The 72,089-nt window shown below is 33.7% G+C and overlaps 6 protein-coding genes across 7 annotated transcripts in view; 3 read left to right on the forward strand and 3 right to left on the reverse strand.

Moving 5' to 3' along the window:
* LOC133284996 (E3 ubiquitin protein ligase DRIP2-like) overlaps positions 1-5,356 on the forward strand; it is a 5,638-nt gene extending 282 nt beyond the window's left edge. The window contains exons 2-7 of the mRNA XM_061482149.1: positions 398-497; positions 2,221-2,551; positions 2,705-3,147; positions 3,276-3,326; positions 4,309-4,381; positions 5,002-5,356. Of these exons, the coding sequence (XP_061338133.1) occupies positions 398-497; positions 2,221-2,551; positions 2,705-3,147; positions 3,276-3,326; positions 4,309-4,381; positions 5,002-5,175 (1,172 nt within the window). The 3' untranslated portion in view covers positions 5,176-5,356. The remainder of the gene's footprint in view (positions 1-397; positions 498-2,220; positions 2,552-2,704; positions 3,148-3,275; positions 3,327-4,308; positions 4,382-5,001) is intronic.
* An 815-nt stretch (positions 5,357-6,171) lies between these two features.
* Positions 6,172-9,745, reverse strand: LOC133284988 (PRA1 family protein F2-like). Its single transcript, XM_061482136.1, has 2 exons — positions 8,987-9,745; positions 6,172-6,358 (listed from the first exon to the last, which is right to left on the reverse strand). Exon 1 carries the CDS (start codon positions 9,610-9,612, stop codon positions 8,992-8,994), a length of 621 nt encoding a protein of 206 aa, XP_061338120.1. The 5' UTR covers positions 9,613-9,745; the 3' UTR covers positions 6,172-6,358; positions 8,987-8,991.
* A 7,350-nt stretch (positions 9,746-17,095) lies between these two features.
* On the reverse strand, positions 17,096-20,866 carry LOC133284990 (GABA transporter 1-like). The gene is made up of 7 exons (XM_061482138.1): positions 20,558-20,866; positions 19,363-19,485; positions 18,864-18,958; positions 18,471-18,657; positions 18,218-18,348; positions 17,865-18,080; positions 17,096-17,612 (listed from the first exon to the last, which is right to left on the reverse strand). Exons 1-7 carry the CDS (start codon positions 20,742-20,744, stop codon positions 17,217-17,219), a joined length of 1,335 nt encoding a protein of 444 aa, XP_061338122.1. The 5' UTR covers positions 20,745-20,866; the 3' UTR covers positions 17,096-17,216.
* A 1,995-nt stretch (positions 20,867-22,861) lies between these two features.
* Positions 22,862-26,418, forward strand: LOC133285000 (signal recognition particle 9 kDa protein). Its single transcript, XM_061482154.1, has 4 exons — positions 22,862-23,079; positions 23,269-23,337; positions 25,621-25,714; positions 26,133-26,418. The coding sequence occupies exons 1-4, from the start codon at positions 23,008-23,010 to the stop codon at positions 26,207-26,209; spliced, it is 312 nt and encodes a 103-aa protein (XP_061338138.1). The 5' UTR covers positions 22,862-23,007; the 3' UTR covers positions 26,210-26,418.
* A 10,937-nt stretch (positions 26,419-37,355) lies between these two features.
* LOC133284964 (probable WRKY transcription factor 21) lies at positions 37,356-40,117 on the forward strand. The gene is given in 3 exon segments (XM_061482111.1): positions 37,356-38,783; positions 38,885-39,010; positions 39,662-40,117. Coding segments are annotated over 3 exon segments (1,194 nt in total). The 5' UTR covers positions 37,356-37,860; the 3' UTR covers positions 39,807-40,117.
* A 5,428-nt stretch (positions 40,118-45,545) lies between these two features.
* LOC133284970 (small ribosomal subunit protein uS19x-like) lies at positions 45,546-47,472 on the reverse strand. 2 transcript variants are annotated; one of them, XM_061482119.1, is made up of 4 exons: positions 47,389-47,472; positions 47,163-47,305; positions 47,016-47,070; positions 45,546-45,997 (listed from the first exon to the last, which is right to left on the reverse strand). In XM_061482119.1, the coding sequence occupies exons 1-4, from the start codon at positions 47,389-47,391 to the stop codon at positions 45,749-45,751; spliced, it is 450 nt and encodes a 149-aa protein (XP_061338103.1). In that variant the 5' UTR covers positions 47,392-47,472; the 3' UTR covers positions 45,546-45,748. The 2 variants fall into 2 exon arrangements, with proteins under 2 accessions (XP_061338103.1, XP_061338102.1); XM_061482118.1 differs by having other exon boundaries at positions 45,556-45,997; positions 47,013-47,070.
* Positions 47,473-72,089: the final 24,617 nt, after the last annotated feature.

Below are 72,089 nucleotides of genomic sequence, written 5' to 3' on the forward strand. Positions count from 1 at the left end.
TTGTCCCAGATTTTGCATTCTCCATATGGGTTTGGCTCTTCTTTGATTCTTCCTCAGATGGGGCATATCTGGTATTTGCTTAATTACAGATATGGGGGTGTTTGGTATTTAAGTGCTTTTTGGAATATATTTTTCACTAGGAAATTTTATGGTTTGGATTGGGCAACTATTTAGTAGTTTTTCTGTTCCATTAATGTTCTAGTTTTTCTGCTTGATTTACTTAGCTTTGTTTCCTATGTCATTAGGAATTTGATGTACTACTTTCTCATGGACATTGGCAAATTATTTGTTTAGAGTTTGATGATATGAAATTTGTATTTCTTGTGATTGATTCATACATGACTAGACAAATTGATCCGAAAATGTCTAATAGAATTTTTCTATGAACTTTATTCAGTTTGCAGGAAGTGCATTTATGATAAAATTACAGATGAAGAATTGGAATGCTGTCCAATATGCAACGTTGATTTGGGCATTGTTCCGCTTGAGAAAATGAGGTCAGCTCATTCTGACAAATTACGAAGTCACCCGTCTCTTGTACATTTTCTTCAAAAAGAAGAAAAACAATAAAAATAAAATTTTGAAAAGGTTGTAAGTTGTGAAATATGCATGAAAGGTGTTCCTTTAACTTGGTATTCTGTGCCAACAGGAAACTATATATGTTTTTCCTAGCCAATTATTGTTTCAAGGCTTCCAAAATAGAGATATAAGATAGACCATTTCTTTTGAGAAACAAATATATTGATGATGAGTCCAGAAATGCACTATAAAGCTGTCTTATACCGCTTGTATGTCATCATTTATTGAAATCCCCTTGGGGGAAGAAAAAGCAAACAAACAAGTTTCATACATCATACCATTATCAGATCTTCTAGGTTGGTATCGTGCTGCAACAACATGCAAGAATGAGAACTATGGATGCTATGATGGTGCCATCAAGATAAAGTCAACTGATAAGAACCTTGGGATGCACCACCTCCAAAAGCTAGCTCAAAGGGTGGGAGTGTTCAAGGCCTTATAAACCCCACATTAGTTGCCCATACAACGAACGTGGGACTCCAAGTCCCATACCTTGCAAATGGGTCCTAACATTCCACACGTTTCGCAGCCCAAGCCCGAGGTTCCAAGTCCAAGGATCCAACCCCCGGGTTCTAGTTCCAAGTTCCAATCTGCAGAAACACAGTGGGTGCTTTGATACCATTTGATAAGAATCTTGGGATGCACTACTCCAAAAGTTAGCTCAAAGGGTGGGAGTGCCCAAGATCTTATAAACCTTACATTAGTTGCCCATACAACCAATGTGGGACTCCAAGTCTCATACCTTGCAAATGGGTCCTAACATCAACATTTTTCTTAAATTTGTGAAAACTTGCTGCAGAAAAATCCAATTGTGGCATCTCAATATCTCGTCATAAAATACACGCATGTGAACCATACCTACAAGGATATAAAATACATTCAGTTTGACATGCATAAATAATTTAGCTGACTATTTTTACAGTATGTTTGCAGCTTATTTTCAAAAAAAAAAAATTTCATAGATCTCTCATGTCAAATATTTGGCATAGAAATTATTGAAGTATTTAAGATGTGTGAAACCAAACAATTGTATTTTACTGCTGCCACATTGCTTTTGAAAATTTTTAATCTGAAGTTCTGAACTATTATTTGGAAACAGAATGAGGAAGAATAGCATAAAAGTAGTTGTAATCCAATTAATAGATGAAATGACTGACATAGTTGACCCCAATTACGTGGAGTTTAGGATATTCTTTAGTCGAGAATGTTTAAATTTGATTTATTAGTTTTTCTTTATCTTCAGAAGAATTCATTTGATTCTTGTAAAAGGGAGGATACTGTTGTTTGCAGTCCTAAGCCAAAATTGATGTCTTTGTCCTGCTACCAAAGGACCCTGATTATAAAAAACTAGAGTGTGAACATATAATGCTGAACTTGGATCAAATAATAGGGGTATTAGGATTGATGAATTTGTTAGATGCACAGAATAGATGATAGTATTGAGCACTGTCCCAAGTAGATATGGCAAACTGATAAAACTCAAAATAGGGTAAAGTTTTCTTTAAATTAATTTCCTTCACCACCAGTCATATGTATGCCTTTGGCATTGAAGCTCAGGGCCTTTTTTTTTTCTTTTCGAAATAGGTGTTCTCTTTTAAATTGTTGTATGTTAAATTACACATCTTATTTTCTAATTACCAGGCCAGATAATAGTTTACAAGACTTAAGGAACAAAATTTTCCCTTTTAAAAGAAGAAAGGTGAAGGCACCTGCAGTTGTCCCCTCAGTACTATTACCAGCTAGAAGAAAGGAGAGATCACTTTCATCTTTGGTTGTCAGCACTCCGAGGGTATCTACTAAGGTAACCTTGACAGGAAGAAGAACAAAACCTTCAAGAAAGGCTAGTGGTCTGCTTGCCTCTAGTTTCTCCATTGAAAAAACCATTAAAAAAGAAGAGGAATTACTGGAAGATCGCCAAGATAGTTCAAGCTCACCTGACACTTCAAACAAGTCTGCAGAGAATGGTGGACAGGTAGGCAAGACAATCAGGGTGTTCTCATTGAGCTCATCATATATGGTTCTGTTTACTTTGTTTTATTTTTTGGTTATCTTGGTTCATTTGTTTTCCCTGATTGTATTGGCGTTAGTTATGTTATGTTCTGTTTGTGTTTTTTTATTGGTGCAGAGGTTCTCATCTTGTGAAAATAGCCAATCCATACACAATAAAGGAACAGAGAATGGTGCTGAACCACATGAAGCAAAACTGGATCTTTGGAAACCTTTGAATTATTTAGTGGAGGCTGCAAGTAGGAGTAAATCTTTTAAGTCTAATGTGCAAGGGTCTGATGCCAAACTAGAACTCATTAAAGTAAATAACAATGATTCTCAAGTGCTGAAAGCAAAAAATAAGGAAAATAAACGCAAGGTAAAAGTTGAAGATGAAAAGACTAGCACTGATCATATCTCTTCAGATAAAGCAAAAACCAATAAATCACGCAGAGTTCGCATAAAAAAGGAACCTGATTTTGGAGAATCACGCATATCACCTCAGGCTGTTCTGGATGCTACTGACACTGAACTCTTAAGGAATGATTCAATTTGGTTCTCCTTAGCAGCTTCTGAAAACCAGTGAGAAAACATAGCTTTGCAGCTTGATTTAACAACTTATATCTTGAGATCCTGTGAATATTATATATATGTTCCATAAATCATTTTCATATATTTCTTTATCTACTAATTTCAGACTATTGTTTCAGGGAAGGATATGCACCCTTGCCCCAAATTAATTCAAGTTATGTAAGAATAAGGTAAGTTGCTTCACATTCACTGCACCTGTTTAGACATTGAGTTGTTGAGTTATTGTATGCTTTAACTACTTTTCTGTTTTCCTTGTTTCTTCACTCTAGTGCAATGCAGAGTATCCCTTACCATTTTATTGTTAGAACAGGTCATTGTGGTGGGTAAAATGATCTGTCTATTTGTTCTTACCAATTTTATATTTTTCAGAACATGTGCAGATCAATATAAAATGTTAGCTATTTTAGATTGGAAAAGGGAAATAGAAAAAAATCAATAAAGTCCTGTCCCAAGAAAGGAAAGAGGTCATGACTGTGGATAAAAGGATTGGCTATGTGGATTTTAAAGTTTGCTTTAAAAAAAAATTTCCCATCTGTAAATTTAGTACATGATCTCTCTCTATATATGTTTACTAGTTTCATTTTTGTAATGTGTTGCTTTTGATAAACTTGAATTTCCTAGCCAAGGGGTTGCAAGAATGTGTATGTGTTAGTGTATTATCCAAAGATTTCGTACAAGCTATGCTAATTGCATGCCTTGTATAATACAAGATTAAAAAGACACCATAAATAAAGCTATAGCTTCTCTTTCCCACTTTTACAATAGAGTTGTCTGTAAGCCAATTACATTTATCCAATACTACCAAATGAAGATTTTTGCATTATACATCAACTGTATTGATCGTAAATTTGAGAACATTTAGAAAATAAATTTTTGAAGCTCATGCTTTTGGTAAGGATCTGCTAGTGGATATTTGATTTATATGCCAATAGGCGATGTGCATTGAGTTTATGTTTGTGCAGAGTGCAGACATATACATGCTCAGTCATTTCTAAAATTAGCAATAAACTATATAGTTTCAGGCTTTCAGCAAACTACTAGATTGTGGAAATATGCTTGAGAAATTGATTTCGCTCAATGTTTGCTGCTCCTAATACTTAAAATATAGATCTAACTGAACTAGAATATGTCTGTCTCTTCATTTTGTCACAGGAATGGAAACGTACCTGTCTCATTTATCCAAAAATACCTAAAGAAGAAACTAGACCTGAAAAGTGAAGATGAGGTAACTTTGTTGTGCATCTAAAATATATTGCTGTAATTAGGGAATCTGGGCGTCAAAGACTCTAGTATCTTGTTTGGTTTTTCACTTGCCTAATATTCATTGAACCTCTGGTGTGGTGTGTATGAGCCCAAGTCAACAGTTTGTTATAGCATTCGCAATTAATTGTCATTTAAAGGTTTCTGCTTGCCTTTTAAGCGCTTGACATGCACTCGTAACTGATAGTCTAAAACCCTTTCCCCATTCACAACCGTATGACATGTATCTTCTTATTCTTCTATAATTTGATGGGGCAATAACTTAGCAGTATCATATTCTTTTTAAGGTTTCATTTCAATTTGAATTATTATCCAGTCATGTTCGGATATTTATGTTGCTATACTCTCCCAACTGCTACTAGAATGTAAATATATAATGAAATAAACATACACGATAAGAACAATGACCACGGGGTAGTGATTTTGTATATGTTAAAAGGTATGATTTGACATCTTATAAGAAATTCTAATTCTAAGTGCACAGATCTTCCTTATAGCACATAATATATGGCAGCAACTTAGAATCACATCACTATTTTCATGACTTTTGGTGCTGCTAAGCGTAAAAAAATTTGCTTCTTGCAGGTTGAGATTATATGTATGGGACAACCAGTGCTCCCTACACTGCAGGTACAAAATTTGTTCGAGTTGTGGCTGGATATGGCATCCACAGGACAGAGAATTCCAGCAAACATAGGGTCCTCAGCAAAGGATTTTGTCATGGTCCTAAACTATGGTCGGAAGGTCCCACATCCTTGATCTTGGTCCCCCATTCTGCTCCCATTTACAATTTTAATGCACCTTGATGAAAAATCTTCACAGGATAATCGTTCCCCCATCTGGATTGTACATCGAGCATGTGTTCTTCTGTAACCGTGTTGCCAATAGGTGCTATGTTATTGAGGATAAAATAGTTCAAATAAATTATGAGGAAATCTCTCCTATCCTAAATATATTATATAGAGTAGCATGCTGTTCTGCGTGGTCATTGTTGTGATCATTAGTTCCTGATTTTTCGAGAGCATGCTTTTGTTGTTTTAATAAGTTTTAAGCTATGAAGCACCGACACTTCAAAATCCTTGACGTGTCGTGTCCGACACTTTCCGACACTCTTTGACACTCCGACACTCCCCGACACTCTAACACGTGTTGTAGAAATTCAAAAAAAGGTTCAAAGATTGCGTTGCGTTGAGTTTTTAGTTTTAACTATTAAATTCGTTGAATTTCGATTACCATTTTATTAAGTTTAATATAAATATTTGGGATATCTTATGTTTCTTTGCAAAATTGATGAATATTATAAGTTTAATTTCATTTTTTTGTTAAATTATTGAATATTAAATATAATATACACTACATAAATTAAAAATATTATTTCATATCAAAACGTGTCATACCGTGTCGAAATCTAACATTTTTTAGAATTAACGTGTCGGAGTGTCGTGTCGTATCATGTCACGTGTCCCGTGTCAGTATCGGTGCTACATAGGTTTTAAGTGCCCATGTGACTTGGACATAAGTCGCTTCATACTTGGTTGCATAAGATATCTTGGATATTTTAACATTTGAATTCAGATTGTCCTTTCTTAATATTTTCGTTCGGTTCACAATATGAATTGTTGCAAGCAGAAAATTGCAAATGAGGAGCAGAAAATCACATCATCGTCATGCCGTTGAAAAAAAAAAGATAAAATTTCTTATCATTATTATTATTTTTTGCTAAAACGCACTATGATGGGTTTAAAATTTCAACGTTTAGTGATTATATTCAAAAGTCAAAATTATTTACATCCATATTCAAAACTGTTATCTATTTAACAAGATAGAATTTACATCCTAATATCATCATCCCATTCCATTGTTTTTTGTTTTCCCAGCCTATATCCATATACTCTTCCAGCTTCGGTCTTTGAGCAGCTTGACCGCATGGGAATTAGGACACCTGAATACAAGGCAATACCAAAATCATCATAACCCCCGGGACCTAAATTTCCATTAACATTCATATGTAGCACGTTCGTGGTTCTTAGTCAAAACATATATCAAATAACCAGATTAATTAATTAAAAAAAAGGATTGATGTTTCTTATATTTAGGAGATAAATTTTATCTCCCACACACACATGAAAATGTGTAAAAATAAAAATCATTTTCTATAACATAAGAAACATCAATCCCTTAAAAAAAAATCAATTGAACCAACTTTTTCCCCCCTTCACTTGCCATAATCCTTCATTTCTTGTATGTTTGGTATGGAGGGGTTTTAAAGGGATATGGAAGGGACGATAAATTTTTAATTTCAATTAAATGTTCTATAATATAAGAAAGTTTTAGAATTCATGGAATAAAATGATAAATTATCACGAAACCTTTCAATCATTCCTTATTCATTTTTATAAATACTATGTAACTCTATTAATTTAAAAATGAAAATTTTACCCTCCCTTTCCCTCCAAAACCCTCCATCCAAACAAAAAGAAATAACAGATTTTGGGTTCAGGCAAGAACTTCTGTTAAAAGCTTGGCCCTGCTCCTTTTTATGTTTTGGCCAAACATTTCTGGAAATGAATCAATATGGCCACATCAACCGTCACCAAAGTACATGCTCCAGATTCATGGACAGGCAGAAAATGGAGTAGTTTGACAAAGGCATGTCGTTCCATAAATGATGAATCATTTTTTCCCAGTAACTCGTAGACTAAAACAACTTCTACATTGATATTCTAAGGTTTAATCTTATAGTTGCCATCTGGTTCCGCATGAATTTGCATCCTAAAAATTTTGAGGAAAATCTGCTGTTTTCAGCCATCATACACAAATTGGGTTATATTCATTAAATACAGACCTGGATGTCCTCCTGGTACACTGTTTTATGAGATGTGATAATAACTAACATGCATATGTCGGTCTCATCAGATAACTAGATGAAAAAGAACATCAAATTTTTTTTGGTACTTTACCCTAATGATACAGAAAACTTATGACACTTTTTTATAATTTCATAACCATGCATTTATAAGATGGTGATGAAGATGCGTTAGAGATATTAATCTATTCATGCGCCTTTACCTAATAGCCTAAGCTATTGGAAGAGTTGATTCTTAACATCACAAAAAAGCTTCCATGATCAAGTGGTCAAGAATTTGATAATTGCTTCCCTAATTTTCATAATTAAGTTGAACTATTGCACAAGGTATAGCAAGCATGTGCACTTCCACGCTTAAAACCCAAAAAGCTCTTGTGTGAAGAGACATATTAAAGATATAAAATCATTCATATACCTTCACTTGATGACATGAACAAATCAGAGCCTCTATCATCAAGTGATTAAGAGTTAGATCCTAATTACTATCATTCTTCTAATAAAAAAATAAAATTCAGCACAGGTGGACTTGTGAATCATCCACACTTCAAACTTCAAGAGCTCCTGAATGCAAGAACCAATTATCCTAAGAGCTTAAGCCTTTTAGGTAAAGGCTCATGTTTATCACATCTTTAAAACACTACTTCCTGCAAAATGTTGACCACATGGTCATAGATGCTGTAATACCATATCAATAACCAACTCCTCCAGTATCTTAAGCTATTAGGTTAAAACATATGAATGATTTTATATCTCTTAATGTCTAACTTAATGGTTCATTTTTCAGAAACCCAATAAAGCATGGTTCTCAGGGGAAAGAATCAAGTTTTCCAAACAGAAAAACAGCTAAACTGGAGGTAAGTGTGGGAAAAAAACTTTATAAGATATAGTACCATAAGATTTTATATTAAACATGGAAGTACTAGATATTTTATATCTAAATATCTAGAATATATTTCCGAATATAGGTTTCTCAGGATCCAAAGCCTCCCAGGATTTAACTATAGATTAATGAATTGGCTTTCTGTGGTTCTCTTTTCAGTTCTCTCAATTGTTTGACACTTGAAAGTTTCAAATCTTTACTCACACCGAAGACTAAAAGGCTCGGCAATGCATCTTAAGAGCATAATACATGCAAGTCTATTTCAACGGAATAATCTCAAAACAACAGCACATCAAACATTATGGGGCATGCCATTATGGAACACATGTTCTTAATTTGGTCATGATTTACAAAGAAAAAGAAAAAGAATGAAGAAAAGAGTAGGATTGCAAACTGAAATGCACATGGCCATTACAATGAGAACTAATTACCGAACTAAACACAAGAATGACTAATCAAAAATGGTTCACTCCTCAAAGCAACCAAAATCAATCTACATTCACTCTTAATAAAAAAACAAACAAATCTTATCCATGATTACCGAACCTATTACAATACAAAAGCATGCATATCAAACCCGATGATACATAGAATTGGAACTCAAATTACAGAAATTGAATGATAAAATCTATCAAAGAATTTACACGAGGTTATAAAAACATTAAAAACAAAAAAACAAAAAAGAAGGCCTCATTCCAAGCTATCAACATGGTATAACTATTATATGTAAAACCAGCTTGAGAATATAATGCATGGACGTTTCACATTTTCGTATCACCAAATGATGAAAAATGCAATTAAAAGAGAAATGAAAATGAAATCACCTATGTTATATTCTAGTGTACCCTGTTTTCTTTGGGGGGCTACCACCACCACTAACAAAAGAAAGCAACCCTCCATCGAAATTCTCTTGCTCATCCACGTACAAATCCTCGGTGCTCCGAAAAGCAGCGTGCAACCAAACCACCGCAACCCCAACGAGAACAGAGACCAACACGTTCAACCAGACGCCGGTGAGCACGAGAGCCACCACGGTCACCACCGCGAGCGCAGCCAGCACGAGGCGGTCGTCGATGGTGCGGGAGAACACGACGACGGGGCTGTCGCGGAAGAAGTAGAGGAAGAACCAGGCGGCGGAGACGGCGATGAAGACGATGAGGGAGATTGGGTGCCAGAGGAGGCTGAGGAAGAGGATGAAGAGAACGATGATGGCGTAGTTGACGCGGAAGTGGTTGAGGTTTCGCTTGATGCGGAGGGCGGCTTCGCCGAAGGAGTAGGGGCGCGTGAAGGAGTGGAGGGCGAAGAGTTCCTCCCAAGGGCGGCGCGTGGCGAAATTGGAGGGAGCTGTGGCGCGTGGGGGCAAGTACGGGTATGGAGAAGGAGAAGGAGAAGTTGAGGTTGAAGGGAGAGAGTTGTAACGTGTAAGAGGCGTTGCGGTAATTGAAGACATGGCATCAGAAGAGAAAAAAAAAAGAAAGAAAAAAAGAAAACCCTATTCTATTTGAAGACAAGAGATTGATTATTAAGAACCCTAAACCCAAGTTGAAGTTGATGTTACTGAGTATATGCGAGCGTGAGTCAATAACATGTTTGAATTTGAAGGGAAGTTGTTTGGTTGTTGAGTATTGACTATTGAGTAGACCCCAACGATTCATCTACGAGGCATGTTTTTGTACTAACACATGGAGTGTTCTGCGGATTTCCCAAGAAACCCTGTATCAAATTCCATTCAATAATCACATTCAGTACAATTATTATTCATAACATAATATTGGGAGTGGATTCTTAAAAATTCACAGATGATTTGAAATTTTTTATCTATCTCTATTTCTTTTATTAACGTTGGCAAATTATAATTTGAATCTCATTTATTAAAAATTTATGAAATTTTAATATTAAAGTTCATGAAAATAAGGGTGAGCAACTGAAATCATCATTATCTCATATCCATTCTACGAGTTTCGTTTCGTATCACCATTAATTTGTCAACTTATTGAAATTTTTTATGGGATATATTTTTCTTATGTTGTAGGAAAAGAATTACCTCATGTTGTAGAAATAAAAGTATAAGTGGGACCCACATGTAAGAGGAGAGAGAAAAAAAAAGTGGTGGGACCCAACCTTTTTTGTGTGTGTAGGAGAGATGTTTATCTCATGTAAAATGAGATAAACATAACCCATTTTTTATATGACATTGGTTACCACCATAAACCTGAATACACAGGACAAGACAAATACTATGTTATGAATAATAATTATAATGGAGCTATTGAATGGAATGGGAAGGGACTTTCACTTTGAGAAGTTGATAAAAGGCTTCTTGGGAAATCGAAATGAGTAATCCATTTCTTCATCCCAGACAACTTACTTTTTTAACCTTTTAGCCTTTCATCATAGCTAAATCGCCATATATATTTTTTTCTTTTGTCAACAAGCCGTGGCACAGGTGGCTAAGAGTCGGTCTATATCCTAAAAGGGCGTGAGTTCGATTCTCTCTGGCCGCTTTGAAGGCCCTTGTTGATGGGTAAACTATAAAGCGGGTTTAGTTTGCCGTTGTCCCTGGCATCCTGGCGGGTTACATACTAGTGTTTCCTCTGCCAGAACTTTTTTTAGTACTAAAAAAAAAAAATCGCCATATTTTTAATAAGTTAATTTTAAAATTAGGGCAGCATCAAGTAAAAATAATAAGTCTTTATTACAAAAATAATAATAAGTCTACAACAAATCTTAATCTGTTGTAAAATTACTAAAAAATTAGAAGAACAAGAATTAGAATATAGAGATAAAAGAATGTATTCTTGTTATCAAAAAAAAAAAAAAAAATTGTATTTTGGTTGTTTTGTCATATTACAATAATACTTTATTTATAGGCTCGAGAAACATGAACGTTACAATAACTGAAATTATTCTCCAACTGTCATAATATCTCCAACATCCATAACGTCTCCAACAGCCATAACGTCTCTAACGGTTATATATCGGATTGGACAACCAATAAATTGGTTATAACACTCCACCTTGGAAGTCCAATAATCCTCAACTGAGCCATATAATTAATCTTCTTTATCACGTTATTTATGCCCATTGGAATTTCAAGATTAGAAATTTATTTTTCAAGGGGGTGAAATAGATATTTTTATTTATGTCGAGATCTCATTGAGGTACTCAATGGATTTGCTTTATCCATGAACGATCTCTTTGCTTTATCCATGTACAATCTCTTTAAATTATAAATCAACTGATAAATATTTTATCAATGCGATTATACCACATACGCCTTTATTTCTTTAATCCATTTACCAATATTTGAAGCTTTATTCAACAAATTTTCCGGAAATTCTTATATGCTTCAAGAGTTTTAAATCCTTCTAGGATTTTCATATAAATTTCATTATCGATCGAATAAGCCACATAAATATGCTATAACAACATCCATTAGACGCGCACAAATTTTTCATATACTGCCTGATTAATAAGATATCTGAAGGTGATTGCATCCACCACACGAAATTATATTTCATAATAAATGCCAGCCAATTGTGAAAATCATTGTGCTACAAGTAGTGTTTTATATCTTACCACTTTATTTTCTCATTATAATTTTTACACATTTATACCCCACTAGCTTTACACCTTCATATGTTTGGATTATAGATCCAAAAACCTTTGAAATTGAATTGCGTCTTTATGATTTGGCCAATCATCATCAACAAATTTATCTTTAAGATCCTCGTCTTATTTCCTCATTTCATTTTATGCAAAAATATTGTCGACAACTATATCTTTATGGTTCCAACTTTTTTCTATAATGACATAACTAAGAGATCTCTTCATTTTCATTATTTTCAGGTACCTGAACCTCCCTTGAGGTTTGATCAAAGTTATATATTTATGTCTCCATATTATGACCATCTTAAGCATGTACAGTTGGAATATTAGACTTATTGGTTAGTTAAATCATCCGGCAGTCGATGTATAATATCCTTTTGCTCATATTTGCTTTGTGCGAGGATCTATGAGATAACGATAATGATAATGCTTTTCTATTTTCTTTCATTCTTGATCTTACTATATCCGGCTAGTTCTTTAAGTAGTTAGGGTTATATGGAATTTAATCAATTTATTATACTTTGAACAATTTGTTATGTTAATTTTCCTTTTTATCATGAATGAAATTATCTGCTTTTAATGCTTTATATGAGCTTGAATCTTGTTTATTGATCTTAGGTAAATGCATGACAATAGGAATGTTGATGTGTGATCCATATCTGATAATTTCATCATAAACGTTATGATTCTAGGGATAGACATAGGGTTTGCGTAAACTTTATGGTTCTTGAACTAAATGCTTACCTTCTTGGGGAATAACCGGGAACTAAGGTTCTTGCAAGATTGTAAAGGTTTAGGGTAACAAGGGATTGAGCCCTAATTACATAAGAAAGAATTGATTAGATTGATATTAAGGACGATTAACGTAAATAAGGAATTCAAACGTAATAGAGAGATTGAAGGAAATCGAAACTCTAGCTACGTTCTTTTATATTAGTTAAATCAAATCTTTAAATTCTTGCTTTTAATTCTTGCAATTAATTAGTTTTAATATTTAGATTTCAATTCAAATCCTGTTTCAAATACAATTTCGCTTGTTCAACTTAAGTTGCAATAATGAGTTAGTGCTTGAATATAATCCTCGTGGGAACGATCTCTTATTCAATCATTATATTACTTGTACAATCGGTGCACTTGCCGTGAGTAACCCAACAAGTTTTTGGCGCCGTTGTCGGAGAAATATATAATGAAATTGATATCCAACATATATTCTCTCCCCCTCATGTTGGAAAGACTGATAACAATAATCTACTAAATTTCCCGTCATTATTTAAAGATATTATATAAGGGAATTGATATCCAATATATATTCTCAACTATATTTGTTATAACTTATTGGCATGATGCGTACAAGTAAATATAGCATATTTCCATGCAAAAATAGGAAACTTTATTCTTATAGACAATGTTCTAGTAATCAATTAGAGACATTTAATAAATAATTTCGCTAATATATAAATTCACCAGCATTATGAAGACGAATTGTCTTTATTGTACTCTTAATATTATCATTTGAGCAAACAATCTCACAAACGTAATATAGACAAACATGTGACCATTTTGTAGATGCATCTATTAAATTCATATTATTTGAAAGGTTTACATGATAGGTGAATGGACCCATATATTTCACCATATATGCATTCTAAAAATGCAAGAGATTGAATCTCAACTCTAGCTAGTGATAATTTCTCTTAAGAACTAGCAATACAAGAAAATTCAATAAATTTTCAATAAATCGAAGAATCTTATGGTTCTTCAATGCATGATCATATGAATTTTCAATAATATTTCGCATCATGTTTGATCCGGGATGGTCCGTCCGGTCATGCCAAATAATATAGCTATTATAATCAATATCAATCACAATTTTAAAATTGTGCACCGAGAGCAACTTAAGTAATAATACCACGTGTATTAACATTGAATGCATTGGGTAATATTATATTATTAGAAATATTGGATAGGAATAGATTAAAACTCTATCATTTTCCTATTGTTACAATGTATTCAAATTCTAAGCCAATTTTGACATTACTTAAGTAATAGACCAACATGTGAAAAACTGCAAATAGGAAATAATACATTCTATAGATTCTGTGCACTAAACAAGGCCACAAAGGAAATGAACTTAGCCACCAAAAGTAAGCTTTGAGTAAGGGCATGGTTTGATTCTAAATATAAAGTCTGATGATACAGTATACCCATAACTTACACTCATAACATTTACAATGTCAACTTTTGGGACTAATGACATAAATTAAAATCCATCATCATAATTATTATTATTTTATTGAAATAATAAGAATCTTTTCTCATAAAAAAAATACCGTAACAATACTGAAGGCCAGCACAAAAATATCTTTTCAAAATCGTAACAATATTGGAGGCTTATGTAATATAAAGAATCTGCCTTTATTATATACAACTTGTCTTATCTAGCCTTATCTATATAGAAGAGGGATATTCTCACTACCAAAAATTTCTACTACCAACTTACTACCTATCTAATCTCCATTAGATTAACATTTTCTCTCTCTTCAAAAACTTTTTAAGATTCTCTCTTTTTGATCCAATGGTGATATGATATGTAGTAAGTTAGTAGTAAGAATTTTTGGTAGTTAGAATATCTTTACTCATCTATATAAGGTCAGAATTTATGAAAAGAGCAAAATTTCAAAAAAAATATGCCAAAAAAAATGCGTCAAAAAAAGGAACAAACAACCAAAATATATGCTTCTAGATTTCAAGGACTTAACCGACCCAAACAAACAGTGAATAAAAATAATAATAAACAAACGGTGACAGCAAAACTTCCGTGGACTTATTCAAATTTTCCAAATAAAAAAAATGAAACATACTAATGGGCACGTTTCACGAACGGTAACAAACATACTTATTCAAAACTTCTGTTTAACATTGCAATATAATAGGCACGTCTCACGAAACATACCAAAACATAATATATCGTTTGAAATAACATGCTAATAGTCATGGACGTGTCACAAAAAAATAACTTTCAGAAAGATAATGGTAAAACAGTAACACAACTTCCGAAATTCAGCTACTACCAAGCAAACCTTGTATATCTTGTCTTAAAAAAAATACTAATGACAATAAGACATATAAAGCAAAAGAAATCCAGATAAAAACTTGTTGGATCAGAGTGCAGGTGATCAAGAAGCATATAAGACAGGACATGGAAATGGAAAACAAAATAACCATTTAATCCTAAAATTCTCAATCCAACCGAAGAAACAAAATAACCATCTATTGATAAAACAAACAAACATGTAATCGTGGGACCTAGAAAATCAGAATTGATAAAAGAAAAGCGGAACAGTAAGGCAAATGGTTGAAGTAACAGACATTCAAGTAATGGCTAATGGTCTTCACGATTCATGAAACAATTCTTAAAGAAAATGCAGACGCTAGTTTGAATAGATTCTTTGTTGAATATAATGGGTAGAAATTGTCCTCAACACGTGGTTTGAAATCCAGGAAATTGTTAGCATAAAATCCAAGTACGCTACGTTATATGATTATAGCTTCAATATAATGGATTTCAGGTGCTACATTCAAGTACGCTAGCTTGAAATCCAAAAAAAAAAATGCAAGATAGAAATGCACGGGAAACGATGATAAAGAAAGCATATAACACTATACATGAAAATTGAATAGCGAAAAGACCTTTTAATTAAGGTAACATAAAAGTACTAACATGCTCAATTCAATCAACAAAACAGTGGATTCTATAATTATATAGACGTGGCTCTGATATTAAATGAAAGAAGTATTTTAATTCTGAATTATATATATAATTATAAAATATCAAACAATATAAAATTAAAGTTGGGATTGTGTGTACGTCATAAAATTGAAAGAAAGAAGGGAGTATATGCCGGATCTTCTTCTCTATCACCTTGATCTCGAATGTGATCTTGACTGGCTGCGACTATAACTTTGGCCTCGTGCTGATAACATGTTGTAAGATTACTAAGAAATTAGAAGAATAAGAATTAGAATATCTCCCTCGAATGTGATCTTGACTGTCACTGGCTACAACTGCTACTATAACTTTGGCCTCGTGCTGATAACATGTTGTAAAATTACTAAGAAATTAGAAGAATAAGAATTAGAATATAGAGATAAAAGAATGTATTCTGGGTTTTGTCATAGTCTTATTTATAGGCTCAAGAAACATGAAAGTTACAATAACTGAAATTATTTTCCAAGGTTATAATATCTCCAACCGCCATAACGTCTCCAACCGCCATAACGTCTCTAACGGTTATATAACGGATTGGACAGCCAATAAATTGTTTATAACATAATCATTAATTTTTGAGCATTTAATTATTGTAATTATTGAAAATTAATAATTAATTAATAAGTATGACTCAATAAATTATAATAGTTAAATATACGAAAATCAACGATTAAAATTTGGTATAAGACTTATTATACTTATACTGATGTAAGTTGATCATGCCCCTTAAAATTATATTATTTCTTAAAGACCATAAGTTAACAACTTAGCATGACTAAATCATTCTTTTATTACTCAATAACTATAGCTCAATTGGCGACACATGCTGAGTAATAGAGAGAAAACCTAGAAATGATCTCGACCAATATATTTTTGAAGAGGGACAAAGAGCTTTGCCTTTAAATATGACTAAGCCCTGACTCAGGATTAGTACCATAACCTACTAAAAGAGTTTAAGCTTGTATAAAAAAAAAAGAGAGTTTAAGCTTATGGGGATGGATACCCGTGAGCTAGGGGCTGACTCACCTCAAAAATATAATTAGAGTCTTTATATCATAATAAGATAAAATCATTCTTTTATTAAAATGGAGCCAACAATTTTTAATTCATCACATTTTCAATAAATAAATTTCAAAATTTTATCTCAAAAGGCAACCCACATATGCTGGAATACCCACCAGATGCAAGAGAGCCCAATTTCCTTTGGGCTTGTTATCTTAGACAAGCACTCATTCCTTAAAATATTGATACTTTAGCCTTTGGGCTTAACTAAAGATTAGTTGAAGTCATAACAACTTCTCAATTAAAAATAAAATAAAATAAACAAAATGAAACACGGTATAATTTTATCTCATTCTATATGTAAACAAAAGAAAAGAAAGCACCAGAAAATGCGGTGTATCATGGTATAATTTTGTCAATGAAAATTATCACAAGTGTGGCACATGACCTATTCATGACCAGTTTTTAATGAAATTATTAACAGCCGTGATGTTTCTGAATCTTTTAAGCGGGCTCAAGAGGATGAAGTGTATACATTAAAAAAATGAGAGTGTAAAATGTATAATTTTATAGTTGCTGTTTTAAAGTTGATTTGTGCAAAAATTTTGCAGGATAAAATATAACTTACACAAAGAGAAAAGGTGAAAAAAATTTTGGGGGAGTTCAAAATTCATTCACATATCATGGAAGAATTTGTAGTTCTTGATATCTTCCACAATGAATTTGACAGCACCAATGCAACCCAAGATGGCAACTATTGAGAACCATGTTGCTATTAAAATATTTAATGGCCGCATCAAAAGCCCAAGTTTGGAGTTCTTGGCTATACTTCCAGCCTTAAGGTATGCTAAAGCAGGGAACACAAAGTCCAGAGGAGTAAACCCAATTGCCCCACAGATTGACACAAAATCCCCAAAAAAGGGCATAGCTGCAGCAATAAGAGTCACAAGAACCATATATATGGAAGTATAAGTAAGTCGTGCCAGGTTATTTCTAAAGGGAAAATGGCTAATAGATTTGTTGGACCCCATTATTTCCTCAAAGTAAGCATATGTTGGCCTGCAGTATATCTGACAAATGATGCAATGAACTACATTAGTAAAGGGATTTATACCATAATCATTTGATATAAACTGGGATTTGGAAATGATGAATAGCAATTAAACTAAAAAACTTTGCATAACTGCCTAGTGATTATAACTGATAACTGAATAATAAAGACTAGTGCTCCCTCCCCTTTCCTTCTTTCCCTACCCACATAAAAAAAAGGAAGAAAAAATGATGACCATCATACTCTTGTATTGAAGTGCCAGAGACAGTACCTGAAAGCATCCACATATTTGAATAGCTGCAAATATATTTGCCATAACAACAGTCCATTCTGGAATAGACAAAGAAGCTAAAATGTAAGGTTGGACTTCTGATCCAAAAGCCCAGTATCCAGAGAAGGCCAACTGCCAGTAAGTTAATACAATGACACTATATGCTGCTGATATGCTTCTGTACATATTCCTCTTTGCAGGTTCTCTCACTGTATTCTGGAAAAGAAATAGACTATTATAAAAAATTGCTATTTTACAATTTAGGGGCAAAGTGCTTTTTTTCCCTCCCTTTAAACTACAACTATGCACATAAAAAGTGAATGATATGTAAGAGATTTAGAAGCATTAGATACCTGTATTTCTGGAAGCATTGCATCACCAAATGAAAAGGCAATGGTCCCAAGGGCATTGAAAGCTTTGAAGGACTTAGAAGCAGAACTACCCTGCACACTGTAACTTACTGATGTTCTGTCAATCTTCTTACCTGAGAGATGTTGGAAACCAAAAAGCTGAATATGTTGTCACCACAAAATCAAGAGGGGGAACCAATCAAGTATTAAGGCATTGACATATAAAAAATGAAGAAGAAATCCATTATCAGCCTACCGTTGTAAATGGTAACACCAATGGTTGTACCAGCAAAGCCAATTGTGCTGAAAGTGCACAATGCATTTACCCATCTCAGTGAGTGAATATCAGGGAGCTGAGAGAGAATTAGTTCAAAGATTCCAAAGAAAACAATAAAATGCTGCAGGGTCAATTTTCCATCCTGGTGATAGTGCTTGTAAACTGCCTGCACAACATGGAAATAGAACATTTCCAGAACCCCCAACCCAAAAAACAAAAACCACAAGTGGGCAGAAATGGTTGTTTTTTTTGGGGTCAATAAAAAGATATAAATGAAAAGGCAGAAGATCATAAAAAAAAGGTGTCAAGACAAGGATGGAACATTTATAGTATTTGTCCTATTACTCTACAAAATTTGGTTAGATGCATAACCTTTAAGCTGCTACCAGCTGCAATCTGGATAGCAATGTTATTTCCAAGAGAAGCCACCTGCTGAAAAAATGCAACAGACCAATACCCCCAGAATCCTTCAAGAATCATTAACAACATATCAAGAATATTACTGTCATGGATAATATGAGCACAAAGCTGCAAAGGCAACATTTGACTATTGAATATGAGTATATGACAGATTATGTTATGACTATAAACTCCGAATGTACAAAATAAGTGGTTCAGCATAAATCTATGTATGCATAGGTAATAGGTTAAGTCTGTTTTGACGATCAAAAAGGCATAAAAGCAGATATCTTCACTTCTTGAGACTGCCTTCATTTTTCACTCCCCTATGGATTTTAACTGAGTATGGTTCTTATTATATACATTAGTAATAAAAATTTTGTGAATGACGCAGCAAGGAGGCAGCTATGAGCTATTTGCAGTTTTCCTTTTTTGTATAACTGTAAAGCCAACATCAACATATAATACCAACCGAAAATACTACGTGCAAGATGTCTATAGGTAAGGTGCTTCTCCCCATTCCATTTCCACAAAGAAGCGATCAGAATGCTAGAGTACCAGGTGGCTAGTGTTGCACTCACAAGACTACTCACACCTGAAATCAGTAAGAAACACTTCACAGAGACCGCTAGTTGAGATGAATAAATCCAATTTTTCTAAACATTATGCACAAACACGCACAAATAAAATAATCAGTTAAGTACTTACCAAAAACGATGAACACTTGAGATAAAAGAGTGGCTTTAAAATAAATAAATGAATACACAAAAAGGAAAATGACCCTCGTGCTGGAAAAACAACATTGTAGACCATTAAGGATGCTAACATTGTAGACCATTAAGGGTGCTAACATAAGGTTTTTCATTATGAAAAATGACAGTACTCAATATGTAACCAGATTGTTCTATATTTGCAACTGCAAGTTCTATAAAAATATTAATATAACGTCAAAAATACAGTTATGGTTTATTAATGTAACTCTTCCCAAAGAGGTAGAGGTAGAAAATTTATAAAATCATTTCATCTACAAGAGCTTTGATAATCAACCCTCCATTACCCCAAGCATGTGAATCAGGTAAGGGATTGTTCCAGCTTAACGTGCCCATATGATCCTACACGGCTCGAATCGATGAACCTAAGTGTAAAGAACTTATTCAACCCAAAAGCTTAAGCTAGTGGGTGAGGGCTATATTAATAGTTTTATATATATCAACACGTCCCCTCACACGAGAGGCCACTGGGCTTGAAGGGTGGACAATGTATAGGCCCACCTACCTGTGCGAAGAAAAAAATTCCACTAGAAAGAAAGTGGAGGCGGTGAGGATCGAACCCGGTACACCGAAGCTCTGGATACCATATAAAGAACCAATTCAACCCAAAATCTTAAACTAGTGGGTGAGGGCTACATTAATGGTTTTATATATCTCAACACTAAGGATTATATCCAAAAGATAATAATCAACCCCCCTCCAAAAAAAAAAGTTTTTTTTTCTTTCATGATTGTCATAATTCCTAAATATATATGAAAAACAACCTTATTAATTTGGTCAAAACTCAAAAGTAGTACTGGTTTTGCTTATTTGTACTATTTATAATTCTGATGATCATCCAAACATGGTAAGAGAAAAGAGTGTTGAGAGATAAGAGAGTAAGGGGAAAGAACTAACCAAGAGGCCAACCAAGAGAAGCAAGAGCAAAGGGCAAGGGAGCATAAGCAGCAGGGGTGGCAATAGTGGTGGCAACATGGAAAGCCGCGTGCTTCCACGTTCCTTTACGCACCAATTCAGCAGCACTTACTCCTTCTTCTGCATCATTTTCCTCTGCTTCTCTTCCCACTTCACTTGGTGAACCCATTAAGTTTCAGCTCCTATCACTTAGCTTCTGTTTTTCCCTCTATGATATATATGTATTCAACATAGTATAATAATGATCCTAACCCCTATTCTAGTTGGAATTTACAATACATACATATTTCTTCTCCATGTTTGTTGACTTTTCCTCACCGATAGACGAAATCTTGGAAGAAGAAAAATTAAAAAAGCGATAACATGCGACTTTAGTGGCCATTATGAACAAAAGAAAGTCATATATCATACCATATAATCGCTAGTGGTGTTACTATATACATACATTAAATAAAAAAAAAGTTCTTACTTGAATCTTTGCTAACATGTTTATTTTTTAACAAAATAAAAAATTATTGAGTTGGAATCTGTTTTCGAAAGTCTAAAAAAGATTCGATTTCATTTTTTTTTTTTTAAACTTGGAAGAGTTGAAAGTTAAAAATAACAAAAGAAATTATCCAACACGTTAACGCACCGGTCGAGAAAATTAAATATTTATATGACGATTTTTTAATCATATATATATATATAATTTAGATTATAAAATTATTATATTTATTTTAAAATATAATTAAATTATGGGAAAAGTGTGTATCATTTTAAAGGATACAAAGTTGTGTCGTTTTAAGTGAGAGAAAGAGATAAATCATGGAGAGAGAGTGGGAGGGAATTTTTTCAAAGATGTGAGTCTCACCTCTTTGTGAGAGTAAAAGGATATAAGGTGCGCCATTTAAAATAACACCTTTTTTTCCTTAAATTATTTATATTACAAAAATATTTATAATTATTTTTTATTTAGTTTTAATTTAATCTTAATTATATTTAATAATTATTTTAAAAAAATCATGACAATTGTAGTTAACAAACATAAATGTAAAAAGTATAAAAAATCTACATAATCATAATTAAAAATATTTAAAATTTAAAATAATAAAATCTGTATGACAATTGTAATATATACTATATAATACTCGTCCAAACTTTGGGGTAGGATATTGTAATAATTAATTAGGGTTATTATCAATTTCACCGTTAACTCGATTATGTTGATCCAACGGTTATATTTATTTATATCTTTGTATCGTTATAATTTCACATATTTAATATGAAAGCATTAAATATGAGAAATCATAATCATACAAATGTAAAAATAAATATTAAATATTAAATATAGAGAATCATAACCATACAAAGATGAAAATAAATACAATCGTTGGATCAACATAATCGATCGATTTAACCGAAAATTGTGAAATTGATTAATAGTAACATTGATAATAACCAAAATTGGTTATTACAATATCGCGAACTTTTGCAATGAGATGCATCCTCGTAAATAAAGATCGGAGGGAGACATTAATTAGATACTTAGGGGACGTTTGGGAGAGGATAAATTTTTTTTATCTGGAAATCATGATTTTCGAAAATATAGTTGAAAAATAACTTTTCCAGAAATATTAGAAAAAAATGTGTTTGGTAGACAGAAATATTGGTGGAAATATTTGTAAAATTTTAATATTGCTACATTTGGTTGATAGTAAAATTGTAATGGAATTTTGGGTGAAATTTACAAATATATCCTCATCTTTATATATTAATCCGTTTTTTTACGACGCAAGTAGAAGTCATAGGGTTATATTTGTCTATGGCTTCACTGTTAATTTTTGGTTTCCCTGGAAAAGTACACAAATCCATCTAATTGGTGAAATTTTTTGTTGGCATCTTAAAAAAATTACATTGATTTTGAAATCCTAACATGTCAACCTCCCCAGGATTATCTCACATTTTTTATTTAGGAAACATTGCATTTCAGTTTACCGAGCCTAAGAATCCAAGGAAATCAAAAAAAATCCAGCTAACAAACGGGCCCTTAAAGCCTATTATTGATCAAATCTATAAAGAAAAAAGAAAAAGAAAAGGATATTTTATGTTACAAATTAATATAATAGATTTTTTTTTGGTGAGGAAATATAATAGATTTTAATTTTAACTTATAGCTGATATAAAATCATTATTTAACTGTGTTAAGAAATTAATTAGAGAATTTGACTTTCTATTTTAATTATTTAATAATAAGAAAAACAAAACCAAAGCTTTGTGGCTGGTTATACTTGAAAGCTGAAACGACATAAGGGTTTGCGTCGTGTTAGGAAGCAGAAAAAACGTCCGCTAGGGTGTGTTACAGTCCAATAGATCCTGAGTCTCGACGAAACCTTTATTTTGGTGACATTTTGTTGAATTAACAGGTGTGTTCTCTGTGAGTGTGAGCTGCAATGGTTTACATAACTTCGTGGGACGAGTTTCTTGATCGATCTATTCAGTTGTTCCGTGCCGATCCTGATTCTGTAAGTTTTTTTCTTCTGCTTTTCAGTTTTTTTCTTTTTTTTAATGGTGTTCTGTGCTTTAACTTGTGTTTGGTTGCCGAGAAAATAGAACAAAAACAAAATGAACACAACCAAAGACTATAAGTTATGTTATATTTTATTTTATTTTATTTTTACTGAAATAATTTTGGGGTTGAATTCGTGATATAGACGCGGTATGTCATGAAGTACAGGCATTGTGATGGCAAATTGGTACTCAAGGTCACCGACAATCGAGAGGTACTAATTCTTATCTATTATTATTACTTTATTTTTTATGTACCTTTTGTCATGTTTGTGTTTAAGGGTTGAATGCAAGTCATTGTTTTTTAGACTCACTTGATAATTAGGAAAATGTTAGTATGTGCTCAATTGTTGGAAGTATTTTGTTAGGAGAGAAGATACAGATAACAATATTCGGAAGGAAATTTCTTAAATAGTAATATTCTTACAGAAAATAGATGAAATACAAGGATAATAAGTGACAACATCCAGAGCATTAGAGAGGCTAGTGATGTCTCCCACTTGCACAATTACAATCTGTCTAAAATCGGCCTAAACTTTCTGGTTATTCCTACAATTTTATACTCCTATATGACTGCAATTATCAATTTTGTAGCCCTAATTACCTTGCCACGTTGTTTTTGTTAATCAAATTAAGGATGCCCCATCAATATGTTTATTGGCCAATACTACCTCCCCCCCCCCCCCCCCCCCCACACACACACACACACACTTAAAATAAATAAATAAATATATGAATATATGAATTTCAAACTATTCATGGTTGCTTTTGGTTTTGGTTTTGTCGCTGAACTATGAATAATTTGAAATATATGAATTTCAAACTATTCATGGATTATTTGGACTGCAAAAATCCTTTTCATTTTTTTTATTAGTGAATGCTCCTTTATGGTTATGACACGACTTTCTGTTCCTTAATTTCAATTTACATGTACTGCAGCTGAGGAATTGTGCCTTCTATATTTAGCATCTATATCTAAACAAGCTAAACAACTGCTAGAAAGTCATTGTTGATTGGTGTTTTTCCTACATCCTTGGGCAAGTTGCCAAGTGTTAAAATACATAGGATAACGTCCAGTTGCTGAAGGCCAGAAACAACATCACTATGGGATACTTTGACTTTTTTTTTGGTGAAGTAATCCTTAATAGGGATGTATGTAAATTGAAGCTTTTTGTAGGATGCTAGTTTGGCCATGAGCATTGCTGATTTATCTTTTCTTTTTTCAAACTTTAAACTTATTATGATATCACACCAAATATGGAAAGTAAAACTTGGAAGCATTGTTGATCTTTTAGATGACATTCTAGTTAAGACTCCATGTTTGTTCGAGGTTGTTATATAGGGTCATGAGGTCGTTGAACAGCCGTTAAACGGTTTGATTATTTACCATCAGTTTTGCTTCTTCCAATCATATATCCATTTAACATTTTACAAATAATAATTTCAAAAATCTGGTCAGAGACATGGCATTGGGATGATATAAATCTGCTAAGTAGTTTCTGTGGGTAGTAATCTGTATATTTATTACTTCTAATTTTTATCTTAAAATATATATTTATGAGTTATTGCATGTAAGGGTTCTGGTTGCAAGGCTCCCCCACCCCAAAACCTTCAGATGATGAAAAGTAGTTAAACCCAGAAACAGGAAAATAATGTGATTAGATATTCATTTGATGCTTACATAGTAGTTAATTGTGCCGCAATAGCGCCGCGAGCCGCGCCGTATGGGCGTTGCGGTGCCTCGTCGCAAAAAACCGCATCGCGCCACACCGGAACGCAATAGCGGCCATTGCCATCGCATTTGTGGCCATATTGCTGTCATAAGGCAAAATGTCAACTTTGTCCTAAATCTAAATGTGTAACAGAAATTTAAGGGTTTTTTAGTCTATCTGCGTCTCTCTATGTCACTTCTACTATCTCTACCTTTAAAAAAAAAAAAATTTGTCATTATTTCTGTCATATATCTATTTCGCTATTTCTGCAACCGCAACCCGCTATAACGCTATAGCGTTTTTCGAGGTTGGCCGCGACATGCCGCAATCCGCATTTGATAACTATGGATGCTTATTTATATGGCATCTTATGCCTTATACTAAGGATGATGGCATGATGCTATCTCTAGGAATCTGCACAAGCAAGGGAATTAATTCGGGGGAACTGATTTACTGTAGCACTATAAATCTTTATATTCTGTTTGCCTCTGGGAACTGGGGATGGGTGACAAGTTGTCCATTATTAATGGATGACATAACTGTATAAGCAAGCAAGATGTGACTCCTTGCATCAATAAATTTTGTCTTGTCTACACTTTTTGCTGGCCATTTTTCTTGAATAGAATATATTTTTTGTCACTTGTGTGAAGCCTGTGGATGCAGTGATGTGCCGTTGCATATTTCTTGCACTTGAACAAATTCTTTTCTTCTACTCTCCCCATTGCCGTCTAAGTCACATCACACATATAATTATTCCAAAAGTTGATTGTTATTGTTTTTGACCAGTGTCTGAAGTATAAGACGGACCAAGCACAAGAAGCTAAAAAGATGGAAAAACTGAATAATATATTCTTTACTTTGATGGCTCGGGGACCAGAAGGTATGTCTTTTGTTATGCTTTGTTGATAAGGATACAACATTTGGGCACTTATTTGCAGAGGGATATATTTGAGTGAGAAATGATTTTGAAATCGTTTTCCTGTAATTTTTGTAAATGTTGAAATCTTGGGAAAGAATAATGAGTAAAACTTTAATGATTAGTGCATGTTAAAGGTGTTAGCCAGCTTAGGATGCGCATAAATTTTTCCTCAAAAGGTCTCTGGTGCATGGAGTTGACAGCATGTTAAACTGCAATCTTTTTCAATTGTAAACTAGTACTTCTTGGTACCATGCTTAAAGGTTATGAAAGTTAGAAGGCGTACATTGATGATACATTTAGGGTCTTTTCCTGTGTCATCTTGCCTACAGGAATTTCTCACTGTTGTTTTGTTTTTTAAAATAATTTCTCTATTCTGCAGTGGATCTATCAGAAGTCACTGGGAAAGAACAAATGGATGCACAACCGACCAAAAGAGGAAGAGGAAGGAAGCAATAACTCATGTGTCTGGCTGTCCAAAAGGGCTTCATGAATCTTAGGAAATCAGTAATGATTTGATAGATTTTTTTTTACCCCTTTTCCAAAATCTTACTGCAATGCCTGGATTGCATACAGAATTTTTTGTTTTCTGAATTCTTTCTCAAATATTAATTAATCTTGGGTATGGTTTTGCCTACAACAAAATTATTCACATATCATTGGCGAATTGGCATTATTACCTTTAACATTGCTATTCTTACTAAATATTACTTTTGATCCTTGTCACCGGATGGTCACGGGTTCCAGTATGAGAAACAGACTATTTGAAAAAATGGGTAAGGTTGCGTAAAATTGATTTTTACCACATTTTTGCACGTTATGCACCAGGCTTTGCCTTTGGCCCTTTTAACATTGGTTTTCTGTTGCAAATGCCATGATTCTACCATAAAACCGATGTCTACTTTCAAACAAACAAGAGTGATTTGGGGTTGAGGAACATAGGGATTGCCTTCTTTTTTAATTTTCTCTACTCTCTTTTTCTGCTAAATGATTCTACTTAAAGGAGTGGATTTTGGACCGCGATCCTTCTTTTATAGACGCCCAGGCAGCATGGTTTGAGCCAAACATCTAGTGGGATAGCACTATCCAGTTTTCTTCTTGACCTTAAATTGAAAATTCCTTCATTTTATCGTTGGCTTTCATGCTAATTTATCTAGAAATTGACCCAGCTTGCTATATATACTCAAGTTTGCATGACTTTTGGTCTGTTTCAAGCCTTTTAATTAGTTAAACGACACATTTGTTGTAAATATGATAGAATCTTCTTGTTAATTAAAGTGGCACACACTGTATAGTGCTCCAGGAGAGGGATGGCTAAGCAACAATGACACTTTCCTTTAGCTTGCATTCATTTTATTTCGGTGAATCAAAGAGTAATAGACACAACTCAAATTGATGAATTTGAGGGTCATATACAAGTATCTTACCATAATTCCGGGTTCCAATCATAGACGTACTTGAATAGTCCTTGACCTGTTTCACCAGATCCCGATGTTCCCTATTTGCTTTTATCTGCTTTGCTGGCCCATTAAAAAGTTAAAGTGTTAAATCCATGTGCCATGAAAAAAGCTTGTAAACTTGAATCCTTTTTCCCCTCCCTTGAAAGATTGTAAAGATGCAAAGGCAACATGGAAAATATTCTTCAATCAAATAAAGGAACACAGATTGACAGAATGTTTTCGTAGTGGGTTATGTGCCATGACAAAAGTGCAAAGCTATGCTTTATTTTTATTGTGATTTGTTCCTAGATCAGTGCGGGACCTGGTCTCCAAGGCCTGGGGACTCTGGCCATTATAGTAGGTTAGTATCATGCACTATTGCTTATCTGTTTGAAGGGGTATAAGGTTTCTGCTTGCCTTTGCAAAACTCTCACTTTTATGACATAAGTTGAAGGCTTGGATGTTAGTGCACAAGTTAGTTCCTTGATCCTGCTACAAAAATTCAATGACGAGAGAATTAAATATAAGAATCAAGGATTTTAGGATTCCTTCCTTGGGTTAAAAAATGTGAGAAGAAGCCAATTATGATTAAGCTGAAGGAATAAAAGAGATGCTCATTGATTTTGAAAAGAATGTCGATTTGGAATATGCCACTTTTGGCCACAAATAATAAAAAGAAAGGCAACTTGAGAATATGTTGTTCCACATATGTATGATGTTGAACAATAGATGAATAACTCAGCCTGCAGTAGTGCTTAAAGGTGAAAAATAAGATGTTTATGTCAGTTCGACACATGGTGAAGTATAAAAGATTTAAATCTTTCATCACTGTACTTTTAAGAGTAAAGTTTCCTTTTGGATTCTATATATCTAATTATATCTTAACTGTTTCAAAAGACATCTGTAGTGTAGTTGTCTTCTTTTTTCTTCTTATCCTTTTGATCATAGTCTATAAATCCACCTTTGAATGCACTTGCTAAGAAAGTTAAATAAATAAATGAGAGAAAATAAAATAGGAATTGAAGTTTTTTATTTTTTGTTCTATAATACTTGGTAATAGGGTGAATAATATAACTAAATTCATTTCATTTTTAATTACTTTATTTTTCCTTTATTAAATAAGTGTAAATTGATTTGTGTTCTAATGCGGTCATTTCATTTTGTTCGAACTGTCATAATGAAATTAACTCTCCTAAAAGAGAGTCACAATCCCCTTCTAGTTGTGTTATGTAAGACTTAAGTATTGAAGGTTGAAGGGCTAAGACAGAAGTTAGATTAGACTGGAGTTAATATCATGGATTGTCACAAATTTTCAGTTGAATTATCTAATTTGGGGTTCTTAAAGAATAAACATCTATGAAAATCCAAGTAAATGACAGAAAAAGTTAAATATTTAAAGCCCCTTTGAATTATGTTTTTAAAAATAGTTTTTAAATTTTTCGAACAAAAAACATGTTTAATAACTTCTGTTTTGTAAAAATAGTTTTAAAAAAATTATTATTTTTTAGTTTTTAGAATCAAATTTAGAGAATATATTTTAATTGTTTCTGATTTATATTTTGACTTTTAACTTTACAAAAAAAAAAAAACCCACATAAAACACTCATTTCATTAACTATTATACAAAATAATTTTAAAAATAAAAAATCAGAACACAATTAAACAAGCCCTTTACCTCCCATTTTTAACCTTTCTGTTTTCATTTCAACTCCCAAATCGGTCCTAAGAAAGATTGGGGGAAAACAAAAACAAAAACAAATGAAATACACATTGCAGTTGCTGAACTAGATTGCACTCGAGAAGGTCAATGCAATTGAGCTTGGTTTCATTTGAATGAGGGACAGTGGAATGCGCTTTGATTGATTGAATCTTGAGGTTTATATGTGCTACCAAATCCCATTTGGATGAGTTTTTGCAATTATAATAAGATGTGGTCTGTGAGGAATCGCAATCTTATTGGCCTCCAAATGTAAGATTCATTACTTATGCACTGTAGTCTTTAGGTGAGATTATTAATTATCATGATATCAGAGTCAATATAACTACATGTTCACGAGTTCGATCTTCAGTATACTTTTTAGTAAAATTAACTCAGCACGAGATAGAACAAACAAAAAACAGATCTATATAATATACACATTCCATCATTTACGTGTTTAAATTTTCAGGTGAGATGATTCTTTAACGCTTGTAATAGAAATTTTCTCTTCCATTCCCTACTATTGGAACAAGAAAAACAAACTCTAAACTTTTTTTATTATTGGTAAGGAATTTTTAGACTATACCAAAAGTTCTTTTCTAAATTCATATATAAATTAATAATTGTATTCGATATAAATAAGTTCATAAAAAAAACTGGACCGAACTGATCGGTCGAACTGGTTTGACCATGAACCGAAGCACTTATCGATCGAATTAAGCTAATTGATAGGTTGAGCAGTGAATAGAACTTGAGATCCACATGCCGAATGATATGTCAATGGAAATTCATGCAATAGTTTTGAAAAATATTCCTTACCTACAAATTGAACCTAGGTCGTAAGAAATATACTGACTTATTAGTAAATGAGATATGATCCGTTTACAAACTTTTTTTGCAAATTACACTAAGTACGACCGATCGTACACTGCATGATTAAAGTATGACCGGTCGTACTTAGTGTAGTTTGTAAACAAAAAAATTTGTAAATATAACTTGCCCCTTAGTAAATATACTCTTAGTAATATATTTATCATATATAAATATAAATAATTCAACCACCAATTCACTAGTTGAATGATTCAATGACTCAGTAAGTAACTCGAATATATCAATGATTGAGCCGGAGTTTAATAATACTAAAGTAAACTCATCTTAACATGCATTTTTGTTTAATCTAAAGAAATGATAAGTTTTTTTTTTTATTTCTCCATAATCTGTTGAAAATCTTACTAATCCTATTCGGCTTTGATGAACCTATATAAAGGGTAGATCAAATTTTATTCTCATTATTCGAACTCGAGATCAATCAAGATCTCTGATTAAAAAAATAAATTCTTCACTTAAATTAATAATTATTAATTGTAAAAACTAAACTCTTGTATTATATTTGGTTAATAGTTTATGATTGGAATTTACTTAGGAAGTAATTTTCACAAATCTCCTTTTCATGATGCATAAGATAAAAAAAACCGACTCTCTCAATATTGAGCATTCTAATTAATCCCCACAATCGATTCTATTAAGAAGGAGATCCTGCTTCGATAAAGGATAAATTTTCAGTGCATGAGATGTATCTAACTCGGTATATTTTTTTTTCATATTTGAAGAAAAAGTCACCACTTTTGAAATATTTTTTCTCACCAACACATTAAAAAAGTTTATTCTTTTAGAAAAAAGGATATACCCAATTAAATACATTTGATCCACCTGTTGCGGAAATGTGTAAGGCTCATATTCTTGGGTGGCCCAATAAAGGATGGATAGCTAAATAACATGCAAGTAGCAGCACGAGCCCAAAGGAAGGAGGCTCAAATGATTTAAACCTTAAGGTAAATACTATAAATCGGAACTAAAGATCACGACTAATCTCTCTCTAATACATTTTATGTAATCACAATGCACACACATTACCTCCATTTCTGACTAAGGCCTCGTAATTGTATACAGTGATTTATTATTTTCAAAATACTTAATTCATAAATATTTAAAGAGAGCATCAAATCTAATATTGACCTACTAGCCCTTGGCTAGATATCTTTGTCAATACCAAAGATTTATTCCCGATAAAGTGAGAGCATTGGCATGTGCCATTTGTCAATTGATTGAAGAAAAGTAAGAATGAAGCAATGATTAGTTGGCTAACACCTAAGTGGACACAACTAGAGAAGAGCTTGGGTGAGAGCACGGACAACCCAACCCACATACATATATTTTTATTTTTATTTTTTTTGATAACAACCCACATACATATATTAACAAGTAACAAAAACTAACAAAATATAGAATCTGAAGTATAATGAAACTTTAATACGAATATAAGTCAATATATCATAAAGTGGGGACATATTACTCTGTCCCTTTTTTTAGATAAAATTCAATCGAATGATTGTACAAACATAACATAATTAAACAATGGTTGTAATAATAATAATAAGACAAAATCTGAATGAATTGCACACAGACTAAACTAGTCATTAGTAATAGAATAAATAAATCCATGTAGAATTTATTCTCTAGCATGATAGAATTAGAATTCAATTAAGCTTGCGTAAGTTTCAGTTTTCAAATGAGACAAATAATATGACCTGAACAGAAATATACTTTTTAGGTAACATCCAAGTACAGAAGATATTGTTAGGCACCGAATTTATGCAATCTTAGTAGTTAATTATTTTCTATATACAAATTGTAAAATTCAAATACAATTCTTAGTGTGGTTGTTTCCGCCCGTTGGAGCATAGTCTAGTGTCATACCTACCTAGCTATAGCTTAATCATGATACCAAGCTTTCCTCTTTTACTTTAATTAATTAATCAAAATTTTAAATAATACAACAAAATATCAATTTAGTTGGATCACATCTTCGACGGTTTGACTATTCAAGGATGCTGAATTATATTTTTGCTCATTTGGTACACTTTTAATATTTTTCAAAAGAATTTAGTTTTGCGAACTTTCTTCTCACGAGAATTCATTAATATTATCTTAAGGGTTAAGAATTTTGAATGACTGAGATCATATCACATGACATGATATGTGAGTTCTTCTTGACGGGAGGTCTACGAAACTAAAGTAGAAAATACAAAAAAAATAAAACAAAACAAAAAAAAAATTAATGAATTTCTCAAAAGAAAAACGCTCTTTGAAAAAATAACTTTGAGAACATAACATATGATAATCCGTGAAATTAAATGCTCTTCACGGGAAAATAACTTTAGGAGCATACCATATCATAACTAGCCAAATGATCAAATAGCTTCACATTTTCCCTATATATTTTGTATAATAAGTATTCTATATTTATCGATCTCTCTACAAATTAAAAAGGAGAGAGTGTGATGAGTGAGCAATCACTATGAGTTAGTGCAAGATTGGTCTAATCTAATCCAACATAGTGGGCTAGATTTACAAGGAAGAAGGGGGGGTTTATGTTATATGATAATCAAAGTAGTTTATCCACTTGATTACACAAACCCACTTTACAACACAGGCAGAGGCTGTGGTGACAAAAAAGTCAACGACTGGGCCCTGACTTCAGTTGCGTGTCAGTCAGTCACCGAACGAATGGTGTTCCCATGGCGCATGTTAGCAGCGTGCGTACGTTGAGGACAGTCAAAGTGAAGCACTAACTTGGGATACGCGTGGCCACCTTTATTGGTGCTTATGTCTCATTGGTTGCTTTTTCTTTTAACGGTTATTTTTTTTTTTGCAAGTTAACGTAGTTGTGTATACACGGTTTATGTAAAAACAAAATTATGATTATAGTTAATATTGTGTTGTCAAAAAATATAAATTAATTATTAGTATAATTAAATTCATAAAATATTTTTTTGTCTGTATTGTTTGCATGACTGTTGGTTTGGGCTTGTGATTTACAAAATAGTATATCATGACTCAGATAAAGAAGGAAAATTTTGCAAAAATAAAATAAAAATAAAAATTGATGACAATTCAATCAACTATCAAATTATTACAGCATTTAAGATTTTTTTTTTTTCATACACATTTACAACTTTTAAAGAAGAGTTTAATATTTTTTATATTATAAGAAATAATTTTATTTTCTATATAATATATATAAAAATGTGTAGGGTCTATTTCTTTTTCTTTTTCTTCTATTGACATGGCCACACGGAGACCCTATATACTTTTTCACATACTTTTATGTGTATATAAGAAATAAAATTATCCCTTATAAAATAAGAAATATTAATCTCTTTAAAGAACTAGAGTTGATATATTTAGAAAGTCAGTTTTACTTATCCTCCACTAAAATTAGAACAAATGAATAATCAAACAGAATTAAAGTGAACTAAACCGAACTAAATTGTAATTTTTAAATAATTTTCAAAATTAAATTGATGTCAAAAGAAGAGAGAAAGAAAATGCGGATGTCACATACTTTTATGTGTGTATAGAAGATAAAACTATGTCTTATAACATAAAAATATTAAACCCTTAAAATAACTATCGTTAATGTATTTAGAAAATCAATTTGACTCATCCTCCACTAAAATTAGAACAAATAAATAATCAAATGGAATTAAAGTGAATAGAATCGAACTAAATTGTATCTTTTTAAATAATTTTAAAAATTAAATTGATTTTATAAATCAATTTAAAAATTGAGTTGAATTAAAAGAACCGGTTTGAAATCTGTTTATATACCTGAATTAATTTTAAACTGGTTCGGAACTGATTATAAATAAAGAACTAATTTTACACACCAAAAAAAAAACTAATTTTGAAATAAGAATCAATTTCGAATGGTTTCCAAACTCATTATGGACTAGTTTCGAACTATTTTTGAAACTGGTTATAAATAAATAATTATTTTCACATCGGTTCTGAGCTGAATGCAAATTTGTTTACCGAAACTATTAAAAGAACACCTAATAACTTGTTGGGCACTGTACAAAGTATTTGAAATACGGGAAATAAATATCATTCGTGCAATATTTTCAAAGAAATTACAAATGGATATGCGAGTTCCCTCGTCATTGATGGTTCTAGAACCATTAGGCTTACATCACAGATAATAGTACTTAGAATTACTAATAAAAAAAAAATAAAATTTTGTGACAACCAAATAATGTTACTATCTATGTTACTACCACATCTTAACCGTTGATTTTTGCCAATCAACAGTTATCATTTTTCAAATTAAACTCATTAATTAATTATTAATTCGAAATAAATGATAACTGTTGATTGGCGGAAATCAACGGTTAAGATGTGGTAATAACATTTATAGTAACATTATTTGATTGTCACAATATCTTATCCCATAAAAAAATATATAAAATGTTGTTGGGCCATGCGAGTTCTTCAAAATAATTATAACACATTCCCTTAGTTAATTTGCAATCAGTTATAGAAAAATAAAATAAAATTGATTAAATAAAATAATTTGATTTAAATAACTGAACTAGTCAGTATGTTTAAGACATTTTGTGATATTAATAATAGCAAAATCTTTTCTTATATTGTAGGAAATTTTTCCTCTTAAGTCATAAAAATATTTCTATTGTGGGGAGTGGCGGATCCAGAACATGGATGAAGGGTGGGCACTAAGAAATTCAAGTACATATATTTTAATAACAAAAGTGAGCATACAACGCAAGAACAGACAAATAAGATCTAACATTTATGTGCTGCACCTTTGAAAGGATCACAAAAAACAGCCAAATAAGATCCAACCCATTACACAAATAGAAATGAAAATGCAACTTCAAAAATCATATATAAATAAAGAGAACAAACCAATCATATAGAGCTCTCTCCTCTCCATCTCCGATGATTGCTGTTATTAGGTTTGGATTTGGTCTAATGGAGAGGGTCAGGTACTCAGGTCACTGGTCATGGGTGATGGGTGGAGGAGAAAAAGCAAAAAATAAAATAGGAGAAAACTTAATTTTAAATGAAGGGTATTTTGATATTTTCATGTCAAAATTTAAGGGGGGCACTTGTCCCCTTCTCTTTGACTTGTGTCCGCCTCTGATTGTGGGTCCCATCATTTTTTTAAAAATAAATATTGTGAGACAACAAGAGATGATTTTTCTCCAACAACAGGAGAAAATCATCTCCCATTAATAATAAGAGTAAACACCATTTTTGGTCCCTGACAATATCTACGAAATCCTTTTTAATCCCTGACAATAGAAAAGGACCAAATTGGTCCCTAAAATTATGAAAAAAGAGCCATATTAGTCCTTATGTCAACTCCTCTGTCACTAACGTGGCCCTTTTTACATACTGTTAGGGACCAATTTGGTCCTTTTTTATTGCCAGGGACTATAAAAGATTTCGTAGATATTGCGAGGGACCAAAAAGGGTGTTTACTCTAATAATAATACACAAAAAATTAATTCTAAAAAAGTAAAATGAATCTTTCTATGTGAGATTCTCATGTGCAAGATTAATGTAAAAAAAATTTGTGCTTATATCTTTCTATAAATTACGTAGGTGGAGTGCTATCAAAATTTATAAATATCCATTGAAAGAAATAAGTGCAAAAATTTGTGTAACTTGAGAATTGCCTATGCTCAAGTGTTAGTCTCCAAAGAAAAGAAATTTGATTGTGCATCAATGTTCAATTGATTTTTTTCCCTTGATTTTGTAGATCATTTCATCAATCAAATCACCTATTTAAAAATAACAGGGGATCAACAAAGCCCAGCATATTTGATAGATAGCTAGATTCTTTAAATATGCTGATAAGGATTTTGATCTATGACTGTATGTATGAAAAAGACTTTGTTGATAAGACAAATTCCATTTCGATAATCTTTAAGCTTCGAAAGGATTAATCTTCAACTATCGGCTATGAGATACATGGAGGAAACTCAAAATAATAATAATAAGGGAGATATGTACGGTTAAACATATATTTTCATAAACAAAATGCTAAAATCAAATATTAGAAGTCTATTATGTTAAATGATAATTGTAGTTATTGAAGAATAAGTCTTTGTTAGAAGAATTTAACAAAAGAAATATTAATTTAATGCATGGCTGACTTTTTGTTTTGCTCTTGTCAATTTTAGTAGACAACTTTTTAAGATATATTTATTTTTATTAAATCTCACTTGATAAAATTAATTTTCATTTTAGGGAATTTTTTTAGCAAACCAATGAGCCCAAACATGTTTAATTATTAAGAAAGGATTGTTGTACAAATCAATTCATTTGAAATTTATTAATTATACCACCTAGGCAATTATCTTATTCAACCTCAACAAGTAATTAATTACAAATAATGAGAATGGATCTTTTTATGTCTTGTTTTAATATGTGAAAGGTCTCATTCATTTATCCATAGATTCATGATTATAATTTTAATGACGAAGTTCATTCAATAAGAAAAATAAAAATTTTCAGGCTGATAATTAGTTTATGAATAAATAATTAATATTTTCACATGATTTGATCATGTTAAAACATAATAATGCCATGATAAGATCATGAACAAATAATGGCAATTGATTCTTTCATATCTAATTTTAACGTGATCATATCATATAAAAGATCTTAATCATTCATAAATAATTGAGTGCTGAAATAAATATGGGGGTCTTTGTACAATTAAGTGAAAGTGATAACATTTCTAAAAATATTTTTTTTCTCTATTTTTAATTTAGGAAACATAAATGGGTTGCATTTAATAAAATTATTATTATTTATTTAAGAGAATAAATTAACAGAAATGGACTTCTCATTTTGTAAGAATAGGAAATAATATTTCTGCAGACACATAGCAAATCAAGTTTTCTTTTATTTATTTATTTATTTTATTATGTGGATCCCGCTATGTTTCAGTAGGAAAATTAATTATTTCTCCTATTACAAGAAAAGCAATTTGCCCATAAATTAATAGCCCAAAACTTTTATCTAATAAATACAAAAATAGTTCTGTCACTCAAAACCATAATTTAGTTAGTACAAAACAATTAAACTATAAAATTTCCAAATAATTTTTTTTTGTAATTTAATCCAACTTCACGTATTTTATAGCTAAATAATATAGCAGATCACCGTTTTGTCTCATTTCAAAATAAATATGAAATATGGGATTATAGCTAAACATAAACTTAATTAACTCAATTGATTATAATTGTTGAACATGAAAAGCACGCAGCACAACACATAAGGTAAGTCCAAAACCCGAAACTGAAAAATAAAAATAAAATCTAAATCTAAATCTGAAACACATTAAAGGAATTGAATTAATAAGTGGAAGTAGTAAAAGTGAAGCTGAAAGGGGTAGGTCTAAGAAAATATTAATTAAAGCTGAAATAAGGGAAGAAAAAGAATAACAAAGGTCTTCATGCGGGACCCACCTTCAAATCTGTGACAGAGACATCAGTTTCATTTCTCAGTTCCTCGTGCCTCTTCCCTTTGTGAATTTGCTTATTTAAACAAACTCCTCTTTGTTTTCTCTTTCTCTCTGGCCAGAGCAACAAATATTATATGTTTTTTTTGTTGTTTTTCTTCTTGCTTCTTTGGACTTTGATTTATATATATATATATATATATATATAAATAAATATATATAGTCTAAAGTTGGAAGCTTTGTATTCTTATGTATGATGGTTGTGTGAATTCTCAAGCTAAGCAAAGTCCTATCTTTCACACCTTTCAATCTCAAAACTATGGGAAGAAGAATCTAGGGTTTGACAGCACCAAGTCCATCAAGGTCTGTGCTTTGGTGCTTTTTTTCTTTTTTTCTGTTTGAGTTTTTTTGTCACTGGAAAATTGGGTCCATTTATTTTAAGGCAGATATGCTGCAATCTCTTTGGCAGGCACTCTCAGTTGGTTCTGATTAGCTGGGTCTTTTTTTATTTTCAAAAAATTAAACCTTTTTTTTTTTCAAGAACTGAAATTTTGAAATCCTTAGTTTTGTGGCTCATTGTCTGGTGAAAAATGGGATTTTTTCCATCTGGGTATTTTTATCTGCCATATATGGCTGAATGTCTGATATATTTGTATTAAAATGGGATCTTTTGTTAGTATTCTGGTGTGCTTGGCTTAATTCTGCCCACTCTGATTTGGGGACTTAGTTTTTTTTGTTAAAAAAAATAAAAAAAATTAACTTTTGATAGATAGAGGCTAATATGGAAGAGGTTGAACAAGTTAACAAAGCAGCTGTTGAAAGCTGTCATAGAGTTCTAAGTTTGTTGTCTCAGCCCCGGGATCAGGTTCAGCATAGGAATTTAATGGTAGAAACTGGGGAAGCTGTGGTGAGGTTCAAGAAAGTTGTTTCCTTGCTTCACAATGGTTTGGGTCATGCAAGAGTGAAGAAATGTAAAAAACTTCAAGTCCCCTTTTCCCAAAGTATCCTCTTAGACAACCCAAATTGCCAAACCAATCATCACACAAAAAATCTGCAGTTTCCCCAAATCAGCTTTCCTGACAGTTCATTTCAGGAACTGGCCTCAACAGTTAGAAATTCACTCTCTCTAGGAAACCCATCTTTGGAATTGAGCTCCAGTGGGAAAAGTCCTCTTCACCTTACCCAACAAGCTTCATCAACTCCCTATCACTTCTTTCAGCAGCAGCAACAACAACAGCAGCAACAACAAAGGTTGTCGCTGCAACAGCAACAAATGAAACATCAAGCAGAAATGATGTTCCGAAGGAATAATAGTGGCATAAGCCTGAATTTTGACAGCACTAGCTGCACACCAACAATGTCATCTACTAGGTCTTTCATTTCTTCCTTGAGCATAGATGGAAGTGTAGCTAACTTGGATGGAAGTTCCTTTCATTTAATTGGAGCTCCACACTCTTCTGATCAGAATTCACAACAGCATAAGAGAAAATGTTCTGTCAGAGGTGATGAGGGAAGCTTAAAATGTGGGAGCAGTGCTAGATGCCACTGCTCAAAGAAGAGGTAAGACTTATGGTCACTGCATTAATCATTAATTTCTGTTACTTCAAAGGTTATAGAAGTCCTTGTAATATGTCATTAATAATTCTATGCTTTCTCCACAGGAAACATAGAGTGAAGAGATCAATTAAGGTGCCTGCTATCAGCAACAAACTTGCAGATATCCCTTCTGATGATTATTCATGGAGGAAGTACGGACAGAAGCCAATCAAGGGCTCTCCTCACCCTAGGTATGTTCTATCTCTGCTTTCAGAGATTTGATTGATTCAAGAGGCACAAATGTAATTGTGATGTAATAATTTTGTAAAGCTTCTGAACTATTTTTTTTTTTTGACTGTCATGCTGTTTGGTGTGCATTTATGATTGTAACTTTCTCTTTTCAGCATTAAAAGTAAGTGCACTTGATGATGATGTGCAAGGCTGTAGGGCTTTTTTATTTTCTTGTGTGGATATGTTTTATGTTGATTGCAGTTGCTAGTGTATTCCTCTGTTTGTGCTTGTAATTTGTTCTTAGTTGGTATTCAGGTTGATGAGAACATTATAGACTTGAAGTGATTGAATGGTCCTTGAATTTTCTCATTCAATGTCCACTAGTATCTCTTAAATCTTTTAGAACAAATCAAAGTTCTATCTGATTATCTTGCTGTAGATTAACTGCGAAATTTTTGTCATGGCTCGTTTGTGCCTTGAAAAACCTGTTTGAGAAATAAATCTGGTATTTTGGTAGGCTTGCCATAAACTCATTCCTGTAGGTAACTGTGAGATTCATGCTCTATTATTTGCACAGTATTGCCAATCAGATGAAAGGTGAAGGTGAATGTGAACTACATGTGTTATGTTTTGAGGAAACTAACAGTAATATCTCTTCTTCTTTTTTTCAGGGGATATTATAAGTGCAGCAGCATGAGAGGCTGTCCTGCAAGGAAGCATGTTGAGAGATGCTTGGAAGAGCCTACCATGCTAATTGTTACCTATGAAGGAGAGCATAACCACCCTAAGTTACCAACACAATCTGCAAATGCATGAACTACATGGAGAGCTTAAACAAGATCAAGCCCAGCAGTGTGATTAGCTTGAGATGCTGCTGTACATATTTTAAGTTATGCAAGCAGGGGATGTTCTTCTTGGCGCAGATTTTGTCTTTTGGATAGTTTGGCTAATTTAGGGGATGAAAATCACTGATTAAATGAAGAAATGTGTAAAATTGGGTAGTTTCAATTCGGAAGAACTATTTTGTCTTTCTTTAGCTGTTATAAACATTTCAGGGTTTTCTAAATGAATCAAAAGACTTAAAAAAATGTTAAAAGTTCTTTCAATTTAGTTCTCCCAGACAAGTTTCTAGCAATTTGATTGTCATGAAATATCATTCAGCGCAATAAATGATTCTAGTGAATATAGTAACTCTTTATTTGCATAAACTACTTGCAAAGCTTCATTCAATTTGTCATTTATGCTAATAGAAGTGTTTCTTGGCTTGTGGAAGTTTCTCAACAAAGCATGTGAGTTGCAAGGGGACCAATATGGGCATTCATGCTCGATCATAGTTTTCTTGGGTCCAATACCAACTGTAATCAATATTATTAAGAGAATAAATTCTATCTTTTGGCTCCATTGCTTGCGAACAATTGACCTTTCATAATTACAGCATTCAACATTTTTTTTTGTTGACGGGGAATATAGTTGGCTTATTGGCTGCATTTTGCATTTTAAGATTAAGATGAAGTATCAAATAGTAAAGTCCCTTATAATGAGTGCAGGGATCAACAATTGGAAGAGGAGGGATGTTAGTGAACATTCTAGATATTCTTTAAAAAGTCTCAAACGTGATAATTGTAATAATTATCCACAAATCTTCAAACTAGCACACAAGTAGTGCAAAGGTTATGCTGACCTGCCCAATTTTGGATTTGTTATTGGGAAGAAAATATCCATAATGGTTTAATTCTAACCTTGGATTAATGAGGGTAGACTTTTGTTTCAGCAGAGTGATAATTATTTCCGCGAAGTTTCTAACCTTTGATAGAACAAATAATGTGGATCAACTATCATTATCAGTACAATCGGTCAAATCAGAAACCACCACTTAACATTCACATTAAGGCTTCCATTACACGATGACGCATGAGAAAACCAATTAGTGATAGTTTCTTGGCAACTTGGCTTTCTTAATCTTTTAGTGCACAATGAGGCCTTTTTTTTTATATTTTTTATACTTTCTTCAAAATATTAAAAATAAAATAAAATAAAAATCCGGTTTATTGTGTTTCTATTTCAATGAATTGGGCTGAGCTGTTACATCTTCACAGGTGTATAATTTTAAGTCCATGTGTTAGATGCCCAAAAACCGTGACCCTAGGGAATCAAGTAACATTTGCCCGGGGGGTTGATTTAATTTAAGCGATGTTTCCATTGCCCACAAACCCTGGCCCTGAATCCTCAAGTAACAGTACTTGAAACTGGATCTATGTATTTTTTCTTCCTTTGATTAAAATAAATATTATAACTTTGACCGTTCACTGAGTTATGTCCTCGAGTATTTAAGTTTTGTATTCGAGTACTTTTCATTTCTTTTAAGTTACACAAGTATTAGAATCCATACTCGAGCATTTTTCGTGAAAGATGAGTTATTCGAGTAGCTCCACGTACTCGAGTAACTTGTGCGAGCTTGTTTTAAATAAAACCCTCATTTCATTTCATATATTTCACCCACCTCACATACTTGAGTAAGGAGCAAAATTTTTGTGCAATCACCCACAAATTGCAACTGAAATCGATCGGTCCTTCCTTGTTCATCATCATCTCCTTCTTCAATCGATTGGAATCTCATTTAAGTATGTATTTGAGTTTTTTTAATGAACCCCAATTGAAATCCCCCTTTTTATTCTCGAATTTTTACTTACTTTGTTTGATTTTTAGGTTATTTGGTTGATTAACATGTCAAATTTGTTATGAATTAAAGTTGTGAACCCAAATTTAGGATCCCTAGGTTTTGAACTCTCGGGTTTTTTTTGGCGCAAATTCTTGAGTATTTTTTTTTTTTTTTTTGTATTGTTGATTATTTGTTATCTGTTTTTGCAAGTTTGCAATTGTAAGAAATGGCTGAAAGACGTGTGTCGAAGAGACCCTTGACCCAAACAAATGTCAAAGCCTAGAATGACAAGCCCTCGTCCTCTAGGGCAGCTGCGGAGGAGACTCTAGATATGTCATTTGGTTACTTATTTGACAATGATCTGGTGGGAATTTGACAATGATTTCACTAAGGTTAATGGTTTAGAGATTGTGAGATAAGTCACTTTGATGAGTTGGAATAGAAATGAGAAACAAGTGAAATTTTAAGTAGAAAACAGAATAATGTCAAAACCCACTCATATGGAGCTTCTATGCATGAGTTACTTGAATACGAGGCATTAGAGTAACGGGAGCCCCTCGAAACTTACTCAAGTTCATGGGTGAAGTACTCGAGTAGGTTGCCCAATCAACGGTCTAACATAGCAGATTGATTTTATATTTTAGTAGAAGGTCAACTTTTTTAAAAAAAAAAAGAGAGGACATAATGATAATATTTATTTTAATCAAGGGCACAATGATCTAAAACCCTATTTTTTTTCCCCCATAAATGTTGGTAACCGTAATTACCCTACCATATTTGTTCGATCAGTGACCGAGTGACCTTTTTCTGCCCTTTTGTTTATTTTTCACTTGTGTTTTACAACGACAAAAGAAAGAAAGAACAACTGATTCGGCAATTTTTATCACAAAAAAGTGAAAAACAGTCGAATAGGTCTTAATTCTAAAAACAAAACAAATAGCTAGGAATTTTCCATGAAAATATTTCTTCTCGTGAAGTCTTGAATAACCGTTTAGAAAATATATAAAATTTCAAACCATAGATAGAGATTTACAGCATATTGCAAAAGTTACTTTTTGTAAAGGTTCATTTGCGAGTTTTCTTCATAAACTAGCATCAAACAAATCATACTCTGATGTCAAACACACACAATTTTCACAAGATATTATATCATGTCAAAATCTCACATAAAAATATCCATTATCAGAAAATGTCAAAGGGGCAAAAAAAATCTCATTAGAGGCGTGGAAACGCTTGGGTTGGATGAATAATAGTCCGGTAGACTGAGCTGCATTAGACGTCTGTTACATTTTTTATAACTTGATAAAAAAAAACTATAAATGAATTTATCCATATTCAGGGAAAAAGCAGCCTGCCTGTAAGGCAGTCACAACATAGTTCCAACTAACTAGATGACTGCATTTACAAACCCAACAAGCTAATAGGATTGGGCTAGTACTCAGGATTTGAGTAAACTGGGCGCGGTTACAAGTTTAAATTTTATAGTTAACACTAACCAAAAAAAATAAAATATTGCAAACTTAACGAGCTCTACATAATTTAGCCACATAAATTTCCTTGGAAAAAATTTACAATCACAACCAACCCCGTGCATTTGACACGATTTGAAAGAGGTGCTTCTGTTTTACAGAATATAATTAGGATGTAAGAAGTGACTGGTCCTTCGTTTTTTTTTTTTTTTCAGAGCGTTTTATGGTCATAACCCAGTTATTTTTCAACATCAACATCAACATCACATTTTTCCCAAATTAATTGGGGTCGGTGGTAGATGAACCCACATGAAAGATACAAAACAGTTGAAAAAATAAAATAAAAATAAAAATAAAATAAAATATATATGTATATAGATATGTATATATAAATAAAATAAAAGTAAAAAAGAAAGGGACAAGAAGAAGTGAGGGAGATGAAAGGGAAAAAGACTAAAAAAGGACTATTTGGAACATAGGAATAACAACGGGTCTAACCCTCCACCATATTTATAGCTTTTCTCCATTCCGTCTAAGACAAATCGTCCGCCAATCTATATTCCACTCCATTAAATCTTGTTTTACCACCTTTCCCCAAGTAAGTTTCGGCCTACCTCTGCCTCTTTTTGTGTTGAGCTCTTGGTAACAAACTTCTGTTCTTACAGGAGCATCCTGCCTTCTCATCACGTGCCCAAACCACCTCAATCTATGTTCTCTCATCTTCTCGTCTACTGGTACTACTTCGACCTTTCGTCGAATATCTTCATTTCTTATCTTATCTATCCTTGTGTAACCACACATCCACCTTAACATCCTCATCTCTGCGACTCTCATCTTATGCTCATGTTGCCTATGTGTTGGCCAGCATTCCGCACCATATAGCATTGCCGGTCTTACTGCCGTTTTAAAGAATTTTCCTTTTAACTTAAGAGGGATTTTGCGGTCACACAAAAACCCAGATGCACTGCGCCATTTCATCCACCCTGCTCTGATTCTGTGATTTACATCATCATCAATCTCTCCACCTTTTTGGAATATGGAGCCCAAGTATTTAAAAGCATCTTTTTTGGGTACCTCTTGACCACTTAAATGCACGAGCTCTTGGTCCCCATCTCGTACCATAGAAAACTCACACTTCAGATACTCAGTCTTGCTTCGACTTAATGTGAATCTTTTGGATTCCAATGTGCTTCTCCACAATTCAAGTTTTCTATTAACACCCTCCTTGCACTCATCAATAAGCACAATATCGTCTGCAAAAAGCATACACCATGGCACTTCCTCTTGAATATCTTTTGTTAGTTCATCCATAACTAAGGCAAAGAGATAAGGACTTAGAACCGACCCTTGGTGTACACCTACCACGATAGGAAAATAACTTGATGTTCCGTTACAAGCTTTTACACATGTAGTAGCTCCATCATACATATCCTTGATTGCCTTTACATACTTTGATGGAACCTTTTTCTTCTCCAAAACCCACCATAAAACATTCCTTGGAACCCTATCGTATGCTTTCTCAAGGTCTATGAACACCATATGCAAGTCCTTCTTCTTTTCTCGATATCTTTCCATTAGTTGTCGCATCAAGAAAATGGCTTCCATGGTACATCTTCCTGGCATAAATCCAAATTGATTTACAGAAACCTTAGTATCTCTCCTCAAGCGATGTTCAATAACCCTCTCTCACAACTTCATAGTATGGCTCATTAGCTTAATGCCTCTATAGTGTGAACAATTCTGTATATCTCCCTTGTTTTTGTAGATAGGCACAATCATACTTTTCCTCCATGCATCAGGCATCTTATTTGTCTGGAGAATCTTATTGAAAAGATTGATCAACCATTTTATTGCCAACTCCCCCAGGCCTCTCCACACTTCAATAGGGACACCATCAGGCCCCAAGGCTGTATTAGTCTTCATCCTCTTTAAAGCCTCCTTAACTTCATGTGTATTAATTCTGCAAACAAATCTTCTATTCATATCATCATACGCGTCCTCCAAGTCTACCTCGCTTGTATCTCCATCCCCATTAAACAACTTGTTGAAGTAGTTCAACCATCTTTCATTTACATCTTCATCTCTCACAAGAAGTTTTTGATTTTCATCCTTGATGCATCTAACTTGGGTGAGGTCTTTACTTTTCTTATCCCTTATCTTTGCAAGTTTATAAATACCTCTTTCACCATCCTTGCTCCCAAGATTTTTATACAACTCGTCGAAAACCTTACCTCTAGCTTCTCGCACAGCTTTCTTTGCATTTTTTCTCGCCAATCTAAACTTTTGCAAGTTCTCTTCACTGGGACTTTTATGCACAGATCTAAAGCACTCCTTATGTTTAATTGCCTCTTGCACCTCTCTATTCCACCACCATGTTTCCTTTGTATGTAATCCATTTCATTTCCTTTGTATGTAATCCAGTTATTTTCCAATACCACATATTAAATCGAGAGAGAGGGGGAGGGGAGGAGTACAAAAAGCTCATTAATAAATATAATGTAAATCCAAAACTCATGTTCACTGCTATAATAGAAGGCTAAACAACATCAACTAGAAATTAGAAATAAATAATTCCCATTAAACAAGGGAAAGTTTGACATAAGAAAAAAGAAGGGACATTTGTGATGTCTTCATTTGAGAGGGATGAACCTGGAGGAGTGAGTAGCACCTATACCTGGCCTTCCATGCTTAACAGGCTTGTAAGAGATTGAGAATTCAGCAAGATAGTGGCCAATCATTTCTGGTTTAATTTCAACTTGATTGAAGGTCTTCCCATTGTAAACACCAATAATGCTACCAATCATCTCAGGCACAATGATCATATTGCGGAGGTGAGTCCTAACTGGCTCTGGCTTCTCACCGGGTGGAGCCTCCCTTTTCTGTCTCAACATATAGACCATGATTAAAATTATACACCATTTTGCCTTTCATAGTGATTAATAAAATGTAAACTCTAATGTGCTGGATATGATCAGAACAGACTATAAACAACTAAAGATTATTTTTATCACAAAAAGGTCTGATCCCTATACATTTTGCAGAAAAGAGAGTAAGAGATGTGAGTGAAAATCAGGATTGAGAGAGTGGAAAAAGAGAGTTCAAGGTTTCATAAAACCCGGTAAAAAGACAACCCCAAAAAACAACCATTAGAATATTAAAACGGGCAAATTTGAAATTTGTCATTGCTAGCAATTTGCCGTTGCTTGACTGTTGCAGCAATTGCATCCACAACGGACACAAGCAACGGCCACAACTCCTACCTCTAACATTGCAGTGCGGCCAGGCACAGCAAACATCAGAAATTTGCTACTGAAGCACAATTGATAACCTTCCTATACAAAAAAAAAAAAAAAAACTAACTAAAAATTGAAAAGGGCAACCTGATGCTATAAAACTCCTGCTATCTAGGGAATCCCACTATCCAGGGAAACGTTCCGAGGGTCTATAGCAAGCAACGTTACCTTATATTTGCAAGAAGCTCATTAAATAAATTGAGCATGTGACCTCTGAGGTACATAGCTACAACATTATCGGGTCTATAGTAAGCAACCTTACCTTACATTTGCAAGAGGCTCATTAAATATATTGAACATGTAACCTCTTGAGTTACATAGCTAGAACATTAACCACTAAAAATTGTGCCAAGTTTCTCCTTCATCAACAATAACTACTTTTAAAAATTAAGAACTTGTTTTTTTGCACAACTTCCCTATATTAACAATTTCCTAGTTGCTCAACCATTAACCACGTTACTCTTACATATTTCTCTATTCTCCAACAACAGATCCAATGATGTATCACTCTAATTAGGTTTATCACAGCAATCGAGATCAATTATCATGTTAAATCCAGTAATTAATAATAATAATTATAATAATAATTTAAAAAACTGACCGCCTTACGGAGCTTCTTGATTAGTGCCATAGGCTTGCGGGTCAAACCGCGTTGAAACCTGAAATTAAATGTAAATGCAAATGTAAATGTGATGATGCACTTGAGAGGTGCATTAGAGATTTCGAAGGAGAAGAGAAGAATGAAAGTTACCTTCTGCGAGCACGTGCAGAGAAAAGCTTGACGAGTTCATCGGTGGACATGTCCAAGAGCGCATCGAGATCCACCCCTCTGAAACTGAACTTCTTGAACGTCCTCTTCTTCGGAACTCCTTGCACCTCTGTTTCTGCATCTGCCTGAAAAACAACAACCAATGAGTACCAGAATGCTTCAATTCACGAAAATTCAGAGTGGGAGAAGAGAAGAGGATGGCATTTACCATGGCTGCTGCAACTCACAACACCACACTAACACACGCTCGTTCGTTTGGTGTCTCTGTCAACGATGGCTAGGGTTTCATTTGGAAGTCTAAAGGCGACGTTTTATATTCTATATTTTATACTCTATATTCTATAATGGGCCGGGTTTGAACTGGTAGCCTAATAATGGGCCGGGCTAGGGTTGGTGCGTTCGGGTCTACATTCAACTAGTTTTCTCTTTCACTTTCCTACTCTAAATTAACATCATTTTATTTTACAAAGTTCATATTTATTTATAATGTACAAGAAATATTATTATTCTTTCACATAAGATGACTTCTCTTGTGCTCTTTCACTTTAAATTTTGTACCCCATCTTTTTTTTTTTTATTGTAATGGTGGGACTCATTTATTTTCTCTCTACAATATAAGATAATTATCTTATGTAAAAGAAGAGTAACAAAGCCGTAATGTATAATACCATTTTTCCAAAAAACGTAAATGATTTTTACTAGTTGAACAGATTATCTTAAACTTATCTTTAAACTAATTGAAGTTGTAATATGACCTGTCATATTCATATAAATTGTAATACAAACATCAGTTGCTTATGTGATGGTCTTCTGCTTTTGAGTTATGTATGAATTAAGTTCGAATTTAGGGGTTTCATGTTTGTGAGCTGTCCACAAATTCATGTAAGTGTTCTTTGAGTCAGAGGACCCGCGTTTACTCAATCATCCTTTTCCTTTAATATATATATATATATATATATATAAATTTTATAAAAATTGATATAAAATGTAAGGAGATTTGAGGGAAAATTGTGGTACAAGATAGAATGATGAAAAGAAGAGATATCAAAGGAGGGAGGGACGTGAATTCTGATCTCATTATTCAATCATCATCGACATTTACAATTTTATTATATTTTCCTCTCACATCATTATAATTTATTCAGATTACGTCGTTATGTATTTTCAGGATTGTTATAATTAGCAAATGCATTTATTTCACCAGATTTGTTTTCTTCAAAATTAACCTCTTTAGGAGGTGTGATGAGCAATTTTTTTCCAGCTAATTTATGTCTTTAGGCCTTATAAGTCATTTATGCTTCTGGTGTTGAGTAGACTCAAATAATATTTTGTCACATTAGAATCTCCACTATAGATTATGCATTCTCTAGAGGAATACGAGTCAATCATATATTTGTGATCAATAAATACATATGGCATTTGACTTGCAAAAGTTTATAAGTTAATAATATTTTGAACTTTAGTAATTTCAGTCATACTTATACATAGATCAAGATAATTCATTTAGTTTTTTTTTTTAAAAAATCTCGTAATTCATAAAGCGTCTGACTTTATCTTTAATGCTAGCAAATGTCACTTACTAAATATATAATAGTGAATCGGGCAATAAACTAGTTATCCATTATGGGCTCCAAATACTTGATTATACACATAGTTTCAAAAGCTCACGTAAATGCCTAGCCATTTTTTATCCCCCATTTTAGGACGTTGTGGAGGCGGTATAAAGACATATATAGTACAACAACAAAATGCACAGATGAGAAACATCATATTCACATCCACGAGCAAGTTGAAGATGAGAGTATGAATAAATGTATATAGGCTACTAAACTTTAGTTTCATATTTACTTTTAGAAGCAACGACATATACACAAACATTACTTTATATCACCCACTCATATTTTTAGAGTTTAACGAGATATCATAATTTTTCTGTATTGAGACCACTTTTAGGGTCACTTCTCTAGAAATATGAAGTTGTTAGTCAATCATTGACTTTTCAGGAGTGTCATTTTTTATTTCCTTTAGTCAAGGAACAAACTTTAGATGCATTAGTCATTATATTCGCATGATGTCCTTCAGGGGCAATTGATCACACAAGAATATTTGTAATGATTTGCGATACTCTACAAGTGAATTAATGTTTGAACTTCAAGTTCACAATGATATAAATGGACAATGTTGGTGTGCTCCGACAATTCTAGTGTGCTTTTTTTTTTTTTGGAATTTGACCTTGTATTATTTTCTCCCCGTAATGATGGGAGAAATTATCCATTAAATCTATAACATCCCCTAATTAATTTAACTCAATAATTTACGTAATAATATTTTGTACTTACATGACTGGTTCGACATAATTGGACTCTCAAATATTTATCATGTAATTATCTTATTTATGAGTTTTTCGGGTAAATTTCACTACAATATTTTACCCATTAAATTTACTATTCACACTTTTCTCTCAAGAAGTGTCTAAATACTCCAAATCACATGCTTAATTAAATTTATTCATATCACTAAGTTACTCCTTGTTCATATTATCATATTCATTCCCTGATTTACTTGTCATCAATACCCATTAATCACCTAAAAGCGTGGGTTTTTGCAAAATCAATTTATCTGAATAGCTACCACTTTTAGGATTATCATGATGCCAAATATTGTATGGCGATATCCACGGTAATACTTACACCCAATGTTATTAAACCGGCCCGGTCATTGACTCGATCGAGGTACTGGGTCAGTGGATCACTGGTTCAACCAATGGGTCACTGGTTCAACCGCATGACCCGGTAAATATATGTATTTTTATTATTTATATTAAAAAATTATAAGCATACTCAAATATCTAAAAAAATGATAAAAATTTCAAATATTTTAATATAAAAAATAATAAATCACATATTATTATTCAATAAAGGATCAAACAAAAATATAATGATCGTGATATAGGGCTTTAGGTTCAGAAAACGACATCTCTAACTATAAATCAAATCAAAATTTTCTGAATAGTGCATAATTGAGATAATATTAGTGTTGTAAGTACATAACTTATGTAAGTCAATAAGAAAAAAAATATTCAAATATGTCTATTATGATTTATTTATTTTTAAAAAATAAATAATTTGATTTTTTTTTGAACCGGGTCGGGTCACCGGTTTTCATGAAAACTGGCTGGGTCAGACCGGGTCACACCGATTCTGATGCATGGCCGGTCCGTTACATCAACCGGACCTGTTATATGACCGATTCACCGGTTCCCGGGTCCACCCGGCGGGGTCGGTCCGGGTTTAATAACACTGCTTATACCTACGACCACATCCACGATAATGATAAAAACCCAATTAGTCGTGGTTAGCAATTTGTCATGAAAAGTTTTGTGCGACGATAAGATGACATGATATTAAGCAAATGTCTTGAAACCCCTCTCAATATTGTTATTGAAGGAGTATATTCGAGGCATAAAAAATATAAAATATTTTCTTTAATATGTCTTCATCAATAATTTTAATTTAGAAATTGTTCGAAATATTATATGATATACTGAATTTTTTGCTATTGAATATTTAGCTTTATGATCATCATAGAAATAATTACGAAGAGATATTATTGCATTGACAGGATTCTGCTGAGAGGGCTTATTTCCTTCATTGATTATTTCTCCAAGGTAACACAGTCTAATCTCTTTTAGAGCCTTCGAACAATTTAGAGTAGCACTTGTTTATTCATATTTAGGATCATTGATTATGACCATGATTTTCATGTCTAAAATTATAGTTTAGGATATTCGCTTCAGAGAATGAAGTTAGACCAATTGACCAGATTGTATGAGCCATTTTTCTCGATATGACTACTTTTGGAACATATTCGAGATGCATAAAGAATATAGAGAGTGTTATCTCCCAATGTATCCTTGTCTGCCCTCATAGCCCTCTAAATAGTTGGAGTCTTTCATAGAGTTTGTAATTGCTTTAGACAATACTTTTGAATTTGCAAGCATAAGATAATGATATTTCAACAGCGGTTTATTAATTTGCTTTTAAACCAACAAATCTAAAATTATAATTATTTTCACTTACTTCTATGATGTGAAATTTAGACTTTTCGATATTTGCCATAATACTTTACTGAAAAATCCTTAAACTAATAATAAGGATTACCAAACACTAATTATTGCTTCGGGAGCATGAGTATATGAGTTATAGGTTGTGAAATACTCAATAAGGTTTTTTCAACAACTTACAACTACTTTAGAAGCATAAGGATATATATTGTCAAATACTCACGACCACTTCATGAGGATAAAGAAGTTTTTTTTTGGTTGGTAGATAAGATATTTTAGATTTGAAGTTGGAAATAAAAAGAAAACAAGATTGATAAAAGAAGGATGAATTGGAAATCAATGATAAAATACAAACCTTGCAAAAAAAAAAAATATTTCATTTATTTGGAGATCGTAAAAATATTGTTTCTAACACGTTATAAAATGAAAAGAGAGATAGGGAAAATCCTGTTACAAAATAAATTGAGAAAAAAGAATATAAATCAAAGAGATAAGAGTAGGTACAATTTTGATTATGATTATCTAATGTTTCCCAAAGCAAGTAGCGTCCATCCATATATAAGATAACAACATGAAACAGGAAATTAATGCTCCATTAATGTAGTGGTTACAAAATCATAAAATGGGAATAATTGCATTAGTACCAACATATACAAAATTCAACTACTCCAAAAATTAATATTTTACAACAATAATTTTATTTTATTTTATTTATAATTTCACCTATTTTAATTTTTATGATGAATTTTCAATATAATCATTTTATATTTTTATTTTCCCAAATTGGATTTTAGTTCTTATTATTGAGATATTGATTCTTATTTTTTTCATTCATTTGAATTTTAGTTATTATAAATTTTACTCAATAAAATATTAATTCGTATTTTTTATTAGTGATTCGTTCCTATTATACTTTACAATTGTTAAGATATTTGTTTTTCATCAATTAAAACCCAAATAAGTAAACATATAAGAACTAACTCGTGTAATATCGTGCGTTGCACATAGAAAAAAAAAGGAATCAATTTATTTCTCTTGTAAAAGTTAACGTCGTAAAAGTATATCACTACATTTTAGTTTGTGTTGTAGTCATTCAAAATTTACGTAGTTTGACTCAACTTCTTGTAGTATTTCTCAGAGATGGACTTTCATTTATCACAATTTGATTGTTCATTTTGTTTAGATGCTTCTTTCTGAAATATTTACAGCAATAAATCCAATGATTTTAGCCACACAAACACAGATTTGTTAGACAATAAATATAAAAATAAAAAATAAAAGTATGTTGGCGGGCAGGGCGGGTCCGTATTGGCGGACCATATTGCCACCTCTAACGTCAATATTTTATATCAGCATGTGATAATTTTTTATATTTACCCCAAAAAAAAAGATTCTTATGGTTGGATATAGACTACTATCTATCTATGTTTTCTATAATTGCCTCTAAATCGACTCTCTGAGGTGTATGTATTTGTGACTTATAATCAAATATATTAGACAAAGAATTGATAAATATTTGAGTTAGTACGTTTAATATTCTAACAAATATTTCATAGTTGAAGTTGAATATAGTAATATCAAAAGTCCATTTATTAGCTTACTTGCATAAGTATAAATAATTTTTCACAAAATTAAAATATATTTAATTCATCGTATTTAATCTCAATAGTACTTCAACTCTACCAATAATAATTTGGTGAAGAATATGAAAAGCCAACTACTTACTGTGTTGAAAATAACTAATCATAAATAGAATTAAAATAATGATATACTGGAAAGACATTGATTGATCATTCCTTTTAATTGAATAATTAATTAGAATATATAATTATTTTTTTGCAAGGATGTGTGACCTAAATATTTGAAATTTTACAAATTTGTATTTACAAAATTGAAATCAGATTTAGGAATTTAATTATAAAAGATGATGGGGTTAAAATTTAATTTAATTATAAAAAATGTGTTGGCGGGTTTGGCGGGCCAGCCCGTCGGACCGAGTCCATTTTGCCATCTTTAACTATTAGCATTTTTTATCAGCATATAATAGGTTTTTATATTTATCCACAAAAAGTTCATATAGTTATGTATAGATTACTATCTATCTATGTTTTCTATAGTTGCCTCTAGCTCGACTTTTTGCGGGTGAGCGAAGGTGATTTTTTATCTGCTCATTTAAATGAATTTAATATTATTTATGTGCAACTTTCGTCTATGGACATCAACTGGATAAGGAAGACAAAGCTTGCACCTTGTTGTGTTCTCTGCCCAACTCTTGGGACCAAATCATTATGTCAATTGGTATTGGAGTTAATAAACTATCGTTTTCGATGGTTGTTGCTGCCTTATTGTTTGAGGATATAAGAAGGGTAGGTTCTGAAGGTACTAGCAATGAGGCTCTGGTTGTTGGAGGGAGGAGTGGTGACAAATCAAAGTCTAGTCACATAAGAAGATCGTGGGGATGGTCAAAGTCTCGTGATAAATCTGAAATAAGGTGCTGGAGGTGCAAACAGGTTCGACATCTGAGAAGGAATTGCATAAGCAAAAGCGTAGGTCCTGAGAAGTGGGATGATTCACAACCTTCTACTTCAGATACAAAGAAGGATGATGATGATTGTACAGGGGACCTGTACATGGCATTTGATAGTCATAGTGACTACAATGACTGGATAATTGACACTGGAGCATTTGCATGTATGAACCATATTCTAGAAGTACAGTTAGAATGGGAAATGACACGACTCATGCTATTGTGGGGCGTGGGAAGCTAAAGCTAAAGATGAGTGACGAGACAGTGAAGAATCTGCCGAGCGGGATGCATATTCCGGGGCTTACCAGAAATTTGATCTCCGTTGGTAGTATGGCAGATGCTGGTATTCATTTTAGCAACGACAAGTATTCTTGCAAGTTGACTCAAGAGCTTTGGTTATTGCAAGAGGAGAGTGCCATGGTAAATTGTGGAAACTGCTGGGTAGCACAGTGTTCAGTGGTGAAAGCTATATTTCTGAACAGGCGGAGGAGCACACTGCTATGTTATGGTATAGGAGGCTGGGGCATATTGGAGAAAAGGGACTGGAGACTCTGACATCAAAGAAGTTAGTGGATGGAATTCTGAGTTGTTATATAGGGTTTGGATTTTACGAGCATTGCCTGCAAGGGAAGCAAAATTGGGGGTCTTTTGTCTCTATAGGAGGAAGATCTGAGGGTATTCTTGACCTGATACACAGCGATGTAGGTTTGTTAGAGGATACAATAAACTCACAGGTTCGATTAGAAAATTTGAATTCTGAAGCTGCTGAATACGAGGTTGAGGATGAAGTTTCTAAAACTGAGGCTGAGGTTGAAGCACCAGTGCTGAGGAGATCCTCGAGGGAAATAAGACCATCTGAGAGGTATACACCTGAAAAATATATCATGTGTGCTAGTGATGATGTTTGTAGATTTAGTATTACAGGTGATGACCCGAGCACTTCAAAATAAGCTAGCAGCTCGGAGGATGCCAAACAGTAGGACGAAGCTATGAAAGAAGAGATTGTAAAGAACCTTGGGATACACCACCCCAAAAGCTAGCTCAAAGGGTGGGAGTGCCCAAGGCCTTTTAAATTCCAAATTAGTTGGCTCATACAACCAATGTGGGACTATATATCTCAACACGCCCCCTCACACGAGAGCCCATTGGGCTTGAAAAGTGGATGATGCAACATGCCCAGCTTACCTGTGCTAAGAAATTCCACAAGAGAAAGTGGGCGGCGGCGAGGTTTGAGCTCGGGAGACGAGGCTCTGATGCCATGTAAAGAACCTTGTGATATACCACCCCAAAAGCTAGCTGAAAGGGTAGGAGTGCCCAAGGCCTTATAAACTCCACATTAGTTGGCTCATACAACCAATGTGGGACTATATATCTCAACAGAGATGAAGTCTCTGATGAAAAATCAAACTTGAAGTTTGGTGAATCTACCTACAGACCAAAAAGCAATTGGTTGCAAGTGGGTATTCAAGAAGAAGGTTGGCGCCAATGAGGAGATTGAGCGCTACAAGGCTCGATTAGTTGCAAAGGGATATTCACAGGCATAAGAGGTTGATTATGGTGAGTGTTTTCACCTATTGCGAAGTTAAATTTCATAAGGCTAGTTTTGTCTGTAGCAGCTGCATATGACCTACAGGTGGAGTTGCTAGATGTGAAGACGACTTTCCTTCATGGTGATTTGGAGGAGGTTATTTTCATGAAGCAACCAGAGGGGTTCATAGTAAGAGGCAAAGAGGAGCTAGTCTGCAAATGTAACACCCCGTGTATACCCGGTTTGTTAACATGTCATCGTATTAAGCCACGCTTAATTAGATTGCGAAATATCTTTTTCTTTTCAATTATGACGTCATTAAACTTAGCCAAGTTGATTACTTAATCATTTTCATAAAAATATCGCCTGTATGTAAATTGCAAAAGACAACTAACTGAAATACATCAATAGATAAATAAGTGAGTATCTAAGTCACGGATCTACAACACGTAGTCCGGACAATATCCTGATACATTATTACAACTCACAACTAAAAACATAAAGTCAAGTCAATGTGGCATGGACAAACCCCATGCTCACCAAATAGATGACATAACAACAGAGTCTCAACAAAACATCAACTGAAGCTATAAGCATGATATCAACATATATAAACCAGCATCCAAGCATAAGCAGCATAGCAACATAAAAATCAGCTAAGCTCTGGCCTCCTGCCGCAAGAGGTCTCAACCCTCGCATTACCTGAACCTGAAATATGTGCCCCAAACATGGGGTGAGATCTCTAAACAGAAATCTCAGTAAGACAAGGGGTCCTCAAGGATCTTCCATCCCAAGCTCACTTACATGTGCAATATAAGTTCTAAAGCAGGTATATGATATAAGTTCCAAAGTCAGTGTAATGCAACAGATAACCATGTCATGCGTGTCAAGATATTCTACTGGCCAGAGAAATGCAGCAATACGTCTATTACCCGCACCAATGCAAGACGCCACTTGCATCCACCCATAGTGTCACCGTCTTGTATGACGCCACATACTCAGGCTAACCGTCGAAGTGGAAACAACACATACATATTATAAGGCCCTTACACTTAACAGTTCAAAAGCATTCCAATCATCAAAGCATGAAAACACATCATGCATATAAACTATTCCCCCATGGGGTATGGTCGAACCAACAATGGCTAAACCGAGGACACGAAATCTTACCTTGCAAGCTAACAATCCAAGCCAAGAGTCCACACAAGCTCAAGGTCCACACACAGCAGAATCACAATCTGTTTGGACCAGCAATCATATCAAAACATACTCAACAAGTATACGATATAAAGACAATGCCTTTCCTTTACGTTTCATGTCTTTAGGCTTCTCACAAAGCCACAAGCCCTTAATCACATAGATTTTGACTTAATAAGTCACTACAGAAGTCCAACTTCATCAATCTAGGGTCCACAAACCCCAAACACAGTTCTGTATGAACAGTACAGACACTGTCTCGAAATTCCCAGAATATCCGGATATTTGTCGGGGACATATCCGGATATTGACATCCGGATATCATATCTGGATATCTCAAAGTCCTTATCCGAATACCAATATCCGGATATCATATCCTGATATTTCGCGACAGAATACAGTTTCTGCATTTCGCGTGATATCACTTCTAAGGTTCCATTTTTAACACTTCTAAACGTTAAAGCATGCATTTTTACTTTCTTTTAAGTTCATACTCCGATTGGTTACTTGTTTAACCCATTAACATGTCAAGGCTCAACCTTTAAACCACTAAAACTCAAGATCAAGGTAGGGAACATACCCAAAGCCTCAAAACAGAAGCTTGAAGTGCTCTATGAGTTATCCCTTCAGCCCCAAAGGTTCTGACTTGCAAGTGTATGAAAATGGCACACCAAGGAGGGTTCTTCTCTTCAAAGATCACACCTTGAAGCACAAAATGCCATGACAATGGCTCCCTCAACCCACACAACAAATTCAGCACCCCAAGCACAAGAAAACAGCACCTCAAACTCAGAATGACTGACCTTCACCCTCACAAGTCACTCTACCAAGTGTTTACAAAGAGAAAGAGGGAAGAATCAAGCAAAAAGATGACAACTTGGGCTCTCAAGAGGTGGAGGCAAGGGTGGCAGCTCACACTCAGCAAATTCTCACGTATAGAATGTTAAGTTTCTGACCTAGAAACTTGTGCCCACCTATATATAGTCTAATTAGTTTTAATCGCATAGTACTAGCGCTAATTGCTACGCTTAGCATTTTAATCCCAAACTTAGGATTCTGAACCTACTCATTTTTTTAAGATTTAACATATTTTTATTTTATTATTCACAGCACCTTTCCGGTACGCACTTTTCCATAGCCAATATCAGTTCTGGCACCAGTTCTCATTATTTTAACTTGAAACTCGTTTTACAAGTCCTATATATTATTCTAGTTACATATACACACTTTTTATAATTTTTCGGGATACTTCATCGGTACGCATTTATACCAAGTAGCAGAATCGGTATCTGCGCTTTTCTTCAGAAAAGTGACTTTGAGTATTATTAATCACTTACCAATATTATTAAAGCCTTATAATAGTTATTAGGGTCAATTATGAAATTATTTTCTAATTTCACATAATTAATTAATTAACTTCCTTAATTAACGGTGCAGGTTCTTACATTCACCCCACCTTTTTAGGATTTTGTCCTCAAAATCAGAATATACCTGTCTCGGAAGTCGGGATACTGCCGGAGAAGCTTGTCCTCTCGCTCCCAAGTACTCTCCTCAGGAGTTCTTCCGGTCCATTGCACTTTGGTCATTGAAATGATCTTGCTCGTCAGCTGCTTCTCACCACGATCGAGAGTCTTGAGTGGTCCGATGGGAGTTTTCAAGTTCTCCTGAACTTTCACATCATCCGGTTGCACCACGTGCGAAGGATCGGCTACGTACTTCCGAAGCTGAGACACGTGAAACACGTCGTGGATGTTGGCCAAGTTCGGAGGCAATGCAAGCCGGTAGGTAACTGGTCCTACTCTACCAAGGATCTGGTATGGCCCAATGAATCGCGGGCTCAGCTTCCTCACTCCAAGTGCCCGACCAACACCGGTGACAGGTGAAAGTCTCACAAACACGTGCTCACCCTCACTCAACTTCAGTGGACGATGCTTGACATCGTAGTAGCTCTTCTGGTGATTCTGTGCCTGCTTCAGCTTCTCTCGGATCGTCTGGATCTGCTGGGTGGTAACTTGGACAAAGTCCAAGCCAAAAATCTCCTTGTCTCCAACCTCAGACCAGCAGGTAGGAGTCCGACACCTCCTACCATAAAACGCCTTTTAGGGTGCCATGCCCAGGCTAGCATGAAAACTGTTGTTATACGAAAACTCCACCACTGGCAGGTACCTATCCCATGCTGAGCCTTGCTTCAAAGTGCAAGCCCTCAACATGTCCTCCATGGTCTGGATGATCTGCTCAGTTTGTCCGTCAGTCTGAGGATAATAGGTTGTACTCAATCTCAACTGAGTACCAAAAGCTCCCTACAGTGCCTCCCAGAATCGAGGTGTGAACTTCGGGTCCCTATCACTGATGATACTCTCAGGCACCTCGTGAAGCCTCACAATCTCGCGAACATACAGTTTGGCCAACTGCTCAGAAGAGAAGCTCACCTTTACCAGAAGAATGTGGGCAGAGTTCGTCAGTCTGTGCACAATGACCCAGATAGAGTCGCAGCCAACCTGAGTCTTCGGCAAACCCACCACGAAGTCCATGGAAATGCTTTCCCATTTCCATTCCGGAATCTCTAGAGGTTGAAGCTTACCAGAAAGCTTCTGGTGTTCTTTCTTCACCTTCTGACAATCAAACATATGGACACAAAAACAACATTGTCCCTCTTCAAACCAAGACACTTTGTCCTGGTCCTTCACAAAGTCCAGGCACTCTCTCTACACTTGCGCCTATTGGATCTTCTTCAAAAGCTCATTCTTGACTCTCACAGTCTCCGTCTCGAGAATTGCACCCCCAAACAAGGAAGTCACTGTCAAAACTCGAAACTTCACAAAGACATCAAAAGCGTCGCTCGACACACTGGGATCACCAGTCACTCTCTTAATAGAGGTAACCTAACCCTACATACTCAAATCCACACTAAACTTGAGCGAGTTTGGTCCTATTCCATGACTCTAGCCTCAACAAGACTTATAATTTAAAATCAACATCCTCAACATAAATTCATATTCATTTCACAGTACGAAATCATAATCATGTTCATTTCAACCAATACATGTTATTTAACATATTCATTCACATAATAACGTACCTTAGTTCGCGTACACCTGCAAAATTTTCAATTTCAATAACGTAATAAATCAAAACTCAATGCAACGGTATACCTCAATCTCTTTGGTATCTGCAAAATCGAGAGTCAATTAAAGGTGAAATAACATTGATACATTACCACAATTTTTCGTACTTATTTCATGCTTTACACTACTCCAGGTGTTAACATGCCAACTACTTATGAAGCATACTAATAATCAACATAATAACCTAGAGTCATGGAGAGCACTCAACCCACAAACTACTTGTATATGGACAATACTCGCATATACAAGATCGCGCGTGGCCTTGCCACAAAGTTCAAGTGCTACCCACTTTTCCCTGAAGAGAAACTTGCATTCTCAACAAGGCACCATCCCAATTAAGATGACATCAGTTCCTTATGCTAATGCAGTTGGGAGTCTGATATATGCCATGATTTGTACTCGGCCTGATATTGCTCAAGCAGTGGGAGTATTGAGCAGGTATATGTCCAAGCCAAGAAAGAAGCATTGGGCAACTGTGAATCGTGTGTTCCGTTATCTTCGTGGTATGTCCGACCTTGGGTTATGCTTTGTAGGCGTGAAGGGATCAATGAGACATACATTGTTAGAGCTGAGATGCTTTGTGGATGCTTATTGGGGAGGTGACATTGATAGTAGAAGATCTACAAGTGAATATGTTATTTCTTCTTTCAGCGGAGCTATTTGTTGGATGAGTAAGAGGTAGAGCATTGTTGCTTTATCTACTATAGAGGCTGAGTACATGGCCTTGACACATGCTGTTAAGGAAGCTATTTGGTTGCAAGGGTTGTGCAAAGAGCTTGAAAGAAGTTTTAAAAATCATGGAAAAGATCTTTAACATGTGTTATAACTTCAAAACATATTTACAAAGTCAAGATCTTTCATAAAAAGTGATTGGAAGCAAGCTAGAATAAAATTGGATGCATAATTTGATTTCTGTCTTCTCGACAAATTTTCATATAAAAAATGATAGGTTTGGATATTGTGTTATGCACATAAGTTTTAGAACTCTCTTTTATCTTTTCAACGAGACTAATATCACATCAATATGTCAAGAATAGCTCAAGATATGCTCAAAATACTAAACAATGTTCACGTTGTCGAATTTCCAACATTTTAAAGGAATTGATTCCCTCTGCACTAGAACAACTATATCATATAGTTTTGGGTAAAACCATTATATATACATTTCCCATGGCCCTAAAACCGATTGGGTACTATTCCAATACATCTTAAGTATACTTTGAGAGCTTCTATACTATCATTTGCATATTCTTTTATATCTTTCAAAGATCAAACATATTTGAGCTCATGTATTTAAAATCCATATACCCACAGTGATTCAAGTTGTATATCTACACTTTGAGAGTGTATATTTATTTCCAAACACTTCTTTCTTTATATTCTTGAGTTGAAAGGGTTGTGAGACCCATTGAGTTTGAAAGATACCCAAATACCTAAGTAAATTTGGAGCGAAAATTGTAAGGCATCCAAAAGCCCAAAGTCTTGGAAGGTTATAGTGGTTTGTCAAGCTCCTCTCAAACTTGATAGTAAGTGAAAAATTGATCTAGCGACTTCAATCTGGACGTAGGTTACAAGTGGTGGTGACCGAACCAGGATATATTGTGTTTGCTATTCTCTAAACTCTTTATTTCTATCACTTTAATTGCTTCTTTGATATTATGTATGTGCTAGTATGTATTATATAATTATGGTAGATTATCAAAGTGTGCATGAAAAGTTAATTTAAAAACAAGAAGGGGGCATTTGCTAAGAAAATTGTAATACTCAATTCACCCCACTCTTGAGTGTGCATGCTACATTCCTAACACTCTTAAATATTTTTGTACTTATATTTCTGTATTTAAAGTAAAATTAAAAATATACATCTAATACATGATATATTTGCTAGAATACATAACTTGCATGTAATCATAATCAATTATAAAATTTAATGTGTATGTTGAGATATATAGTCCTACATTGGTTGTATGTGCAACTAATGTGAAGTTTATAAGGCCTTGGGCACTCCCACCCTTTAAGCTAGCTTTTGAGGTGGTGTATCCCAAGGTTCTTAACATGGTATCAGAGTCTCGCAGCCCCCCACTTTCTCTTGTGGCGTTTCTTAGCACAGGTAGGCTGGGTCTGTTGCATGTCCACTCTTCAAGTCCAATGGGCTCTCGTGTGAGGGGGCGTGTTGAGATATATAGTCCTACATTGGTTGTATGTGCAACTAATATGAAGTTTATATCACAACAGTGTAAATATAAATTGCTGGTTTAAACATTTATATATACATACCATTGTCAGAAGAACTACGATGATGATGTTTGATCGTTGAACTATCATACCAAACATTTATGAAGAAAGATTTGAGCTTATCACCAAAAGGAACTAAAAGATGGAATTAAGGGTTTCTTTCTTATTAAGCTTACAAACATTTGAATTTATATACTTAATTTAAATAAAATTAATAATAGCATATTATAACATCAAGGTATTTGTATTTCTAATTAAGTTTTGGTTTTATTATTTGCATAGGAGTTAGCGACGATGAAGAATTCCAATCTTTTCATATTTAATACAATGCTCCAATAGTTCTGGTCTCTTTTCATCATCTCTCTGCACATTCAAAATTTATTACTATATAATGCATGCAAAAATAAAAGTTTTTGGACAAATAACATGAATTACGAAGAGACACATTGTGTATTGAAAACTATAAGGAACATACAAACTTTAAAGGATATAGGCATATTGAGTGACTTACGAATAGACACATGGTGTATTAGAAACAATTTTACTTTTCAATTATTAATAGGTATAATAATTAATCTTAATAGAGATAATAATAAATATTATTAATAGGCTAAACAATTTCCAATGTAGAACATAGTGGTATAGTTGCAGCAAATTGGTTCTTTTTTAGACCTAAAAAATTAATTAATCTTAATAGGTATAATAATGAATATTATTAATGGACTTAACCAATTCCGATGTAGAAAGTAGTGGCACTGTACTTGCAATATGAGGGAATGGAAGAATACTGTTGTTTGATCAGTTAGGCTAATGAAAAATAATTTGATGGAGACCTGTTTGGCAATAGTGTTTCTCCACTCAATTTTTAAAATAACTTTTTAATTTTCATAAAAATAAAATTATAAAGGCTTATGTTTGACCATTGAACTATCATACCAAACATTTTTAAATCGTTCTTTGAGCTTAAGGGTTTCTTTCTTATTAGTTCAAGGATTAAGAAGAATGACAATATGTTTTCAATTTATATAGTGTTTAATTTTTTTAATTTTTAATTTATTGTGTTTTATATGAACTAGGTTGAGGTTCAGTGTTTTCTCATTGAGTGGTGAAGTTTATAAAAAAGAAAAATTATTTAAAATATATTGTTATTGAAGTTTTATTTTTTACTTGAACAATATTTAATAACAATAAATAATTTTATAATTAAACTTGAATTGAAATATATAAAGTTTAAAAGTATTGATAACGACATCGTTTTGTTGATATTAAAATAAAGATATTTAAGTCACTTTTATACTCATTTTACTTTATATTATTAGTATATCAAAGTAAACTGCTAGAGGGATCCAGTTTTAAAAGAACGATTCTTCATGATAGAGCTATTTATCATATACAAATTTATTTATATTTATTGCATAAAATTTTAAATAACAAATATTTTATAACAAAAAATATACACTGTAAGTGGAGACTTTATTAAGTCAATGAAAAAAATAAAAAATACACAGATATGTAGGGCTTTCTTTTATTTTTTATTTTTTGGTACAACTTCATAGTTTTGTTTAATAGAAAAATATTTCTACAGTTACTGCAGATAAGTTATCTGCATTTACTCACAAAATGACGTCGTTTTGGTATTGAAATATTAAAAAATTATAATCATAAAGACTATAATAACCTTGAAATAAATTAAAATTACAAAAACACCATGATTTCCACCCAAAACGACGTCGTATTGGGGTTACTGCAGATAACTTATCAGCAGTAACCACAAAAAAAATTAACCCTTTGTTTAATTTTACATTGAAGAGTTCAAACATTATTTATGTTCATAAAGAGGCTTTACAGTTTGCAATTTACAATCAATGCCATTTCCTACGACCCCAGCTCCTTTTCCAACACGTAGATGTTGTTGCTATTTACACTCGCATTATGGAACCTTTGGAATTTGAACCATAAAAGTCTGAAATTTGGCTAAGTGGGCATGTTCATAGCTGTCACAATAATGTTACAATTTATGTCAGAATATTCAAGACCTTACCATAACTATTTTGATTCGGATCTCGTTAAAAGATGCATACATGTTAATGTATTTCTTAGAATGTTGGTTAACAATAAATAATAAAAACTATTAAGTAAAAAAAATTAAATATTTCATATATTTTTGTATAAAATTAATAAAAATAAATGATATTATTTTTTTCTTACCATGTATCAATAAATTCTATTTAATTTTAAGCAAAATTTCATTTCTCTTTTTAAAATTGTTCTCTGTTATCAAATGAATACCATATAAGTTTTGGATATATAATCTGCTATAAAAAAAGAATGCAAAACAAAAAAATATAAATAAAATAATATCAAGTTATGTATCCTTACTCCTAAAGTAATCTTCTTCCAAACTTTCAAAGAATGATTCTACTTCGAAGGACTTTTCACATCACAACATCTTCACCAGTCACTGATTTTCTTTGTCGAGCAAGGTGTTTCCGACTTCAGCATCAAAACTAATTCAAAAATTTTTGCTCATGTGTCAGTATACTATATTAATAATATAGAATATAGAAATAATATAAACAATTCACCCAATAAAGTACAAAGCAATGAACATGGAATATTAACAAACATGAAGTAGAAAACAATAAACGCACAAATAATGGGTAACATTATGCAGAAGAACAACTTGAGCAGATGAAGAAGATAAATAGACAAAAATAAAATAAATTGTGCACAAAAGCTGTTTACCAATGAAAAATATGCAATAACACATATTCTATTTATACATGAACTAAGGAGGTTTTTTAAACTTATTTTTTAAAGCTTCCAACAAAAATATTAATAGGTTTAACAATTTCCGATTCAGAAAATAGAGGTATTATTAATAGGCTCAACAATTTCCGATGCAAAAAGTATTGGTATTATTAATAGGGTTAACAATTACACATGCAGAAAGTAGTGAGATATTAATACAACAGTTTGCCACAAAAAAATACTGAACTCTTTTGTTTGGAACTATTGTATTTATGCGGAAGTGATTTTAGACATAATACATTGTTATACTTATCGAATCATCATCGTCTCACAAACACACAGGGCATACCTCTTGGAGCGCATATCTTTGAGCAACCTCCTTGTGTGTAAAGTTGTTTGCGTCACAACACGATCAATCTCCTCGAGTCTGGCTAGTGGTAGATCTTTTGGACTATCTGTAACACCCCGTGTTAACCCTGTTTGTTAACATGTCATCGTCCCGGTTTGTTAACATGTCATCGTATTAAGCCACACTTAATTTAAAAATGTGGAATATCTTTTTCTTTTCAATAATGACGTCATTATCATTACCAACTTGGTTACTTAAGCTTTTTCATAAAAAACATCGCCTGTATATATATTGCAAAGACATCTAACTAAAATACCTCATTAATTAAATATCATAAGTTTGTCCCTAGTCACGGAACCTCAACACGTAGACCGGACAACCTAATAGTTTATACAACACAGGTGAAGGTACTAACATCAAAGCGGCATGGACAAACCCCATGCTCATCAAATAAGGCAACAAGCCCCAACAACAGTCTCAACTCGATAATCATAATGACAGAAAACATAAAAAGCATCCAAGTCCATCATGTCAGAATACAACATAATAGCATGATAACAACATAATCTAACTCAGCTCCGGCCCCCTGCCGCTAGAGGAATCAACCCCCGCATTACCTGAACCTGAAATGTGTGCCCCAAACGTGGGTGAGATCTCTAAACAGAAATCTCAGTAAGACAAAGGGTCCTTAAGGATCTTCCATCCCAGGCTCACTTACATATGCAATATAAGTACAAAAGGCAGTTTAACAGTATAAGTTCTCAAAATAGTGCAATGCAGCATATAATCATGTCATGTGTGTTATAACATTTCTACTGATCAGAGAAGTGCAGGAATCCATATAATCCCACACATTACTAGCCATTCGATGTACCCGCCCACAGGATCGCCCCTTGGCCTCCCCTAGGCGTAACATGTAACACCCCGTATATATCCGGTAATGTTATCATAATATCGTATTAAGTTGCGCTTAATTAAAAATGTGGAATTACTTTTTCTTTTCAATTATGATGCCATTAACATTACCAACTTGCTTAATAATCAATTAATAAAACATCGCCTATATGTAATTGCAATAAAACAGCTAACTGAAATACCTCATAACATAGATAATATAAGTGTGGCTCTAGTCACGGAACTACAATATTGTAGACAGGACCATCTAACAGTTTATACAACTCCAATCTAAAAGTACTAAGAGAAAGTGTCATGGACAATCCCTATGCTCACTCAAATAAGGCAACATGCCCAACATCAGTCTCAACAACAACATATCATAAATAGCGGAAAACATAAACAGCATCCCAAACCAGTCATGCTAACATAAAGCAGTAAAACATAATCAGCTAAGCTCCGGCCTCCTGAGGCATCAGAACCCATACTACCTGATCCTGAAATAAGCATTCCCCAAACGTGGGGTAAGATCTCTAATCTAGAAATCTCAGTAAGTCAGTGAGTCCTCAAGGATCTTCCACCCTAAGCTCACTTACATGTGCAATCTAAGTTCAAAAGCAGTTTATCATTTATCATTTCTAAAACAATGCAATGCAGCAGATAATCATGCCATGTGTGTCAGTACTAATCTACTGGCCAGAGACAGTGTAGGTATACGTCTATCACCTACACACCGTGCAAGTACCACTTGCATTCACCCCGGTACACCGTCTTGTATGACGCTACATACTCAGGCTTCCCGTCAAGATTAAACAACACATGCATATTAAAAGCCATTACATGTAAAGTTCAATCAACATATCAAATATTCCAAAAGCATGTACACAACATGCATAAACCATACCCCCATGGGACATGGTGGAACCACAACATGGCTAAACCGAGGACACGAAAGCTTACCTTGCAAGCTAACTCCAAAAGCTAAGAGCCCACAGCTCAAAGTCCAAACACAACAGATTCACAATCTGTTATGGACCAAATATAAATCAATAACATGTACCACATGCATACAAATTAAAGACAACGCCTTTCTTACGTTTTACGTCTTAAGGCTCCATACCAAGCCATAAGTCCTTAATCACTTGATTCTGACTTAGTTCATTAATTACAGAAGTTCCACTTCATCAATCTAGGGTCCACAAACCCCCAATAGCCTACTGTACACACAACACAGCTACTGTTCTACGAAATCTCAGAATATCCGGATATTCCTCGGGACCATATCCGGATATGCAATATCCGGATATCCAGAATCCCATATCCGGATATCTAATATCCGGATACTCAAAACCCATATCTGGATATCACATATCCGGATATCCATTGGGCACATATCCGGATATTTCACGACAGAATGCAGAAAATGCATTTCGTGAAGATATTCATCCAAGCTTGGGTTTTTAACGATTTAAAGCACCTAAACATGCATTTCTAGGTGTGTTCAACATTACCCAACAACAAGTTATCATCTTTAAGCCTTAACATGCATCAAGCTTTCATTTTTAAGCATTAAACTCATGATCAAAGGTTGGTATACATACCAAAGGCTTAAAACATAGAATGGAGGTGCTCTTGGAGCTCAACACAGCCCCTCAAGTCTGACTCAAAGATGTGCACGAAAATAGCACCAAAAAGGTTGGTTCCTTAGAGCAAAGTTCCCCACTTAGACCTCCAAAAACCAAAGCCAAGCTTCTCACAACCAAGCCAACCAAGTCAGCCCCAAAACCCCTCACCAACAGTGGCTGAGCACTCCCCCAAGCCCACTCTCCACACTCACAAGTCACCACCCAAGTGTATACAAGAAGAAAGGGTGAAGAACACCAATAAAGGTCACAACTTGGCTCAAGAATGAGGGAGAAGGCCAAAGGAACTGAAACTGGTCAGCCTCCACCAACAACTCACGTTCAAAGTCTGGTATCTAGGGCTTTGTGCCCTTTAAAAGGAGTATATATAGCCCAAACGCACTTAAACACACAGTATTAACTTTAATTGCTACGCTTAGCATTTTAATCCCAAACTTTGGATTATGAAACTACATAATTTTATAAGATTTATCATATTTTTCTTATAATTTTCTGAGCACTTTTTCGGTACGCGCTTTTTGCCAGTACCGATTTCCAGCACCAGTTCTCATTATCTGGACTTGAAACTCGTTTTACAAGTCCTGCATATCATTCTAGTAATTATTATACACTTACTATAATTTTCCGGGATACTTTTTCAGTACGCATTTATACCGACTAGCAGAACCGATATCTGCACTTTTCTTCCGGAAAGCGACTTTCAGCATTATTACTCACTTACTATAATTATTAAAGCCTCATAATAATTATTAGGGTCAATTATGGAATCATTTCCTAATTTCTCATAATTTATTAATTAAATTCCTTAATTAACGGTGCGGGTTCTTACATAACACCACATACATATCATAAGCAATTACACTTAACAACTCATTAGCATTTCAGAAAACAGTACATGAAACACATCATGCATACAACCAACTCCCCATGGGAAAATGGTGGAACCAACAGTGGCTAAACCGAGGACATGAAAGCTTACCTCGCAAGCTAACTATCCAACGCCAAGAGTCCACACATTTCAAGGTCCACACACAGTAGTATCACAATTTGTTTTGGGACCAGCAATCATATCAATAACCATAGCTCAGAAGCATAAACATAAAGACTACGTTTTCCTTTTACGTTTTACGTCTATAGGCTTGTCAGAAAGTCACAAGCCCTTAATCACTTGATTATGACTTAGTTTAATTATTACGGAAGTGCAACTTCCTCAAAATAGGGTCCACGAACCCATCACAACATTCTGCATGAACAGTACCTTACTGTTCTTCGAAAATCCAGAATATCCGGATATCTGTCGAGGGGATATCCGGATATCTCTCGGGGGCATATCCGGATATCTCACTGGCAATATCCGGATATCAATATCCAGATATTCAGAACCCCATATCCGGATATTCATATCCTGATATCCATATTCGGATATCAATATCCAGATATTTTCAACCAAATATCCGGATATTTCGCGACAGAAACTCAGATTCTCCATTTCGCGAAATACCACTTCCAAGGTTCCATTTTTAACACTCCTAAACGTCTAAGCATGCATTTTTATTCCGTTTTAGGTCCATATACTAGTTGGTTACTTGTTTAACTCATTAAACATGGCAAGACTCCACTTTTACCCTTTAAAACTCATGATTAAGGTTGGTGACACTTACCAAAGCTTGAAACTCAGCAAGAAATGCTCAAGGAGCTCACCAAACAACTCTTCCAGTTCTGACTTGGTTCAAACACGAAAATGGCACACCAAGGTTGGTTCTTTCTCCACAAAGTTCACACCTTGAAGCTCAAAAGCCAACTTCAAGGTTTCCACAACCCAAACCACACAAAGTCAGCACCCACACCCACTCACAGTGGCTGGAAACTCAGAATGTACCCTCACACTCCCTCACCATGCAAGCTCTCACAAGCCCAAAGTAATTTGGTGAAGAAACCAAGAAGAAAGGAAGCTCCTTGGCTCACAAAAATGGAGAAGAAGGTGGAAAAGGGTGGATGACTCACAAGCACCAGAATTTCATACGATAGAAGCTCTAAAATAGACCTAGGATCATGTGCCAAGGCTATTTATAGCCACTTAAGAATTAAATACACAGTATTAACGTTAATTGCTATGCTTAGAATTTTAATCCCAAACTCAGGATTCTGAACCTACTCCATTTTACAAGATTTATCATATTTTTATTATATTTTTCACAACACCTTACCGGTGCGCGCTTTTCCATAGCCAGTATCAGTTCTGGCATCAGTTTTCATTATTTTAACTTGAAACTTGTTTTACAAGTCCTATATATTATTCTAGGAATATTCATGCACTTATTATAATTTTCCGGGATACTTCATCGGTACGCATTTATACCGAGTAGCAGAACCGGTATCTGCACTTTCCGTCCGAAAAGAGACTTTCAACATTATTAACCATTTTCTATATTTATTTAAGCCTCATAATAATTATTAGGGTCAATTATGGAATTATTTCCTAATTTCACATAATTAATTAATTAACTTCCTTAATTAACGGTGCGAGTTCTTACACTATCTCTCAAGGGGGATATGACTAGTGTGTGGGGCACTCTCACTATCATGGAGATGACCTTATCTCAGCCTCTACAACCACCAAGTGAATATCTCTGAGAGGCTAATGACTACAAGTGGAGAATATATATGAGTTCTAAGAAACCCTAGCCCTAAGCTGAATGGACTCTAGATTTCTTGGCCTCTTCTTACACACTAAGTCTTATTGGGCTTTAGTGAAAGAGTAAAACTCAAGATCTTTTTTCACCTATCAATTTTAAAATTCGAATTTGAAAATTTACTAAAAGAGAAAACATTTCAAAGTAGTTTAAGTGTGAACACAAAGTGGATATTAAAAGAGAAAGCGACACACAACAAACTTGCCAAAGAATTAAGATATTATAGATACTTAAATAGGTGTTCTTAAAATGATTTTCGTTATGGTGGTAAAGAGTTTGTTTTATTTAGTCAGAGGTCTCAAGTTTGAGCCTTGTAAATGTAAAAAATAATTTTGGGAGAGTTGCCCCCTGTAACAAATCTGACAGTATTCAAACCATTATAATCGGGTAATCGATGAAGCAGTTGATGTATATAAAAAAAAGGGTGACTTTGCATGTTGATGAAAACCTTTTTATTAGTTACTTGACAGCACAATGCATCGAAATTAACGTACCATTTATAGTTATTGTGACTGCAATACTACATTGTCATTAGATTAAGTAAATTATTTCATTCAATAACTAATTATTTTGATTAGTGTTCGTTCTCCGTCTTTGAAGAAACCAGTCTAATTCAAATATGCATCTTAGGATGACTTGTACTGCAATGAGATTCTAGTATTAAAAGCAATCTTAATTGATATCAATCGTTGTAATTTAGTGGTTACAAGTTAATTAGGAGGGGAAGCCCGCTCACGAATTCGAATTTGAATATGATAAAAAACCTCCCCCACCCTCTCATAATTTGTTTTTCCCCTTTTTAGTTATAATAATTTTATAGCTCAGACTATGGACTATATGTTGGTAAAAAAAGAACAAGAGAAATACCAAGGCATGATTCAAAATCTGCCTTTCTCCAATGCTTGCCAAGGAAAATAATTATCAAGTACAAGATGGCAATTGCAATTTGCAACCAATCCTTGCTAACAAACTTCGGTTGAAACAATTAAATTTTTATTCTCCAAGAGTGAGAATCGCTAGTCCGAGAACTCCACTATTGTAAGTTTCTTAATAGCAAAAGAGACAAGCTTCCCTACAAGGGATGATGACAACATGACATTCTTAACTACATTTTACACGGTTCATCTTATCACTATAATGGAGAGAGATGGGAAATCAATGCAAACATGCACTTAGCCAATTTTTTCCAGCTTACATAGCAGAAGATTTACATTCCTATGATGTGCAAGAAGTATCAAAACTTTAATACAAGTAAGTCCGTGACCAATCTTTGGTATTAGTTCGGACTACTGCATATATCATGCCAATATATATATATTCTCCGCTCCTAAGTTCATTCGCCATCACTTATAACATTTATCAGTAAATTCTCTAGAACTTACTCCAAGCTTAGAATATTCCTAATTGACATCATAGTAGATGACTATTCAAATAAAAGAGACATGTTAATTGAACATAACTTTCTTATTGAATAGAACACAAGCCAACAACTTTCTGGGTTGTGAGAGCTTAGAGTATTGTAAGATTACGTGAATTCTTCTGCATCTTTTGTTGAACCTTTGTTTAAAACTCTATTTTGATTGTCAGGAACATATATGAAGAATGGGTTAATCACCAATTTTGTGTTGGAATTTAAGTATTACTACTATATTAGAATATGAGTTAAAACTTGAACTACAAACTTATTGTGGCAGCTAATTAAGATTCAAAAATATCGACCTGAAGTTGCATTTCAATTTCATAGAATTCATATCTGAATAACATTTGGATGTTTAATCTGTGATGAACTTGACTCCATTTGTCCTTGGTGTGTGTCTATATAAGCCATAAGATGGCTCAGGTATAGATGATTCAATTTTCAACTAAAGCTAACAAGTAGTCCAAATAAAGGGTGAGTCTTTATA

This window comes from Gastrolobium bilobum, unplaced genomic scaffold, assembly GCF_033153095.1.
Source record: "Gastrolobium bilobum isolate Gb01-03AN ecotype WA unplaced genomic scaffold, APGP_CSIRO_Gbil_v1 utg6195, whole genome shotgun sequence".
Lineage (NCBI taxonomy): Eukaryota > Viridiplantae > Streptophyta > Magnoliopsida > Fabales > Fabaceae > Gastrolobium > Gastrolobium bilobum.

Bases quoted from the DNA above. Each gene is read 5' to 3' on its own strand.
- LOC133285000 (XM_061482154.1), top strand. From the start codon at position 23,008: ATGGTTTACATAACTTCGTGGGACGAGTTTCTTGATCGATCTATTCAG. The intron at 23,080-23,268 runs GTAAGTTTTTTT...TTCGTGATATAG, and splicing joins TCCGTGCCGATCCTGATTCT to ACGCGGTATGTCATGAAGTA. The intron at 25,715-26,132 runs GTATGTCTTTTG...TCTATTCTGCAG, and splicing joins GATGGCTCGGGGACCAGAAG to TGGATCTATCAGAAGTCACT.
- LOC133284970 (XM_061482118.1), bottom strand. The intron at 47,071-47,162 runs GTAACTTTCATT...ATTTAATTTCAG, and splicing joins TCTGCACGTGCTCGCAGAAG to GTTTCAACGCGGTTTGACCC. The intron at 45,998-47,012 runs GTCAGTTTTTTA...ATGTTGAGACAG, and splicing joins TCAAGAAGCTCCGTAAGGCG to AAAAGGGAGGCTCCACCCGG.
- LOC133284988 (XM_061482136.1), bottom strand. From the start codon at position 9,612: ATGTCTTCAATTACCGCAACGCCTCTTACACGTTACAACTCTCTCCCT.
- LOC133284990 (XM_061482138.1), bottom strand. From the start codon at position 20,744: ATGGGTTCACCAAGTGAAGTGGGAAGAGAAGCAGAGGAAAATGATGCA. The intron at 18,349-18,470 runs GTAGGCTGATAA...AACATCTCTCAG, and splicing joins TGGTGTTACCATTTACAACG to GTAAGAAGATTGACAGAACA. The intron at 18,081-18,217 runs GTATCTAATGCT...TTTCTTTTCCAG, and splicing joins CAATGCTTCCAGAAATACAG to AATACAGTGAGAGAACCTGC.